Genomic DNA, 60948 nt, shown 5'->3' with positions numbered 1-60948 from the left:
ACGTGTTGTGCAAACATGGGCAGAATCCGAAAAGTAGACGTGATACTGAAAAGTCTATTGCATGCAGCAACCTGATTGAAATAAACATGCAAACAAGGGGGGCGAACCAACCCGCCACCCGACCCCCCCACAAAAGGTAACCATCGTTGTCCCACCGCGATGGCTCGGCAATCTACAACAGCAGGTGCTTCTCTTGATCTGTTATTTTACACCCCCCGCCTGAATAAAGTACTTGTGGTATTAATTCATACCACGGATTTAGCAGCAAAGCTATTGCAGCATTACATTTACATCAAACCAAAAAAAAAAAAAGGTTATTATAAAAATAAAAGACCTAGAAACCAAAAGCAAACTGATCTGATTGCGCAAATGAGGTATTAATATTTTCAGAGTCAGAATTGAGAGCGAGTATAGCTGTGGTATTGGTACTCCAGGCGACACGGGGCCCACACTACTGGACAGCCGGTGAGTCCTGCTACATCTTATGCCGCCTGTTGAGCTCGTCTGTATGCATTCGTTTCGTTTGCCTTTGGTAAATTAGTTTTTTTTTTCCTAGTAGGGGCAATATAACTACAGCTTTTGAAAATAAGTGCATGCTCCTTTTACATAAAATGTTTAATTATCTATGTATGTATAGATAGGTACAAAACAAAAAAAATATATATACTTTTTAAATATTTGTATGGCCCCACCTCTGTCTCAGTGAGGAGGGGGTCCAACAGGACGTACCACACCACCCAGTCAACAGAACAGGGGAACTGAAAGTAGCCGGGTGTCTAGCATACTATCCCGAGTGTGTGTGAGATTTTTGTGCCAAAGTGCAACTTCTAAGCTGATAGACTTTTCGCATTTCATTCCTCCCCCGCCCCCCCCCCACAATGCTTCTCCGGAGGGGAGCGGTCGAACACAAGTTCAGAGCCGTGTGGTATGAAGAGAGTCCCGTGTGTTTGACGGTATCCTTTTTGCTTTTGCTTTTTCATGAGGTGTTTCGCGGGGAGCAGGGTGGAGTAGCTGGGGCTGCGGATGGGGGGAGGTTCCAGCTCTGTCCCAGCATGTAGGGGAGGAGGGGTGGGTGGGATGGGTGGGGCGGAGAATGGAGGAGATGAGGGAGGGTTTCTAAGGGTCGGGTGTGGGGTTTTTTCGCCAGGGAGCAGGGCGGAGTTGTCGACCCCTCCCCCCCCCCCTGCTCAGCTCCAGCGGAAGGACACGTGTCGCGGGCGGTCGCCGCCCTCCTTTACCAGTGGCTTGTGAAACTCCCGGCCAGCCCGCGAGTGGATGCTGGCCCAGCAGTACTCGCAGTAGTACTGCAGGCAGGTGACGTTGGCACAGAAGAAGGGGGCGAACTTCCCCCCGCAGCGAGCCCCCTGGCACTCGTCGCACATCTGGTCGTCAAGGACGTACGGCTTCACCTCCACCTGGAAAGAAAGGGGGAGCGGGAGACGAGGCGCTGAGTTTAGTCACTCACAGACAGACTGGTGTCATCTTTATACGCCCGACCAACACGAACAGGACGCCAGCGTGTCAAATTAACCGCCACTGTGATCGCTGTGCAATACTTCCTTACAGCCAAGGTCCGCAAACCTCACCCCGCTTCAACTCCCATGCAAGGCAATCCTCTATTACAATTTTCTAAAACGGAACCAGGCAGGTATCTTTCCGTCCACCAGCAAAACGAGTTTGACAGCTATACCAGGAGATTGAGAAATGAGAGCTCAGTCGCCATGGAGACAGCTCCAGCGCACGAACAGGCAGGGGTGGACGCTAACCTTGTTATAGCACGGCCACAAAATGAAAGGTTATTAAATCCTCCAACGGCAGACGACCGTCTCCTCTCAGCTAAACTTCTTAATCAGCTGCAGTGCAAGTCTCTCCGTCGCTGGATACTGCCGAGTGGAACCATCGAGGTCGCACATGCCATTAAAAAAAAGAAGCACAATATGAACCCGGCAGATGTTGAGCTGACAGAGGATAACGAGGAGGGTGCGGAACAAGACATGGTCCCTTTCTCATATGGATATAAATAGATATTGATCCAGTCAATGAGCTTGTGGATGGCTTCAATTCTAAAAGTTGAAAATGTTATCGATGCCATTGCACCCACAAAGGTGAAGGTTGTCTCGGGTAAGAAAAGATCCCATTGGAGAAATGCCACGCTGGTCCGAATAGAGAAAAGAGTGACGGTAAGCTGAGCGCAAGTGGCAAAAAAATAATCTCTCGGTTCACTGTGGTATTGATGAAGAGAGACTTCAAAATTATAATTAGAAACTCAGAAATGCAAGGCAGTAACCAAAAACAGTAGCAATACTGTTTTTGCACCTTATTTGCTACCGTGGACAGGCTAACAAACCCTCCGGTAACTGCTACGCTCCACCTGGGAATGCAAACAATTTGCCACCTATTTTGCTGACCAAATTCAGACAATTAGACAAGCCGTTGGTGGCTCCACACCAACCGCAGGATGTGTGTTGTCCCCATCTTTAAATAGCATCCATTCAAATATTATGACACAATTTTATTCAATTAATTTCTACCAACACACTTTTTCTAAAACATTTCACCCTGCATGACCACTGATCTTTTACAGATTGTAAACACATCCCGTCTCTCGGGTGTTTTCCCACAAGCCCTGAAAACTGCAGTTATTAAACCACTTCTAAGGAAGGCTAGTTTAGACCCCGAAATTCTGAAAAAAAATATAGGCCAATATCAAATCTCCCATTTTTAAGTAAAAAATAATGGAAGAAGTGGTTTTTCAACAGCTGAACAACTTCTTGGCCGAAAATAACAGTTTTGATGTCTTCCAGTCGGGCTTTCGTCAGCACCACAGTACTGAAACTGCTCTTGTTAAGGTTTTTAACGACATCCACTTAAACACAGACAGTGGCAGAACTTCAGTCTTCGTGTTACTGGATCTCAGTGCTGCATTCGACACGGTCGATCGTGACTTACTACTACACAGACTGAAAGTCTGGGTAGGACTCTCTGGCGCAGCACTTAACTGGTTTGAATCCTAGTTAAAGGACCGACAATACTTTGTGTCAGTAGCTAATTACACATCAGAGCTGACTAGGATGACATGTGGTGTTCCCCAAGGCTCAATACTGGGGCCTCCTATGTTCAACATCTAGATGCTTCCACTGGCTCACATTAAAATTTTTATAATTTTGCAGATTACACACACATCTACATAACTATATCACCAGGGGACTATAATCCCATACAAGGGCTGGCTAAATGCAATAAAGAAATCAAAGTCTGGATGTGCCAGAATTTTCTTTAATTAAATAGAGATAAAACAGAAGTTATTGTTTTTGGTTAGAGGATTTATGTCTCAACAGGATTTGGAAAAACTTGTCCATGCATTTATCTTCAGTAGACTTGACTACTGTAACGGTGTGTTCACAGGCCTCTGTAAAAAGTTAATCAGAAAGCTGCAGCTGATACAGAACGCTGCAGCTCGAGTTCTCACTAAGACCAGGAAAGTGGATCACATCACTCCAGTTCTGAGGTTTTTGCACTGGCTTCCTGTCAAACAACGAATTGACTATAAAATCCTGCTGCTGGTTTATAAAGCACTGAATGGTTCAGGGTGTTTGTTTGTGATCTGCTGCTACCTGATGAACCATCCTGACCGTCTGGTTCTGGTCTACTTTCTGTTCCAAGAGTCAGAACTAAACATGGGGAGGCAGCGTTCAGCTTTTCTGCTCCACATATCTGGAACAAGGTCCCTGCAAGCTGCAGGTCTGCTGAGAATTGAACGGGCGACTGTGGCCAAGTGGTGAGCAGGATCGTCTTTCAATCAGAGGATTGGCAGTTCAATCCCCGGTCGACGCAAGCCCATGTCGATGAGCAAGACACTTAACCCTAAATTGCTCCCGTAGCTGCGCCTACGGAGTATGAATGTGTACGAATGGTTGATGATACTGATGTGGCACCTTGCATGGTGGCTCCTCCCATCAGTGTGTGAATGGGTGAATGATGTCATGTAGTGTTAAAGCGCTTTGACTGGTCGGAAGAATAGAAAAGTGCTATACAAGTACAGGTCCATTTACTATTACCAATTGCTGCATCTCACTACTAATTTCATTTCTTAATCTGCACTGCAACTTTTATTCATTGTATTTTTTGACTGTTTTAATGTTTTCTCGACTGTTTCTAAATCTGCATCATGTTTTACTTTTAATGGTTTTACGTGAAGCACTTTGAATCGCCTTGTTGTTGAAATGTCTTGCCTTTAAAAAGTGTCTTTTACCAAACCTTTTGCTGCCTTCATGAATGTTCTTTAACTTGTTATGAGCACTTTTTGTGTTGCCAGTCATAACAAATACACCCTAAACTCCCACTGCAGATCGATGCTGATTGCCGAGGTGGGGTGGACTGCCCTGCCCGGCGGAGGCTCGGCTTCCTGGCTGACAACCAGTCTCTCTTGGTCGCGATCTGCACCCGCTGCAAATTGGCCAGCGTGCCCAAAATAACCAGTCTGCACAGCACAGCCCCCGAGTGGATATACATGTATAGGGAGCTACTATAATTAAACTAACCCTATGTGTCTGCAACTTGAAACATCTGTCAGGACTCAGGCAGCCAAAAGGCCGCAGTGATTGCACAGCCGGGCCCCGGCTTTCCGTTATTGCGGTCTGTGCCGAGCCCGAAAAGCCGACTGTAATGAAAAGCTCTGGTACGCGGGAGAGCAGCTCTTCACGTAGGAATAACTGGGGGAAAAAAACCTCGGCTGCGGCGGAGAGACGACGCTTTTTCCTCAGAGGACGGATGTTGTGAGGGGGAAGTGCGTGAACTCGCTCACCCTTTTGTCGATGTCATTGTGCTGCAGCTGAACGAAGCGAGCGCTGATGGCGGCGATGTAGCTCTGCTGATTGGAGAAGGCAACGCGGCCGGCTCCCTTCGGGTATTTCAGCTCGGGGTCAGTGTCGATGCCGGCATAGCAGACGCCTCCGTACAGCCGGTCCATGATCATAGCCAGCTCCACTGGGGGAGAAGAAAAAAGACCAGGGAGAGAGGTGATTAGTTCTGAGTTTTGTGTGAGCTAAAGACCCTTTTAGCATCCCCCGCCGCCCCTTCAAATCGGAAGCCTTTAAAACTAAGCAAGAGCTTTAACTTTTGTGATTGACACCGTTATTAAGTGATGCGAAGATCTGACCCTACTGCACTATTCATCAGGGCAGCCGTCTCAAACTGCCGGTATAATTAGTAGGGGTCACATTGCGGAGCAGCCAGTGATGTTTATCCCAAGAACAGAAAGCCGGAGCCTTCCATTACGCCATGAATTCTTAACATGACGACCGCTTGGCCCGCTTCCTGGAAACCCAAGTAGAGGATTGCTTTCTCACAGGGAGAACTTTCATTATAGCCGTCGGCCTCTTTGCCTCTTGCCAGCCGACGTTTCGTAGCCAATTTAGAGACTTTTGGGGTGGGAGGAGGAATCCCCATTGCAATTTCGTAAGTTACCTGCACGCAGGGGCCGCGGCACGCCCCCGACAAAGATGGTCTTGCGGGGGTCCAGGGGCTGGGAGCCGTCCATGACAAAGTCACTATCGCTCAGGTTCCAGGGACGGATCTGGACCTGCGTGACAAATAGGGAAATGGTGTGGCATATTAGAAGGCAGTGTGTGGTTGTTTTTTGACGTGCGGGCAGCTTGGCTTACTGGATGCCGATGTCGTTCCAAAGTTAAGTCCACTGCATTTTATTCCGGACTATTGGATGAATTTCCATTGCACAAAAATCCAGGGTCCCCAGAGGATGAATCCTAATGTTCTCATGCTAACTTGTATATGTTTTGTGTCTGTCCACTGACTCAACATACAAAGACACATAAAACTACTACTCGTACTTCTACTACGTAAATGTTCTTACCGGTTTATCTTTGATGGTGGGGCTGGATACACACAGGTAGAGCTTGCCGTCCTCCTCGATGCAGGCATCGATCAAGGCCTGAACAGAAGTCTCTTCCTGGAAGAGCAGGAAGGCGTAACCTGGGGAGGAGAACAAAGGGTGATTTTACAGAAAAAGAAAAAAATGGATATATATATAAAAAACATACCCGTGTGACCATGTTGCTTTGAACTTTGTCCTCTGGGCAACAATTCGTGAACATGCGAGTACTCCCCGCCCCACATCGTGTAAGTCGCAATCCCATGACTGAGCCTCCGTAATATTATTTGTATGTGTAATCATTCACAGTTCCAGACGTTTTTGCCTCCACGCCGGCAGACGGCTTCGTGGCCCCCTCCTCACTGTCTCTCCTCACTCCGACTTCACAAGGCGCTCTCCAGCAGGCACCTCGCAGTTGGCGCTGCCGCAGATTAAAATGGCAAAAAGAGTACTCCACTTCTAAAAAAGAACCATGCAAAAATCGATCCACCCCTGCATATCTGCCCTCGAGAGTGGGCCCAGGTAGGGAGAGTTTGGTGATGTCTTTACGAGGCAGAGAGCAATTCAGACATTCACTCTGTACTATTGAATTATTTAGCATGGAGAGCAGAGACCTTATTCAAGGTCAGAGCTATTAACCCGTTTCAGGAGGGGGGAAAAGAGGGTACATTCATCACACAATGCCGCAGGGGTCGGGTGAGCGAAGGGGGATCTTATATACACCGAGAAAGGACCAAGACCTACATTTTGACAACCAAATCTAATTAAAACCAAACACTTGGCCGAAAGGGACAAAAGGCAAATATATTTGTGCAACACTGAATAAGCAGCAGCTATTGGTGCACACAGGCTTCTTTCAATAGGCTGTAAATCATGGGTGCATTGCACTGGTAAGGTCAGCAGAAGCCCTGCACCACCTGTGGCACCCATGAGTCAGGGGAATATGAGCTGCTGTCTGAGCGGACCAAGTGGGGCTGGTAGATACCACAAGTGGATGTGGTCTCGCACACAGGCCACAAACTCAGATTCACTTCTGCGGACAAATGCACACGAGCGCAAAGAGGAATGTGCAACTGTCATGTTTCAATTTTGGGTGAAAGGAGAGTGACAAAAAAAAACAGTCAACTGTGGTATGTGCATACGTCTGACGAGTTTGTATCAGGGTAGAAGGAGGGAGGAAGGTTGGGAGTATGTGCTGATGGGGGTTTGAAGAAAAGGCAGGACAAATAATAAACAGGCACATGTGTGCGCGTGTGCATGCCGATGCATGAGACACGACCCACGTCCCTCACGGTGACGTGACGTGCGTCTTTCAGACATTTGCGTCTCCTGTGCGGCATATCAAGAGTCAGTGTTACGACCTGGTGACTTCGAAGTGTAATCGAACCATGCACGGGCACAGATCAGTGGACACACGTGAAACAGGAAACGTCATTGAGTTCGAGCTTAAACTTTCAGTCCATTGGATAGTGGATGAAATTGATTGTTTGCTCACACACTGGTTCCAGCCTCTCTAAATGTGCTAATGTGATGCTTTTCTTGGCCATGTATGATGGTAAACTACCGATCATTGTTGGCTTTAGCTCTTAAATAAGTACATCAAGTGCCACAAATAGCTAATTGAACTCGGATTGCCGAGAACAGCAAATTAGAAACAAATATCCGCCTTTCCGTACCTCAAGCGTGTGCTCTGCTTGAACCGCACATGCACTGCTCTGCAATGAATATCAATTTTTTTTTAAGGAGTGCCAACATAAATAAGAAAAAAAAGTATATTTACAGTGTGAAAAAAAAGAAACATCACCGTAATTACCTCATTTAATAGGCTACTAAGTGCCTCACAAGGTCCCCATGGTCATTTAATGTGCCAACAACAGAAATAAAAAGGCACTAGAATAATGGCAACAATGAGTGAGAGAGAGAAAAGGCAGCGAGTATGGAAGGGCAGGTCTGTGTGTCCTCAAGAGGACTGATGAGGTGGTGGCAACGCAGACGCCATTATTATACGCGTGTCCCTTTTGGATTAACATCAGATTGTGCTCTGTGCTAAAACGTTAGCACACACACTGTCGATTGTTCGCTGCTCGTGTTATGCAAAGTAACCACACAGGCTCCTAATTAAAAGTTTTTAGCCGTTGTTATCATCAGCCTTGTAGAGTCAAGTAACCTCGGCGGGGCTGAAATGTTTTCTCTAATGACGAGCTGGGCCATCGTGGGCAAGCATAAAATATTCACAATGCCAAACTAAATGCAATCAGCTGCTTTAAGTGACCCACTTAATCTCTAGTCTTCCTGCAGAGCCAACTCCCCTCTGGGCCAGCTGCAAAATACACACACACACACACACACACAGAGGATTTTGTGCATTGTCATCAATCTCAGTGTGTCGCGTCATCACCGACATAAGACCCCTGGCTCTGTGTCGCTGGGTTATATAAACAAGGGTTTGTCATTGGGCGAAATTGGGCGGTTTAGCACTGACAACAGTAGAGAGAAAAAAAAAAAAACTGCAGTCTTGCACAGACAAAAAAAAAACAGCATGAAAAGGCAAAGCTAGCCAGCAGCGCATGCTGTCTGAAGGAGGGAACAACGTGTTCCATGACCCAGGGCAGAGAGAGAGAGAGAGAGAGAGAGAGAGAGAGAGAGAGAGAGAGAGAGAGAGAGAGGAGAAAGGAGGGTGAGACAAATGGAAAAAGAGGGGAGAAAAATGAGAGAAGGTAGGCAGAGGAAGAGCGCCATACTGTACAGATAGAGTTTGAAAATGCCCAGAAGACGCCTTACTTTGAGGCTAACTCTATATCTTTAATAAAAAATCGATGTTATTGGGCCACTGTGGTGGGCATCTGGCATGACTGCATTAGAGTTCAATTTTGGACAACATGACGTCATCGATCATTCTTTATTTTTGTCCCGTCATGATGAACAGCCCAAAGGACCGCGGACGCTTAACGCGGGCGGTGTGCACGTAGTAGAACGAACATGGCCCAAATTCCACTGGGCTGTAATGTCGCTTCAATGCTCTCATATTTAGTCTGTATGGTGGCTGAGGATCTGTCTTTTTTCCATCTGCCTTGCGCAGTGCAGGGGCTTACACCACGGGAGGAAAGTGCAGATCTGCAGTGGCTCGTGCCTGAGATTTATAGGGCTTTGCTTCTGAGCTCCCAGCGCTGTCCGGGGAGGATGGGAAAACGTACACCCGCAGCATTTTCCAGCCAAAGAGCGCAGTTAACAGACAAACAGTAGGCAAAGTGCCTTGCAGGTTACGCAGGCAAACTGGTGACCTCATGCAGGACTGTGTCTTTTCTGTAACGGGGGCCAGCAGTTTAACTCATGACAGAAAGTGTGACCTCAACAGCAATCTGAGGACTGTTTGTCAAATTTCCGTGAAAACTTGCAAAAGCTATTGCTCCCTAGAAACAACATGAGGCTTGTCTTAAAGTAGTAATAGAATAGTTTGACATTTTGTGGATATACACTTATATATAAGAATTAGAAAAGACAATTTGCTTTCGTAGGTTCAATATGAAGCCAGTTAGCTTAGCAAAGCATAAGGACTGGAAACAGGTGAAAATAAATAGCCTGACTAGCTGAAAAACAACATTTGGCTAACAGTTCTTCGAAAGCTCACTCAATCTTAGTGGCTAGCTTAGTGGCTAACTTTGTACTAAGCCAACTAGCTGCTGTATGGCAGCTCCATATTTTACAATACATACACAATAGTGGTATTGATCCTGTGAATGAAGTGAAATGTTTCCTTTGAAGGTGCAGGTAGGACTTAGTGGCATCTATTGGCGAGGTGGCAGATTGCAACTAACTGAAACTTCTCCTGCGGGCCAAATGTGTCAGAAAACTTTGGCCAATAGACACCACTAAATGCTACTAACTTTGCCTTAAATGGAATGGTACGACATTAAGGGCATAACTTATTCACTCTCTTGTCAAGAGTGAGAAGAGATGCGTTCAATATGAAGCCAGCTGGCTTAGCGTAGCATTAAGACTGGGAACAGGGGGAGACAACAAGCCCGGCTCTGTTTACAGGTAACAACATCTGCCGAACAGTTCCTCTAAAGCTCACTGATTAACACGTTATAGCGAGCTAAGCTAATTTCCTTCTGACGGTAGCTTATTCCCTGTACCAACACAAGAGTGGTAACGATCCTTTCAGCTAACTCGCGCAATATGGGGAATACGTGTCAAATGATCCCTTTAAGTGCTTTCCACATCATGCAATTCAACTACAACGTGTCAAGAGTTCAAAGCAACTTCCAGAAAAATGCTCTCAAGTAACTTTGGAGTTATGAAGCCAGATGGTCTCACTGCTCTAAGAATATACCGATGAGTGAAAGTAATGCATCGCTACCTGTCTGGTGCTAGCCGATACTTGGCTTCATCCAAGCACTACATTGCTATCCTATTCTCTCCATTACCTCATCCACTAGAGGTTGTGTCGGCGTTGCTGAAATCCAATTCACAATGACTCAATAAACGAAGCGAGCACGGTCACAATGTGCACCTCTCAGGTTTTAACAGCGGCATTGAAATCCAGGCTTATCTCTTTTACACTCTTGCATGTAAATGCAAATTTATTTCGTAGAGGTGACGAGGACACAGGCGCGTTTGGTCCCCAGTGATTGATAAATAAATAAGCCACTCGCCGTCAAGAGAAACATGGGAGCAAAGAAGCGGGCAAAAACTACAAAAAGGAGGTTTCAGGGAAAGCATAAGATGAAGCCGGAGAGAGAGATACAAATCTGCATGGGGCTGTAACTCTGCCACAAAATACTGACAGCAGAACAAGAAGTATAAGACGTGTTGCAGGATGGATGGAAGGAGACGCAAACATCTGCTCTTCTAAAAACACTCCCCGAGGCGTTGAAGAGCATTCAGTAACAGAGCAGAAGGATGTCACGAATCTTCTTGAATCGGTCACTCATTGGAAATAATCCCTGCACGAGAGTGAAAGGATACATCGAGGCCGGAGTGAAGCAGTCAGATGTGATTGCGGCCACTGCAGAACTTTTCCGCTGTCACTATTTGAACCTTTGCTGCGTCATTGTTACAAAGGATAATGACTGGTTGGGGTCAAAAGCAATCTTCAGTCGTAACCTTCCAAAGGCCATCAACCATGTCTGACACAATGTTATTACAGCATGAAGTGGGCATTAGCTTTTGTAGCAGTTTATAGCTCCCAGGGTCTGGCGTACTGACAGCGTCACCACCCCCTCCTCTCTCTCTCTGTCCCCAATCACAGACAGAAATAGCGCCGTCACATTTCAAGCTCATTGGCAACAACAGAGGGTGTGAGCGACAGCAGAGCTTGTTGTCTGAAAAAAATAAGCAGCATTAAATCGGGGTGCACCTTATCAAATTGTTCACTGGTATAATTAAAGCAGCGGTAAGTTATTATTATCATCATACATTATATTGTATAATCTTCTCATGAATGTTCAAAGGGAAACGTGTTGACAAGCTGGTGCCTGTTTACATATTCAGCAGACACAGAGTAGCATCAGCATCTACTTGGGGTTGTGTTTCTTGCCACGAGTACATTGTTGTTTTAGCTCGGTTTTGGTCTCCACCATATCCTCAGGGCAAAGTCTAGCTTTTCAGCAATCCAATGCTCTACTGTGCTGCTTGGGGGTAGACTACAGTAAGTTCACCAGAGCTTTTACGCTGAAAGAGAGTGAACCAACCCATTCAAGAGTGAGGCCTGAAAAAACACTTGAAAAACTCTTGACACAGACACATAAAAGTTGCAGACAATGTAATTAAGCAGGCAATCTGAATATAATAATAGGGGTGACGGTACAAACTCTGCAGCATTGAGCAAAGTTAGTTAATCTCCGTTCCCACTTCCTCTCTAAGTCGCCGGTTATCTTTCCATGTGCTGAATGAGTCCTCGCCTGCCCCAAGTAGTCGGACTAAGCTCACAATATGAGTCATCCCCCTAACCAAAACACTTTCGTAACTGCACACAGACATGTCTACTGTGAAGCAGGATAGAAAGTGGCAACCATCTTGCAATCGATTGAGCTCAAAAGGACGTTTTACGCGGGGAGAGGCCGATGACCTGTTGATCAAATCCCTTCCCCCCCCCTCATCTGTAGATCAGCCGTCACAGAGTTTGAACGGCGGTTGGACACACTCACAAACACACATGCAGATGTGCACTTGCTCTCGACCCTGAAGCTGTTAGTGCCAAGTACTCTGTCACCAGGCATCTGCCCAAGCTCCCTTGCCACTTATTATGGAAAGTGTGTTATAAACAGGATATTTTAGCAGGTTTAGGTGAGGGGAGGGTTCAATTTGAGTGTGAGATGACTTTTTCACAGATCACTAGTCCCACATGTCTCCGCCCCTTACATGGCGGCGTCTCATTCATTTATTCCCCTAAAAGGATGCTGCATTTTTGGCTTTGAATATTAGTAGAGTCAAGCTTATTCAAAATAATCCTCCCGAGCTAAAAAAAAAAAAAAAGGGATGTTGAAAAATGAGAGTGGGGGAGAAACTGGCAGAGATTTCCGTCGGCCTTCCAGATGCAACGTATTACCATCTGCCGATGGAATGTCAGTTATTTCGAGAGCGTCTTTAATAGATTTCCTAATATGACACGCAGCAGCTCCTGGACCAGAAGGGGTGATGTAGAGGCTTGGAAAAGGGTGCCGGTGCCTGCGATCACCTGCCGGAAAAAAAAAGGAACCCGAGAGGCTGCGCAGAACGGAGGAAAACAGTCATGCTCCTCACGTGATCATTCAAGCAAACAGCCCTTGGGTTGCAACTCTTGGTGGCCAGTTATGGGCTCGATATACAGTGCGTGTGTTTCTGGGAGATGACTACAGGGGGTCGCTAAGACAAACAGACACTGTCCATGCTTTCCCAGCACGAGCCACAGAATTCCGGGAAACATGATTCCTTGAAAAATTCTAAAAAGGCAACGCACCTGAGGTGATATTTATTGGTTCAGACTTTGATGTCAGGTGGGAAAATATTACAGATTATGTTGTGAGAAACTGTTACCTTTGGGTGGGAAGTAGGATTTGCTCTCAGCTTTGTGGGGCCAATCGACCACCAGATGCCCATAGCGGCGGAAACTGTTGGTGATTTCATCTGTGAAATTGACAAAAATAGAAGAAAAAAAGGTCACTTTCATGACATTATAAGATGCCATCATGTAATATGCATTAGACGGACTCCATGTAGAGCCACACTCGGCACTGAGCCAACCACGGGTTTCTATATTTTGCCATGTGTTCCTTCCTGCTGCAGTGGCAGCCACTGCATTAAACAGGAACACAGGTCAGGCACATCCAGTCTGCACTGGGCTGACGCGCGCTGTGGAAACTCATGAATTTTTCAACCGGCTAAGGGCACGTATTGTGCTTGCACCGCAGCGTAGACGCAGGTGAAAGTAAACATTTCACATTAACTCTCAACTTCTTTGCCGTGCAGTGGAGATTGTAAAAATATTTACAGGTCCATGGTGTAAGTAGTCACAGCCGTAACACCAAACATGTCAAGCGATTTAAAAAGATTCAGAGGGTTAAAACAAAATAAAGAACTTAAAAGCTAGATGGACATTTCTCTGAGGCGTGTAAAAGCAGAAGTTACAGTAATTTGTGACGTTTTCACTTTGACTGTCAAATGTCTGGGTTTTGGTTACTCGCTCGTGTTAAAGTTTCAAACTTTACAGCAAACCAAGTGATATATGGAAGCTATTTAAAATGTGTATAGCCAACAAGGACTGTCAAGGTTCCACAACATTTTCGGAAATACACTTATTCGCTTACTTCCTGACAGCTAGACAAGAATATCAATACCACTCTTATGTCTTTATAGTAAATTCAGCTGGTTAGCTTCAAAACAGACCCAAGCTTTAAAACAGATGTTTATTGTCGCTTAGTGTGTGAAATAGATAAAAACCCTTAACAAAGAGTGTCAAGGTGCCCTTAAGCAGGGCTCAAATACTTCAGTGTAACTGTTAGTGGCAAACAGCCAAATCCAAAGGCTGCACTGGGATACTTCCTGTGAATGTATTTGATATGATGTATCATACATAATACCTGCAGCAGGGAGGTGCTGAAAAGGAGCCGGAGGTTAAGTGGATGATAAAAGGGTCCTTTGTTTACCTTCGTCTATGTCAGGGGGGAGGCCTCCGACAAAGACCTTCCTGGAGTAGCGCTCCATCCTCTCGCCGTTCTGACAGCGTGTGGGTGAGTTCAGGCCCGGGGTCAAGGAGGGGTCACCGTGACCGTCATCGAGGAAACCGTCTTCAAAGGGGAAGAGACAGGAACGACCTGGGAGGAGTGGGGAAGAGATGGACACCAGGAAGAGAGATGGGGAGGAGGGAAGAGGAGACAGAGAAGTGTGAAGTAAAAACTTTTTAAAGGGAGGATATGAGAGATGAATTAATCACATCCGGGAACCATTACTGTAGCAGGATAAGTTTAAGATGTCTAGTGCTCAATATGCTGAACTGCAGCACATATTGAGAATGGAGGGAACTGCACATCACGCCTGTGGAAGTCTTAACAAAATATGTTCCCCGCCGGGAGGTTTCTGGAGTCCAAATGTAAAATGCTTGCTCAAAACTTTCTGTAGCAGGGTTGATAAATGTGTTTAGCAATTTTTTTTTTCCCCCACTGTAAGGAACATAGTGTACTTTCTGCTTAATGCATCTGTAACTGAAAGTATAACAGCAGCCCAGCGACCTTACAAACATCACACAGAAGCTTTCCTCTTTGCTGAGGAAAGACAGAATTAGTGGAAAGAAAATAAAAAAAGCATATCAAATCAGAGATGAGCCACATCGGAAGCACCCATCTTTGCCATTCAGATGATGAATCCTCTCTGAGTCAGCGTCATGAAACCCTCCAGATTCATTTTGGCAGCATGCAAGCTAGGTTTTGTGAGATTTGTTTGGTGAGATCTCTCTTGTGCCGAATCAGGTCGTATGTGTTTGTGTTTTCAGAACTGCATATTACAGACATTACAGGTAGAGCACAGACTCAGAATAGAGAGAAAACAAAAGTTAGCAACCAGATTATTTGGATTTTTTTTTCTCCTCTCGCCATCAAAAGATTCCCATATTTTGGGTGACCCTTGCCCCATGTTGATTCAAATGCACAAAGTGGAACACTGAGTGTCAAAATGATTACGACTTCATTCAATCTCAGCACAGACGATAGCAGATAGTGACCCCCCCACCAAGCCTCAGACACAGAGAGAGACAGAGAGACAGAGAGAGACAGAGAGACAGAGAGAGAGAGAGACAGACACACAGACAGACAGACAGACAGACAGACACTCGGGCGGCATGGCAAGCAGAACCCCAGAGAAAGTGCCACACGTTACCTCTTCTACGGCCATAGCTCCGGGCTGCTTGTCAGCACAGTGGGGGGAGGAGAAACACAAGAGTAGACAGAGAGGGTTGGGGCAGGAACAAGGGTGGGAAAGAGATACAGAGACATGGGTTTCGTGGAAATAAACCAAAAGCCAGGAACATCTCTTAGGCAACGGAGAAACCACAGATGGCCACACCTAAGCTTCGACAACGGGAGGGGGGCGATTGTCACGGCAGCCCTCAGTAAACCTGCTGCACCTGCTTTGGCAAACAGACCCAGGCAGTAGGCCGGGGGAGTGCACTAAGACAGGCGAGGTTGAGCCACGGAAATGGCTTCCGACATTTAGGGGCATAGCGCGACGCCCCGCGGGCCGAGATCATAATCTCCGTTTAATGAGCCCACAAATAGCTGCCGTTCACGATTATCTTCTGTGAATATCCAAAAATGAGGCCACGGAGCAGAGTGCACGCCGGACTGAGGATAGGGCAGGTTAGTCATTATCATGGCCCTGGTGAAATATTAAAACGCTGCTCTTAGGTCAGCTGCGGCAGGCCAGGTGCAAGTGGAAACTTCCCACAGAAGAGGGTGGCATGCATGGGGGCCCTGAGGAGGCGACATAGCATGGGAGCGGTGGAGAGCAAGGCATGGGCGCAAAAAAAGGATCTACATTTACGTCGAGGTGAAAGGGCATCCAAACGATATCTAATCAGCTGGTCACATGTGAGCGTTGTCAAAATTACCTCCCCCTCATGTCTTTTTTTGTATGCTTGTGTCATTGCAGCGAAATCTAAAGAAATAAAGATAACTGCGCAAAGTTTACTCGCTAATTCCCCCCGGAGAGCTTTCAACCACATTTCACAGCTCTCCATGCACAACCAACTGTTATCAAGTGATCTAAGATCCATGAATACAGAGTAATCTCCATCCGCTGAGGCAGACCATGAGGTGGTCTGAGGCAAAAAAAAGCAGTAAATGGACCTTGAGTAGAGATATATTGTCTCTGAGCCCTCTGTCTCTCTCTGGCTATGTTTTCATTAAAAAAGATCTGTTCCTCCAACCCCCTCCACCACCATCCTTCAACTAAAATAGATCCTGGGCAGCCTCTCTTCAGCTTTGCCCTCTCACCGTCTGGCCTTGGCAGAAACAAAGTCACCTAGCAACCAGGGCAAAATGAAGAAACTGCTACATGGGAAACTGTCAGAAGCCTCAGTGAGAGAGGACTCAACCCAGGAGGCAGACGAGAAAAAGGGAAAAGTGTGCATTTGAAAGTGATTCCTTTGAGCACGATGAGTTTGAGGTCTTCCACGAAGCCGTCAAGTGAACACCACCAATAAATCCGACTAGAGGACCTACGCTTACTAACTCCGCTTTATTAACACCCTTTCTTCATCACTTCAAGTGCTAAAAACCATCCGGAGAAGGCAGACGGCCCCTACAGGTTCTCAGTGTGAGCGCCTCGAAGCTAATGCAGACGAAATGAAGGAGAAACACTTTCAAGCTGAAACAAAAGCTTCCTTGTCTACACCTATCACAGGCTACGGTGGAGGGAGCCGCTTCAGACGGACTTCTGAGGTTCAAACCAATAGATGGGATGCATGATTGAAAGAACTAAAGGGCAAGGCCAAGAAAACACATGGGCCTCTAGTGCACTAAGAAATCATGCCCCTGATCATATTCAACAACTGAAGAGCTTTCGGAGTGGCAGGGCCTGGCCTGAAAGACCTTGTAGCATCCATGTAGCCGCATGTGGGCTTAAGACCTGATTTCTGTCTCTGGCTCGTCTCCCATCACCGTCAGTCATCTGCCGGCTGGTGGGACACAGGGGGGGTAGTTGAGGGAGTGGGGGGGGGATCTAGTTTTACATACTAGAGTATTTTTGGAAGCGCTGTTCACAGGTCATCTGGGCTTCGCCTCAGTGCTCAGAAGTCTATCCCTAGGTTTATGGTGTCAGGGAATCCAGACATGAGCAAAGGGGTAGCCACGGGGGCCACTGTGGTTTAGTTGGTATATCGGTTGAATGAAAAACAGCAATACTTCCTGTTCTTAAGATGCGACACACAAAGTCCCACCTTAAAATAAAAGTTTTTAATGCATATTTTGAGATTTTGAGCAACTTTAGACTAGTCGACAGAAAACAACCAACATATACAATTGGGTATTTATTGCTATATCTATATATTCTGAAGGGTTTTACAGAAAGGTGTTTGCACATCATTCATAGCCTGGTTTATAGAAAATTGTACTGACTTGTGAATATGTCAACAAAATGAAAAAAATATATTTTGAGGCTTGTTCTATCCAATTTTCAGATTTCTGTTCTTAATTTACTATTCACAATGTTTCACTCTATTCATCTGGGGTGTCTCCCTTTTAATTAAAAAAAAAACAGCTGCAACAATTGTCTCAGTAAAACTGAGACAATTGATGAATTGTAGAGGGAGAATAAGAAGACAGACACAACAAGGAAAGATGACTTACTGTTCAGCGGCATTATGTGCTCCGCTCCAGGATGGTGAAAGTTCAGGCCCATGCGTCCTGTCGCATGGGAAAGAAAAGAAAACAAGAATTTACAAAAGAGGGAATACATGGGAATTAGTGATGAAAGCCACCTTGTTGACATGCATTACATTTCCATTCTACCGGCAGAAATAGGGAAAACGCCAGCCGTGATTAAACGTTAGACATGAAATGAATAGACACCAAATGTACTCAATGTGAAACAATGGCACAAAGGACAATCACAGACAGCAGCAAAAGAAAAAGACACACACACACACACACTCACACTCACACACACGCACAATGTGCGAGTAACATGGCCCAATCTGTCATTGCTTTTTGTGGGGAGAGGGTACGTCGGGGCGACTACATGGACGTCTTCCTGGTTGTCTCTGTCGCCGTCAGCCCATTTGTACAGGTGACAACAAGAAAAATATTGCACTTGAGCCGAGGCAGAAATAGCCTACCTGGTCTCGGCCAAAACACTGCAGTCTCACTGTTGACACAATTTGCAGTGGCAGCCACGAAGCCACTCCCTTGATCCCTAAGCACTTAAAATTAGGGCCCTCTGTCAAAATCCGCCTCCACCAGCTTTTTACACAGCAGGCAAGCAGGCCTACCTCGAGTCATGAAGGACACACAAGGTAAAGCAACACATTCCCTCGGATATCAATATTTGTATCGATATACTTGTGCTTGCAGCGTAAACACCGGGGTGGGGCTTAAGGTCAAGGGGGACAACTGCAACAGAGATCTTGCCTACAGCATGCTTCTCCATACGTATCATGGACTTTGAGAGGTCGATCGCCTGCATGTTGCAAGCTACTGTGGTGCAAGCAAGATGACTCGTCAAAAGTTTCAAAATGTTGGCCGCAGGAGACAGATAGTGGGGAAGGCGTCTTTCTGACTTGCAATCAAGAGTGGAGTTAGCAGTAAGACCTGTTTGAAAAAAAAAAACAGAGAAGGGGGGCGTTGGGCAGCCACCCTGCCGGGCCACAGATGTGGATTTCCACACTCCTCTTAGCCAGTCAGAATCCAGGCAACGGTAGGGCTTGAGGGCAAATGAAGTGCAACATGCCCATACGTTCACATACAAGCGTTTGTTTGAACACGTGGATGTGTGTGACACGGCCTAGTCTCACATTATCTTTGCTCTTTCCCACTGAGGAAACCAGATGCACCCAACTGAGAGGGGAGAAGCCAACATTGTGACCTGAAACTGACGGGTTTTTAACTCTTGTCATGTGTATTGGTAAACGTGTGGGTGGACTGTTTGTTAGTCCTCCAACCAAATTACAGCACAGTCAATGACCGAATTGCTTATAGCTCTAGAGCAGATAGTGCCCCTCGACCTAGTGGCTTTTGGTTGAGCAAAACAAAAAGAGGATCCATAAAATACCGCATTACTCGGACACTCCTTTAAACGAGTTTCCAATCAAAGCTGTGATTTTGCTTGTACTGTAGAAGGGCAAAAGCCACCACAAGCACTGTGTTCTGAGCTTGGCTTTCGGTCAACATTAGTCATTTTGGGTGACAGAGAGGGGACAGTTGTCCTCTTCAAGCCTGAAAATAGCTCCGAGCATGTGCCATCTGCTTCCCCCAGGAGTTGAGTGGCAAGGCTTGAGGGGCCCAGGAGTTGCTGCTGCCGCTGCTGCTGCTGCTGCTCTCCTGGTGACATTTCCTTACAGAGAGCCTGAGCTAAAAAATTGTCAGAAATGGGATGAAAAGTAGAGGATGGATTAGCTGTACATAGCCAGTAGGTGACAATTTGAGATCTGGTGCCCCCGATGGGGCACACTCAGTCTAAATGGATCCTGGGAAAGTTTTAAGTAAAGCAGCAAGATTAGGTCAAATGAGGTGAGAAGCAACATCAGCTAACTTCAAGGGGGAATTGATTGAAAATCTAATCCATTAACTACTGAGTCGCAACCACATCCATCATTATGTTGGAGACAGCGTGTGGTCCTGGCCCTGGTTTTGAGATCTGGGAAAGAAAACAGGTTTGGGACCTTTAAACAGAGGATCATATGAGCGCTGCACCTCTTGTTCCTTAGCGGTTACATTTCCCCTACACTCTATGTGGCTGATGACCACCATCCTCGACCGCTTCGTTCATGCTTTGCTCCTGTTGTTCCCCATTAAAGCACGCATTATTATAGGTTTCCCCCCAATAACACCTCTAGGAGAAGATGCTAGGCGAGTGGGCGTGGTGACGTAAAACACCTTTGACCAAGTTCCTTTATAAAAAACTATTTAAATACATGTGCAGTATGAAGCGCAACTGGTTAGGGCATATTTCCAGAAGGAAATCCCAAAATATGCCAACCACCCACTGCTATTTAATGTTTTATTAAAGTAATAATAGTACTATTAAATAATAATAATAATATAGGATTTCCAAAATCCGGTTCAGCCATTGGCAGTAATAACAATTGTTTCAGTAGTATTTCATGGCTCCTGAGACCATGGTTTAAATAGTTGCCTGGCATTGATTTAGCTCAGTCCTGCTTGCAGGAGTCATGCATTTTTCCTTATAACAATAACAAACCACTCTTGACAGTGAAGTTTATTGGAGGCAAGGTGCGATTAACCTTTTACACAGCCAACAAACACATCATCTTATCTCGTTACAGTCATTACTGGCTGTTTAAAGTACAAGGGCTTCCCTCTGACATTGACTTCCCCGCTGGTGTTGTTAACTACACATTTTGAAAGGTTGAGCGGTCAAGTCCACCGTGGCCCAACGACAGTGTTTCAAATGTTGACATTTCAGCACAAAAGATGACATGGTCTTCCTCTCGTAAACAAATGTGATCTTTGAGGACCTCGCCAAGAAGCACCTCATCTGACCTGTACTGCACATACCATTCTTGTTTTCCTTCTGATACATTTCCCGGTACCGACTCTTATCCGATGCTCTCATCAACAAGTGCACAAAGTCAAACAGCCCGGTGTTGGCTCTCCCTCGACTACTGACTTCTGTTATCGCCCGCTCCTTCTATCTGTTCCAACATTACACTTTATAAAAGGTGGTTAACCAACAGAAGATGGGTAACGCCCAAATAACACAGCCTGCAAAGTCAAAGGAAAACTGATTGTTTAAAGCCAAACTAGTTAGCCAAATTCAGAAGCGGTGCTCGTTGGTGTTCTTTATTTCAGTCTACAGAAGAATTTGATTAAAAGACTTGACAGTTAAAGGAATCGTTTGACATTTTTTGGAAAACGGCTTCTATGCTTGATGGATGATTAGATACCCCTCTCATGTCTGTATGCTAACTATGAAGCTAAAGCCAGGGGTTAGCAGGCTAAGCTAAGTATCTACTGGCAGTAGGGTGCCCATTGCTCTGATAATTAAGTATTAAATTCATTAATTGATCCATAACAAAAGTGACAAAGAAAACAGTAACAAGTTGCAGCTCTTCGGGGCTTAAACGGGATGGTTTGTGGTAGAAAAAAAGTTCTAAGAGAATTTTGAGATGAAAGAGCTCGCAATTAGGTCAGTGAATTATCTGAAGTAACCAGGTCATGATTTCTGGACAGACACATTGCTGTTGAGTTTTTCCCAAATGTATTATTTTGGTCTGTTTACCTGGCTCACACCAAAACAATTTAAATCGATAAATAGCACCATAGCTAAGAGGACAAACACATATTTCTGACTCTGGGCTGAACTGCCGCTTTAAGGTTGACGGGATTCTAAAAGCTGCACTCATAAACACACAATGAAAATTGTAACTGACTGCATGAGTAAGAGCATGTGAGTCAGACCAGCTGAGTCAATGTGTGTGCATGTCTCCATGTGTGTGTGTGTGTGTTCAGAGAGAGACTTTGCGGGTGGGGTGGGATCCACACACAACTTTCATGAGGACTTAAGGGACCTATTAACACTTTTGAGCATCTCAGAATGGTTAGTGACACCATTGAGGTTGTGTGTCTTTGTTGTGTGTGTGTGTGTGTGTGTGTGTGTGTGTGTGTGTGTGTTTGTGAGTGGTGTCTACTTCAAGCTGCAGACACAGTATCGTAGACTAAAAAGTGTGTGATCGGAGACTGCTTATCATGGAATGTCACAGTTGATGTGTTGCTCGTGTTTTTCCAGGCCATAAGGAGAATCTTTGGTGTGTGTTTTTGTGTGCATGTGCCTGGCTCTCCACACATGAGCTCAGCTGACCCAGTTCAGGGACTACATGCAGACTATCGTGTGTGTGTGTGTGTGTGTGTGTGTGTGTGTATGTGTGTGTGTGTGGCCACAGAAAGAGTCTGTTTGTTCAGACGTCCCCGTGGCCCCTCGCCCAGGACTAAAGAGCTTTTAGAAAGTTTGAGAGGATCGCCAGAATAAAGTGTCTCTCTCACTGACAATACACGCACACACACACACACACACACACGCACACACACACCCTTTGAAGCTGACTTCTCAAAACAAGTGCTAAGAAAAGAAACTGGTTGAATCGAGACGGCCTCGCCCTCCTCCCCGTCTTGACAGAGAGAGGGTGGTGGGTCACTTTATGCTCTCTCACCACACCGATACATGATTCATATTTGCATCACAGTGCAAGTGTTTTGCTCTCTATAAAAAAAAACACACACACAGGGACTCATAAAATAAAACACTAAAGGAAAAACAACTATTTGAGTGACAATGAGAAGTATGCAAGAAATGTCTGTGATAGGATGGATGTGGGTGAGACTCACTCAGTTGGGAATGCAAAACTGGGCCTACTGGGTAATTACTTCGGACGGGTGGATCTGAGCTTGCTGGGCTGTGTCGTCAACATGTAATATACCACACAATGATTCTCTCTTGATATCGTCTTGTCCAAGTCATTTTCAACTAAGAATCACTAACCCAGATCTGTGATTTTTTAAGTTTGCACCCCTTAACAAATGGGAGCTTAAAATCGAAATCAGTTATGTTCACAATGTACAATATCCCTGTTTCCACTCGGCATTGCAACACATGACACACATGGATGTCGACTATAGGCACAGTCAGAGAAATAAATAGAGAAATTTCTTAAAATGGCCAAAGTTGACCTGACCTGATCCGGAAGCTTTACACAACAAAATGAGTCAGGCCTTTTGGGGTACAAGTAGAGTTTGTTATACAAGTTATGATCTAAATAGACCTCCTGAGATGATAAAAAAAAAAACAATACCAGAAGCTATGCTGTTTTGCAGTAGATTATACAGCAGCCCGGCCGGAGAAGCTTCTCAGATAGTGAGCAGGTACGCCGACAAGGCGGTTCTGCCATGTGGTCAAAACGTCACCTTTCTGCAACCACAGTCTGTCTACGCCATGGCGAGAGAGGTAAACAAGCACAAAGAGAGCTGCAGGAAAGCGTACCCACGTCCCTGTCGTTCTCCATATCGCTTACTGTGCTTGGATAAAAGAAATCGCGGGGGAAGCCCTGCAGGACATTACAACACCTTTCCAGTAAAGTTAGGTCGGGAGCCAGGATGACCATTTTTGCCACAACAATGCATTCTCAGCACGAGATTGGGGAAAACAAGACTCCTTGCATTACAAAGCTACATGCTCCGCTCATTATGTACCCCTCCCACCAATATTTCCATTGTTAGGGTGGGAGGATGGGGGAGCATAAAAACCCCACGCCCGACTTGACGGGGCCCGCTCTGGGAGACTTGATCCAGAGTTTTTACAATGGACACGTGACCTGTACTCCAAAAACATTGGCTTAGAAGGCATGACATACATTAGACAGCCTTAAAAGGGTATGAAGAGAGATTTCTTCACAATGTTTTCATGATTTTATAAATCTTCTACACTCACGAGGAGATAAAACAATGCGACATAAGTGTGCTGCTTCACTGCGTCTGTGTCAACGTAGCTTAGAAACACTGGTCGGATCCTCAAGCACAACTCATAGCACATCGAAGCCCACAATCACAGAGGAAATAGATGTCCCGAGTAGAATTTCTGAATCATGCTTTCTAGGGATCACGTTATCGAGTATAAAATTTAAACCCCAAATATATTCCTGGTCACGACGTAGTCAGGTAATAAAAGCGTGAGTTGTGTGGCATTTTCACTCCAATCAGCAGAACGCAAACAGGCAAAGAAGAAGAAAGGGCAGAAGAAAATGCAATTAGCAAGTAAGACCACCGGACTGCATATTGCTGCCCGTCTGATCCAACAACACACAAAAAGACAGACACACACACACTCACACACACACAAACAATTATGCAGAATTTTGCAGGTAAGGCTCGGTATTGTGAATTATTCAAATTTCAAAGAGAACACGATGATCCATACTGGATTGGTTAAGAGATTGGCAAATAGAGCAAAAGAAAAACAAATGTACCCAGAGACGACATATGCCCATGAAGCAAAAAAAAAAAAAAAAATACTGTAAGCATGGACGTATGAATATTCCTAACCTGCAAAATGATTCCTCCATATAATATCAGCGATAGTCATTGGTGGGCCACCGGCAGGGTGTGGTTTACCTTTGTCATGGTCAGTCCTTATCATATCCATTAAGGAATTCTCCAAAGAGTGCAAGCTAAAAGCATCAAAGGGCCGATTCCGGTCCTGCAACACAGCAAAACAGGAAGAGGGTTAGGATTGGAGTCGACACAGTGCATTGTACACAAGATAAACATAGAGAGGAATGGACTTGTCTTCCTTAATGGCTGCTAGAGGTGGAACCAATAACGGTTGTCAGGAAAAGTGTCAATAATATGAACACGATCTCTGGTATCACATCTTAAAGGCAATGAAATATGTGAAGGTAATATGCAATGTTGAATATGAGAAAACAAAAGCAGTGAGAGACAAAATACAATATTTATTCGCCCCCCAAAAAGTTGGAATCACCGACGTAGTGGGGGACAATATGAAAAACCCTGCATGAAGACACGACCATCAAGAACTGGCACATTTCGCATTGCCGTTACAATTCTGGCTGGTTGCTCACCTTGCTCAAGTGAAGATTTCTTGCATGTAACAACAGCTCCCCATTTTTAACTAATCTATATTTATATAAATTAAGGATCTGAGACTAGAATGGCCCTGGGGATGATGGTAAATAAGGGAGATATGAATCTTAACCGTGAGCCTTTTCATGTCAAGAAGCTATACAAGGAAAGCTCTGACAAGATTAAGCCCAGAGGATCCCCCTGTCTGTCAAGATTAATATAATTTAGTACAGAATTTCTTGACGGAGGGGTAAATTAAACGTTAAAACAGTTACTCCTTGGGCTGTCTCATAATTGGTGCAGTCCTCCTCGCTTTGCGTTCGACCCTGTGGTGTTTTGACATTTTGATCACTCATACAACTGAAAGAGAAAAGCTGTAAAGACTATTCAATTATTTGATTGATCGATAGAAAAACAATAACAATGTTGATGATCAATGGCTTAAAATGTAAATTGAGTCTTCACAGTTAACTACCAGTATCTTTTTGGGGGTTTTAGACTGCAAATTTGAAAACACACCTAGGGCTCTGGGAACTTGAGATGGACACCTTTCTATTATTATTTTTGGAAACAAGTTGACTGATTTAAGACATAATCAATAAAAGGTAATCACGGGTTGAAGGCCCAGATCCAACAAAAACAACCTTCTCCACATGGCAAGCAGGGAGCACCAATGTCACTTGAAATGCATTTTCACCTGGTCAATTAACAAAACCTCTCCAAACCAATTGCCTGATCCCCTTTGAGGTAGATCGGTCCAACCGCGTCCAGAACTGGACCGGTCAATACTACATCAAACGCACCAAGGCCGAGAAAAGAAGAAGAGAAGAAGGAACTGTTCAGACAGCCACCGAGCATGCCAAAAGGTGAAGCCTGAGAGTCCGTCCGAAGCGTTGCTGGAGGCTGCGGCCTTAGCAGCTGTGTCCTGTGTCCGGCTGCCTCGGGTTCCCACATTGTTTGCACACCACAGCTATTGTTGCCCATTCGGCTGAGCATTCAAAAGCGTTATTCCCTCCACGCTGGGGCCCAACAGTGCCACGAAGATAAAAATCTGCCCACTTGGTACAAACGGTAAACACTTGAAACGCTGAGCTTTTAGTTTGCCCCACACACACACACGCCCTTTGCTCTGACACATATGGACAAACACAGTGATGGGTTACGGGGTGTAGGGGGAGCTTAGTGTAGTCAAGTGACCTAAAGAGATCATATAAGGTCTAGAGCAGTCTTTACTGTTTAAAAGTCCTATAGTAGCTTGACTTCACTGCAGTTCATCTTGACTCATGGCACAGAAACTACATTGTTTACGAGGGGGGCTCCTGATAAGAAACAGACTGAATACCTGTTTTTAATGAGTAAAGTCTGCTCAGTGAGGCTACGTTTAGGTCCGCCAGATGCAGAGGCACTTGGCGAATCTATCATCTATTGTGTTCCTCCTTTTCGCAGCAATCTATTGTGATCGTGTTTAAGCATTAATGCGAAGCCTAAGTCCCATCTTGTATTCAGATTAAGATGAGACCCTCTTTTTCTGGTGGCCTTCATTTGGTATACGCCATACGACTGTGACTCTCCACCTGTCTGTCTGCCTCCTCACATCCAGCTCCTTGATCTGATGTGATGCCTTGATCACGATCACAGCATCACATCAAACCTTTCGAGTCATCGTCGCAGGAAAAACCTCATTCTGAGTCTGTGTGTAGGGGCGGGGGGTCAGCTTGTGTGACTTTGTGTCTTGAGCGCTCACGCAGACACGTTAAGTTGAATTCCGCACATTCCTCTGCTTGCAAAGCAGCGGCGGCTTGCTGCAGGCGGGGGCGAGCACACGTTGGAGCTGGGGGGGCATCCGAAGAATACCCAGATTTACACAGTGACAAGCAGTGTTTTGGTTACCAGCCGGCCATGTGACGGCTCAGCAATTTGCCAGGGTTTCACTTCAGTGAACGGGACACTTGACATTTAGCACCCAGACCTTGTGTCCTGGTGGTAACTCTTCTACACCCAATTATGGGTGTAATTGCTAAACAGCTAAGTGTTAGTTACGGCCAAGATTGCATCACGGAGGTACCCAGCCTTTCAAAAAAGTAGGAGAAGCTATTTTTGTCAAATGATTATTGCTAGCACATATACAGATTGTGATCAAGTGCCAATCCAACATGTTATAAGCTATATGTGTGATCTTAAAGGAGAGTTCAAATTTACACACACATTTACATTTGGGCTAGGCCAAGTTGAAAAAAAATTAACTGATTAATCACATGATTTTTTTTGCGATTAATTGCAATATGCGCCAAATTCAATGATGAAGTAAAGACATAAATAGTGTATTCCACACATTTATTTTAAAGTATTGTTATCAGAACAATACAAAAAGGCACTCTGGAGCAACAGCAAGATAAACATACATACATACATACATACATACATACATACATACATACATACATACATACATACATACATAGTAGATAAATATGTTCTTTATTTTCTGAACAGGTACCAGAATAAACATTTGTATTTTATTTTAAAATAAACTGTGTTCAGTAGTAAGAGTCCCTGTTAGGGACAAGCCACTTCTTCTTTTGTCCATGTTCAATGTGTTGCTTATCTTACAGCAATTAATAAGTGATTTTGATGTTTTCCAGTTCAGTTCAGTTTTACAGTGAGAAAAGTCCAGCCTGTGTTGGCTTGAACAAGTGCACTGAAAATTTCTGAGCATGTCTCTTCATGTGTGGAAAGTTCTCCTCTTCAAGAGAAGTGTAAAGATCCAGAACTGATACTGACTTAAAGTGCTCTGCCATAGTGTATCAGACCGCGGGGTCAGGAGCTTTGCACATGCGCCATTAATTTTCAATCTGCACGAGGCTTCTGAGAGACTGACCGCCTGTGAGCGCTTTGTGAGGCGGAGTGGCATGCGGCAGCACCGCTGCTCGCTGAGAACAGAAACTACAGAACAATACGTGCTTTCACGTCAGGCTCAAGTCGATAAGTTGTCAACACTGCCTGTTGGTGAAGCTACGGAGGCACACACGCACACTTACATAAATCGCCTTCAAAGTAAAAGCAGTGTTGTATTGCATTTATGGCGTGCATCTTATTTATTTATTTTTTCATTTATGATTGGCCTCACGCGGCCCGACTGGGAGAACCGTAAGACGCCCAGGTCTGAATTACGCCGTCTGGGAGAGATTTGAAGTGCAGCACCTGTGTGCGGCAGTGATAAGACCCTCCCAATGCAAAATATATATAACGCATGATCAAATAATTAACGCTGTTAAAGAATTGCTCAGTTAACAAGTTATCTTGCCCACCCCTAATTTACACATGTTAGCTCGTCAAGGAAAGCACAGCCTGTCAAAAACAAGTTATTAAAGGAGACATCATGCTCATTTTCCGGTTCATACTTGGACTTTAGGTTTCTACTTAAACATATTTACATGCTGTAATGTTCAAAAACCTCTTTCGTTCTTTCACTTTTTTTCTAAATATGCCTTTATCCACCCTCTCTCTGAAACCCTTTGTTTCACTGCATTTCAATGGAAGCACAATTCTACGCAACAGCTTTGAGTCTGTGTTTACTTCCTGTCAGTCGACGGCGATCACATTACACCCCGACCAGAAACGAACTGGAACAAACATTCAAAACTATGTTTAAAACCGTGAGTCTGTCTTTATATTGGTGACCTCACAACTACGCAAAGAAGTCCTGATGGCTTGTTTGAAAAGGCACAGTTTCTGTGTATTTCCCTCCCAACGTTTGATACCTTCACAGTATGTTTCTAGCACTTAAACCTGCTGTATAATTTAAAAAATGAATACTAAATCTCACATTTTACACTAAATGTTTTCTGGGATTCTGGAGGAATCTCTCTAAGGTCAGAGAACATAACCCTGATGACATCATTAATCGATCATCAAACTGCTTGTCTTGTCTGACCGACCCAGTGGTATTCAATTTACAATTTAATATGTAAATGACGAAAAGCAGAACATATTCTCATTTTAAGAGGCTGCTTCCGGCGAGTTGACAGTTTTTGCTGAAGTAAAGATTAACTTTTTTCCCCCTGACATAGGACAACATGTCCCTTTTACCCTAACGCTTCATCTGAAAACGCTTGAGCCGCGCCAGAGTAAATGACTGTACTTCATACCCGTGATTTCACAGAGATTTCACCTTGACCTCGTCTCCCAGGTGCTGTAAGCTGGCCAGGGCAAGAGAAAACGGATAGAGGCACTCGGCAGACGTGTAATAAAGCCTCAGGAGGCTGGAGTGACACGCACGATCATTATCTCCTCGAAAAGCTGTGCGTTTCGAGCCAGTTGGAATTTCACACTGCGCCGGGCCGTGTTTCGTCTGCACATGTAGGCCTCTCTTGCACTAACAGGTTAACACTTCGGCCCGTGCTCTCTCTCTCTCTCTCTCTCTCTCTCTCTCTCCGTTCTCCCGCTTTGATCGGGTGAACAAGTGCTCCTTTTTAAGTATACGCCGGTGACTTAAGGGGGAGGTAGGGGCGTGGGGGGAGTATTCAACTGGCTTATTTTTTCATGTTGGCTTGTTTGTCAGGCAGCATAACTACACATAAGGGAAAACACATGACTCGCCATGTGAAAAACTAAAAGTCATACAGTATTGCAACTGTTCGTGTAGTCTACCCTGGGATCGGACATGCCAATGGAGGCAGAATGGCCGACGGAAATACATTCAAACTGAACTCATTCTGTATTTAAATAAAAGGGGATCTTTGCTCTTTCATATATTCAATGTGTAGGCCTATTGTTGTAAAGTACTGATGTCCATGTCTTGTGATAGGACTCCGACAGTCAAAAGTTTTATTTTGTATTTGGTCTACTGGGAGTAACACGTAACCCTTTTCAAAGTAGAGTTTTCTATGTAATGCTTCTCGTTGAATAAAAGGTAGCTTTCATGGTCATACAGCTTTATCGCAGAAGTCTCATATATTCATATCAACACTTAAATTATGGAACATATTTTTGATGAAACTCACAACAGCTTATTATTATCTTCTTTTATAAATGCAAAATATCCCCAATATCATAATGTATAGGAGTCTCAAATCTCATAATCAAACCTTGCCCATTATTCGATCACAAGCCAATCACATGCACTATGGGTGCTGCCTTCAGGTACCGTCCAAGAGCTTGCAATTACAAGGAGAGCGCACATGAACTACCGACAATGCTGAACACATAATTATCATTGCCATTATTATGATTATTATTAGGATTATTAGGAATGGTGTTACCTAATAAAATTACTAATACAAGCCTATGTTAGTGCTTTAAAAAAGTGTTTCCCTGAATTCTCCACAGACTTAGTGGCTTATATATTATCTTTGTAAAATGTACAGTCCAGCACACTCCTTCTGAAGCTTACAGGGTCGTATTTTATAAAACTCACATCACTGAAAAGCAAGAAATCCTTCCTTACTCGGGTAAGGAGAGCGTATAATCAAGTGTGCCCTATTAGGTAGGTTCCGTCATTGTGAATTTAGAAGATTACGAGCAGCACCTGAATGTGCCACGCGTCCTTTAAACCCCACGGAGTGAGCTGGCACTAGAGGATTTAACCGTTTAGTGTAATGTGCCGTGCACAGCGACTATTTCTGGGGATGACTCGTCTGTCTTTCACACGATTAATTAAAAAAAACAAAAAACACTAACGATTGTTGCGTGTTGCTTCAAGGACTCGTTGTCTTATTTCGATTTCTTTGACCTCGCCACACAATGTGGCCGAATACAAGCCGGATGACGAACGCTGAATGCTGAATTATCGAAATCAATTCAATGAATATAGCATCTGAAGTCACGTTCTTGTTGAAGGCCTCTAACCATATAACCCAATGTTGTTGGGGAAAAACAGCAACAGTGTAGGCTATGACAAACTGACTGTGTATGATTCATGTGATACATTGACCTCAGTTGACTATGACAGGCCCAATCCTTATAATATATGGATCAATTAATGAGTGGTACTGATGAGTTCAGGGTGACCTTAAGGATAACCTACTTTGTCGGCATTCTCTCTCAGGAAGTTTTTTTTTTTTTTTAAATATATATCTGAATCGAATATTAAAAACAACGGGGCGACCGAAAGGGTAAACCTGACAACATGTCAAAGGCATCAACTTTTTTTTATGACAGGCTAAAGCAATAGAGCTATAGGCCCATATTGGCCCGGCTCTTATAAGTGGAAGGTTATTTACCTGGAAAGGCAGTATGTTGTTGCTGTTGTCAGTCCTAAAGGCGCTGTCATCCATCCAGGTCTTGGGGCCGAGGGGACCCGGTCTTGGGAATTTGGGGGGCGCAATCACATTGCTGGTATAGGGCTTTTTCATTGGCGAGATGGGGTTCATGGTGGACGGCACCCCGACCCCAACCGCTCGGCGCTGGTCCCTGCCCGCCTGCAGCCCGCTCCAGGGGTTGGAGGCAGTGCTCCATGCGGCGTTCTGGTGATTATTCCAAGCGGATGACGAGGCAGAAGAAGAAGATGACGACGAAGACGACGACCCTTTGCTGTTATTTATGATGGTCTGATAAGCGTTTCTCTGGGGGAAAGGCCCTTGGCTTGGGCTGACAGGGGATCTCCTCTGTTGGGGCTGCTGCTGCTGCTGCTGCTGGGCTTGCTGTTGATGCTGCTGCTGGTTCTGGGGAGCCAGACCAATCTGCGGGGAGAAATTACCCCCGAAGACCGGGTTGACGTGGTGAGGGAAATTCTGGAAAAGCATCGTCCCGTTCACCGAAGGTATTCCCTGGAAAAAACTGTCGTCCACGGCGTTTGTGGTCCCTGTGGACCAAGTGCTCCCAAAAGAGGAGGACGGCGAGGAAAGGGGGCCGCCGGTCTCCTGAGGCTGGTGGTGGTAGCTTAACCCGGGCAGGATCGGCGACTCCATCGGCACTTTGTCCTTGCTGCTGCTACTGCTGCTGCTGCTGCTGTTGCTGCTGCTGCTGCTGCTGCTGCTGCTGCTCAGCGCTGACGCCGCTTGGTTGCTCCCGGTCGACGGGCTCTCCGACTCCGATGAAGAAGTGGGTTCCGATGACGGGGTCCGGGTGGAGGGAGGTGGGTCTACTTGCGTCGGATCTTGCTGATGGTGAGGCTGGGCTTTGTTTTTGTCCATCAGTAAATCATCCTGCATGGTTTGCTGAGCTGCAACGCAGGGGAACAGAGACGAGGAGTTATAATTTATATCAGTATTTTTATTGTCGTCGTTATTTAGGAGCTCGAGCGCCGGGCTGCTGAAGCATCTAATGAAGTGGGACAACTCCGACAAGGGTATGATGTTAAAGGGCAACTGCGACGCGAGTGGGTGATCACCCATTTAACAGAAAAGAAGAAGAAGAGGAGGAAATCACACTTTCCAAGACTACAGCAGAAGGATTCATCAATCCCCACAAAATACACACGGAGCACACGGCTGTGGATATTCACCAGATTTCGCCACGTCTCGTTTTTCCTTCCACGCAGGAACTCCGGAGCTGCAATGTGAAACTGATTCAGTGTGTGTGTGTGCGTGTGTTTTGCCCTTGGACCTCCCCTATATTCATTTACATACGTCAGTAAATACAGCTGTCCTTCAACCAAGCTAAAAGACAGGTCTACCTTGACCAGGCACTGTGACACACGCGACCACAGAGCTTTATTGTTTGCTTTCCTCAATGACTTCCAACAAAATGCACCTTTTTACGCAGTGGAAAGTGACGCGCTTGAAACATTTATTATGCCGCAAAGATGTCTCATGTCTATCAAAAAACGTGTCATTCTTAGAATATAATAACACCGCACGACATATACATCGATAATAGCTTAATAAATATGATAAAGTTGGCGTAATTGAGTAACAAGTCCATATGGGAACGATGTGATTTATAGGCTGAGATATTTTATTATAGTGCAAGAAGAGACTCTGCCCGAGGTCCGCATTGACACATCGATGGGGCATTGCCACGAGACAAAAAGATGCATATAGGCTTCTTGCATTTGAAAAACTTAAAGTGCTGGAACATTGAGGATGTGGAGCTTTTCACGTCCTTTATTCAAAGTTAGATACCAGGCTGAAGAACATTTTATGCAAACATCCCCATTTACTTTGCATTTTAGAGACAACGCCTTCCAAAAGGAAAGCCCGATTACACACCCTTGGTATCACCAGGAGGGCAATTTTGCATTCAGATAGCCACGGTTGCCACATAATTGCAGTCAACAGTGATCACGACATCTAAAAACACAAATAGACCACAAGATGCTTGATCATCTTGACACACACACACACACACACACACACACACACACACACACACACACACACACACACACACGACGCAGCGTCGAACATCCAACATTATAATGGCACTTAAATTAAAAGCCACAATATCTCTCACATAAGGCTCCTCTTTGACTGTCGGGACCTGGATGCAGGAGGGCTAACACTCACCACAAAGGCCCGTCACACAACACAAACGCAGTAGTCTGTGGACTTTGAAAATAACACTTCAGATGACATGCCGGATCGTTTACAAGTTACACTTGCCAGAGTAGTAGCCAGCACTGCACACACACCCCACCAGTTACCCCGTGTTTTCTCCTCCAAGAGCTTCGCTTCCAAGGTCACCAAAGCGGCATAATCGGCAGCCGACAGTGGCGCAACTCACCGGCCCTTTACCACAAACACCGGCAAAATCCAATGCCTCGTTTGTCGCGCTGATTGGTATCTTCATTCGGTACATTTCATGAAGCTTTCTTGCCTTGAAATTACCCGTTAATCTATATGTCTCCCCTTCTACACAATCGACAAAAAAAATATAATAAAACAACCGCATGCAGACACACAGCGTGGTCGCTTCTCCGCCCTATTGGAATTACCTTTATCGTTCACCTTATGGGGACTCTGTAAATAAAGATATTTCTGTTTGCCTCGTCTGGTTTTAGATATGACAAACGAGCTACCCGTGTGCCGAGATAGTCAGCAGTTGCCTCAACAGCTGATTGACTGCGGCGCATGGATGATGCCGCGGGGACTGTAGGGAGTTGTAGTTTTTCCAATATGACGAGGCTGCTCAACAAATATGTAGCCTATTTTCTGTATTCTTAATTGCTGTGGTAAAAAAAATCAACAACCAGCAGTTTCAAAGCTCCGGGCAACTCATTGAAGCAGCAATACAGCTGTTGATGAAATACAGGAACAGCGGGTCGCTCACAGACCTGCGTGCGCACACGCGCGCACGTGCATGGTTTGTGTGTGAGTATTACATATTAATTGATAATTTTAGCGGGAAAGCTTGACAAGACATAATACAAAATAATTTGATATATTTAGCTAAAGACAAGCAGCGAAGGTGTGGTGCAAATACTTTGTCAGTTATATTGTAGTCCTATTAAAACATCTTACCGCTATTAGAAGTGTTCTGGAGCCATACGTGCATCTTCATGTTGGCTGGATATTCAAGAAGCCGTGGAAATCATTGACACATCTGCCGGGAGTGGATTCAGAACATTAATTTGATATTTTTTGTTCATAAGCGGGAGGGAAGTGTTATGAAACTACATTTCCCTTTGCGAGTGGAAGGGTGCCCTTTACGGCGCTGTCCTTGTTTTGATGACGTAGAGGCGCACAGCGATCCGACTTGACGTTCGGAGACGGCCAGCTAATGGAGTCAGGCGGACACGCCAGTGCGACAAAACTAGTGCAAAACGAGGCTGCTGCAGACGCAAAAGGAGAGTTTTTTTTCCTGAAATAGTTTATCCTCGCAGATAGACGCAAGCCATACTGCCATGACCGCGAAGGATTCGTTTAATGTGTAACAGTTGGCTCATTTGCAGCCGACTCGGCGTATCAGCACGAAGGCCTGTTTGTAGCTAACTAGCTAGTTAGCTTTAGCTCCTCTGCTAGATAGCAAGTGATTGAACGCTCGCCACAGCTGCGGCACATCAACAGGCCGGTCATTTTTATGTTTGATTTTTAACGCACCTCGTCTGCTCCGCCAACAACACAATTCGTTCTGGTTTCCCCACAACAATGGTTGACCAGGGTGCAGTGTCCATGCAGCAGAATTTGGACAGGTGAGTTCAACTTGAAGGCTAACGTGCTAATGGAAGCTACGTAAAAAGCTATACATAAGATCACTACGATTGACAGATGTTTTTTATTTTTGAGGGGTGATGGTCGTTTTTGTTCATATGTTCAGACTCTCGTTGACTTGACAGGCAGTTATCTGTTCATACGGACTGCTGAATCTCATAAACCTTATTTAACGGTTAGCATAGCGTGTTTGTTGACGTAGGACGTCCTCTGCTCCCTCTGTCATAGGATTCATAACGTCACAGCGTTAGATGACGTTAATAACGTTAGCTGCATCTCATCGCCATGACCATAAACGCATCACTATGACCATACACATCTATGTATGTATGAGGGAACCTTAACGCAACATATTATGTTTACCCAAACATGGTCACATGTAAATAAAGTAAAGGTCAGTTTTTCATCTCAAACATTTGGCCTTAATAACTATTGACCTCAAGGCTAATAGAAGACTGTATCCAGTAAGGTTTCACAATGTCATGTTTATAGTTAACAATCACTATGATACTGAATGTTTCAACTGTCATTTTGGGAGAAATTATGGTGAATGACACTTAATTGAACACTTCATCATGCTGTCAAACAATCTGTCATAGCTGACCGATGCCTGTACGCACACACGTTAGTGAATTCCTTTTTAAGCCCTTGGAAAGTGTTGTAGTGGAAAGTTTTACAGCCGACATAAGGAGTTTAAACATGTCTGCTGATGCCTGGCAACATTATGAATAGACTGAAGCCTTGCTTTAAGAATACAGAGCTCCCAGTTGAACGGTTTAATGGATTTTACTTCTTTCTATTTGCAGAATACAGTTAACCCAGTTCAAAGACTGCATTAGGTTGAATTAGCAGTTAGTATTTTCAGTAAGCTTGATTGGATCAGACATGTCAACATCAACGATACACATATATATATATATATATATATATATATATATATATATATATATATGTATATATATATATATATATATGTGTATATATATATATATGTATATATGTATATATATATATATATATGTATATATATATATATATATATGTATATATGTATATATATGTATATATGTATGTATATATGTATATATATATATATATGTATATATGTATGTATATATGTATATATATATATATATGTATATATGTATGTATATATATATATATATGTATATATGTATGTATATATGTATATATATATATATATATATATATATATATATATATATATATATATATATATATATATATATATAAATATATATAAATATACCCTGACACAGACGCTCTAAAGCACTCGACCGGAGCCGGCGGGCCACCTTCAGCCCAAGACTTTCAAAGCCAACCTCAAGCCAGTCATGGCGCACCACAGTGGAGGAAATGTGCCCTGTGAGTGCCAGCACAGGAAGGGGAGCGCACAACCCGTTGCATCGACAAAAATGCATGTTGTCCAAATTTATCAACAAAACTGCCACATTGACCCTGCACAGTGCACAGAGATGACATTGCAGCACAGCTGCCCTGGTGACAACCTATCCCCGCGCCAAGGAAAGGCCGTGGGTTTGAGAGGGTAGCTTCACTGACCAATCACAGCGCATGCTAATGGTCACGCGGGCCCAATCACACGTCTAGGGTCTCGCAAAGGCCCTTCCATGTATTTTAACCAGGCTAATCTTGCGTAGATAAAAAGTGAAATGTTTTTGGATAAAAAATGCTGTTGAACAGGTCTGGAGGAGCTGAGGAACAGGTGAAGGCAGCTGTTCAATGAGAAAATAAGCTAATAGGCAAAAATAATAGAATACATGTAGTGTATTTGTGAAAAACAATTACATCATGAAAAAAATATATATTTTAAATTATGAAACAGCTAAAACTTTGTGATTCTGTTTAGGCTGTCAGAGAAGCCTTAGAAAGCCGTGACGGCCCACCACTGGTATCGGCGGCAGCGAGCAGATGCTGCACCATGTCCGCCAAGCAGATTGGTGTGCTGCTTTCCTCGAAATAGATGCTGTTTAGTGGGTACTAAAATGCATTTGAGGCGGCACTTTCTATCAATATTGAACTCTGGACAGTAGCAGAGAGAAGCGAAGGGCATGTGAGCTCTGTGAAATGTTCTTTATCGTGTGCTGCTGGTTCGTAGCAGACGCAAAAACCCTGGCAGTGTTTGAGGAGCGGATAGCAGGAAGATGTATGTCATGTCCCCTTGCTTCTAGGGGGTTGTGTATCCAGCCTCTATCACTGACAAACATACGGCTCCAAGGGCACACTTATCTGGGCCTGCCACAAGCTGCCCCTGCAATGCAGTGTTTCACAAATAGATGTAGCGAACACATTTCAATTCAGGCTGACGTTTTTTTATTGACACGCACACACACACCACCACCTTGTTTTAGTCTTTTTGCTGTCCGCTATTGTCACAATTGTTGACCCCTTATCCTCTGTAAGAATAGTTATATAAATATGTGCTGTATCTGTTTGCATAAGGGCTAATACTGATTGACCCTGTCGCCATGCATTTATTCAATAGTAGGTTTGGGAGCATTGTGTGTCAGCGTCTACTGGCTCTTTTTAAGCCTGAGAAAGAGACGTTCATTTTATTTGTTAAATACAAAAAATAGTTCAGTTTTATATACATAAATGGACCTGTACAGCACTTTTCTAGTCTTCCGACCACTCAAAGCGCTTTAAAACTACATGACATCATTCGCCCACTGATGGGAGGAGCCACCATCCAAGGTGCCACATCAATATTATCAACCGTTCATTCTCCGGAGGCACAGCAATTTTAGGGTGAAGTGTCTTGCTCAAGGTTAAGTGTCTTGCTCAAGGACACATCGACATGGGCTTGCAGCGCCGGGGATCGAACCGCCAATCCTCTGATTGAATCACGATCCTGCTCACCACTGAGCGACGTTCGCCTACTCTTGTAAGATCACAATGCAAATGAAGTGAATTCAACACAATCATGTCATGAATGTTATTCAGTTATGATCACGACAAAAGTTGGGACAAAGTAATAGTTGATCTCTATCTCTATTTTATGTAAACAGCAGGTTGATTGCTGTCAAAACATTTCCTGTGCTTCAATCCATCCAACATTACACTTTTTACAGGTGTCTTTCTGGTATTCAATTGCTTTTATTCTAATTAAGTAATGCAGTATTTTGATTATTGGTCGTAGTTGAGTGAAGAAGTGAAAATAAATTAATCTACATTTTCCTCATATTCTAAGTTATGATAAACTAAGTTACAGTCTTATAAATTAAAAATAATACCTGATCAGCAACAGATCTTTCATGGCTTGTTAACCTACAGCAACAGAAATAACCTGTTGTGCATGGCCTTAACGTCAGTTAAAGGTCACACCAAAGGACATCTCTTTAGTGAGGTGGTTTAGCCAGCAGGTTTGACGCTCGAGCAATTTAAGACCTCAAGCTATTAAGCGAAGGGCCACACTGTTTACGTTGTTGGTTTCAAATTTTGCGTTGTATTATAGAATCTTCTTTCAATGCTTTGTAACTTTTTAATACAATTCCTTGAATATTTACAACAAATGCATGCAAACTCCAGAGAATATCCCCAAAAAAATATTTTGGATTTATGGATTAGAATCCTCCACTGGTTAGTCCTAAGTCTGGAAGCCAGCCACTTTTGGGCCGATCAAAAAGTAAATAAACACTTTTTCCTGGATTCCAGAGGCCTGTCTCACGAAGCTGGATTTCAGTTTAGCGAGATAACTAGATAACTCTGGGTTTTCCGTCTGAGATATATATATATATATATATATATATATATATATATATATATATATATATATATATATATATATATTCACATACATACATTTATTGCGTTGACACGCTCTACAAGGTGTTGATTCAAATGTTGTAAGCTTAGAAGCTGGAGCTTTGGTGTTATCGATTGCACAACATTGTAAGGACACACTGTTATTTTGTAGACCCTGCGGAAAATACCCAGGACTGTAACTATCGCATTAAAGGTACTAATCTTAGACTCTTGATGGTTGTATATTCATATAGCTATGTCCAACTAAAGACGTACAGTTTAATGCGATTGTTCAACTCTTGTAAATGGTCAAATGTAGTTATTTTTCTTTCTTGGTGCTCATTGATCACCTTCTGTTCAAGCGTTTTATAAAAAAACTTTGAACAACAACAAAGCTATTGGCTGCGACTCATGTGCCTATTGCTTAGCTGTTTCAGAATATTGACTGTGCACTGCGGCGTTATCCAGAGTGCTGAAATAGTGCGGAACTCGACAAACTCTGAGAACGGTCGTCTCCTCCTCCCGCCCTCCCAAAAAAAAAAAAAATCTGCATGTGTTGTTGTTAAACTAACTGACACAGACGAGACTAGTTGGTGATTGAGTGGAATCAGTCAGACATGAAGAAACCCCATCGACATCTTACCCTTCTTTATAATAATTTTGTTGGACAGAATCCAGTGCTCCTGCGTCCTGCCTTTTGTGCTGATGAACCTCCAGGTTTCCCACAGTCACGTGACCCGCTGCTGAGTGAAAGGAGCCTTTTGTGGGGCGGCTTATGCGCCTCTCAAAAAACGGGGTGCCTGACTTGTGAGACGCTTAGAAGTGGCTATGCCATCACATATCTTTGGTACGCAGTGTCAATCACGCCATCATCCTGTATTCCCCTACCCCCTCCCCCACCTCAATAGCCCCCCATTGGAGGCCCTCCCTGTGTTTGTGTAACTCGCTGATACAGCTCTGCTTTTTCTTAGATTGTTGAAATTATGTCCTCTGCTGTGGCCAAAATTAAAAAAGGATAACTCATGCCCCGCTGTTTGCCTGCCCTTGGAAGTTTTAAAGCAGTCTGTTAGGATTAAGTGAATTAAAGCTTCATTGTGGAAGTTGCAAAGCCCACTCGAGTTTGCCTGTTTTTAACATGTAAGTAAGTGGCCGAGACGCCAGTCACCTTGCTTCAGCTATAGTTCAGGCAACTTGCTATCATCAGATATCATGTTCTTTGAAAGGACATTTTTATGGACACCTTCCAGGCCTTGTTAAGCAGTAACCGGGGGGATTGTGTCTGGTGTGTGATGGCATTTGTCAACATTATGTGTCGTTAGGTTTGAGCTTAATTTTCTTTTTATTGTGAACATATGTTGTAAATGTGTTTTGTGGACACGTTACATAATATGTCGGACCATTTTGTACACACACAGCACAGGCTTATCTGCCTCACAGTTCTGTTAAACAGGGTTGAGGCAAAGCGAGCTGGAGATTAAGGTTTCGCACAGAGGATAGCATTTCGGTGCTGTTGTATTAGTCCCTGTCATGCTGCAGGGCCGGGTTACAGCAATAGGAGCCGGGGAATCCAAGGGAGCGCTGGGTTTTGTTCTCCACTGTCGTGCTCTTGTGGAGACATCTGTCCGCTGCTCGACTCAACTTTGCATCCTCATGTTTTATAGCTGCTTTAGTGTCAATGTTTGGGCTGTTTTTTTTTTTTAATTTTCAGACGTCCACCCCTGTGTAAAAAAAATGTCCGCACTATGTGTGTTTATTTTAAGCCTCATCCGGCTTTGCAGTCCAAAAATAAAGGCGTGAATATACACTGCATGTAGTGTCGGACTTGCATGCCTCAGAAGCAAAGAGAAGGTGGGCAGTTCCAAGGACGTCAGACAGGCGCGTGAATGGACGGTTAAGGTTTCCATCAGACTCGGATTTACTGCGTGTCCCAGTCCTGCTCCTTCAGCTGGCCGTGTCACCTGAGCGCCTCGACCCTAAGGCTCCTCTCCTGCATCGTCATGTTTTATTCAGCACCAGGGGAGTATTGGAAAATCATCCATTTAAGGCAGGCAGCAACCCGAGCAAATAATCCAAGTTGGCTGTCTGGTCTTTCACAGAACAGCCCCCTCTGCTCCCCTGTGGTCCCAGTAACGTAGCTCACCTAGACCTTGGTGTGATGATGACAGAAGCCCACAGATTTGCCATCCATTATTCAACTGTGGGGACAGGATTGTAGCAACGGTTTTGCTCCATTCCGGGCATACCTGTGACCGACAGGAAATGGGACCGTAAACTCCAGATACAGCTTAGCAGGTCAGACACAGGCAGCTAGTTGTCTAGTTCGTCTATTTCTGCATTTTAAACCAGCCTGGCATGTCAGTGATGGAATATACCTTCACCTGATATATGCATGTTGATTTTGTGAATATCAACCCAGGGGTCGTTTTCATATATATATATATATATATATATATATATATATATATATATATATATATATATATATATATATATATATATATATATATATATATTACAGTAATGACCAAATGTGAATGATAATTAGAGGGGCGGGGGTGGACATTTGTTTCTGTTAGTTGTCACTCATTGAATTAATGTCAGGGTTTATGGGAGGCGTGTGTCAACTAATGATTGTTTCATCCATCCACTGAAATGCCAACTGTATAAGGGGCAGGGTGATTATGAAAATGAGAACCTAAATGTCACACGCGTATAGTCAGACTGTAAATGGGTCAAAGGCAGCAGCCAGTTGGCCCCTGAACCTGGGCGGATCGCCTTGCAACAAGCTAGTCCCAGGCATAATTGAATGGGACTTAAAAGAAGATCTTGACATTTTGACGTTAAGCAGGTTCTTTTTCTCCATTTTTCACAATTATCACACGGTTTTCTTTAGCTCTAATGAAACCCCTTTAGTTGTTGAGGGGCTTGGCTGTAGCATTCATTATTCAGGTCTAACCTACGACTATTTTCAAGTGTATAGCAGCTAAAATAAGAATGTCACTGTTTTAGATTCTTGAACTTTGCCTCATGCAGCGAGACACGAGGGTGATAAAGCTTCCAGCCAGCCGCATGCACCTGATTAATTATGGAAAAGCAATATAATGTCACAGTCGGAGATGTGCTGTAGTAAGGTCAGGGCGCTTGGGTATCGTGTTACTTCCCCAGATGTTGGACTGACATGGAGCCGACGGGTGTATTGTTCTCAAAAGGAGTTCAATTAATTGTGAGATGGCACAGCAGACGGGTCCAAACATAATGGCTCCTTTCCTGGAAGTGAGGAGGTATACGTTTTAAAGAGGTGGGACTCTTCCTGCCTCATTTAAGTGGAACAACAGTTCACTCAGAAGGACCTTCACTGTGTGTGGGAGGATATAATGTGGGAAGAGAGGAAGGAGGGATATATGTTTAGATGCTTGTCGGCAGGAGAGGAGGGGGATGTTAAAATACGGTTTGGCTTGAATCCAGAACAAGGCATTTGTCTGCATGTCACACACCAGAGACTGTGTGTCCTTAGTTTGTCTGCAACCGAGTACCGTCGTGCTTTCCCTGCATGTCCAAGGTGTGGTTGATCAGAATACCATGTGCCCTTGTACTGTGACGACTTTAACTTAAGGTTTGATTGGCAATGTGATTTAGTTCTAAAGGCAGTCAGAAGAGTGTAGCTTAAGCTGGATGCAAAAGCAAGTTGCCAGCAAGAGCAGTTGTGCGGTAAATGTTGGAATTATTTGAACATATAGGGGTCAAAAAGGTATTTATTTCAATAAAAAACAGTACGTCATTGTGATTTTAAAAAAAAGATAATCCCCTGGAAATGCTTCGCCTTGTATCCAGATGGCGGGCCTGTTTGTTTTTAGTGAGAGGGCATTGAACAGTTGTGCTTGACAAGCAGCCAATGTAGCTGTTTGTTTGCCTATAAGTTGTATTGGTCGATTGTGGTTGATTTCTATCGTCATTCCCTAAATAGCTGACGTTTTTCTCGGGTTATCTCCAAATAAGCCCGATCCGAGCCAAACCTTGGAATCATGTTTGAAGTGAAGTGCCTTTACTTAAAAGGGACATGACATTATTTATTACTCCTGCTGGCTCTCGCTCACACTCCAGTCTACCACATACGCATGTGTCTCAATGTGAAAATTAAAACAAATGCAGGCCCATGCAGCTGATTTTAAAAGTGTGTGTGTGTGTTATTGTCTTCATCCCACCTGTGGGTGTGTTTGTTCGTAGGAGCTGCTGGGTGTGCTTTGCCACGGACGAGGATGACCGCACGGCGGAGTGGGTCCGCCCGTGTCGCTGCCGCGGCTCTACCAAGTGGGTTCACCAGGCCTGCCTGCAGCGCTGGGTGGACGAGAAGCAGCGGGGCAACAGCACAGCCCGCGTGGCCTGCCCACAATGCAATGCAGAATATCTCATCGTCTTCCCCAAACTGGGTGGGTTGCATCTCTTAAGTGTTTTTCTTTTCTTTTAGGGCAGAGAGACTTCATTACTGATCAGTTACATGGCTAAAAGTCTGTAAAGAAATTTGCTCTGGATTCTGGTGCTAAACTGCATCAAAGTCGTTCACAGTTCTTGGCAAGAGCCCCTGTGTACGTGATGTATGTTGTTGTGTAGAGCCTTTTGTGGTCTGGAATTTAGAGTTGGAGAAAAAGCAAGTTTAACAGACCTAAAGCCCTCTTCTCAGCTCTGTGTGAACCTCGAGGCCTGACCCGACATAAGCTGCTGCTACCATAACAACCCTCAAATCTCAAGCCGAACCGTCGGGTAATGCAAGCAGGTTTTTGACGAGGAAGGAAAATACATGATCAAGAAAAGACGATATCTCTGTTTCTGCTGCATTTATTTAGCTTTTTGTCTTTTTTGACTTTGTAAATGTTGTAAGTAAGACACAACATCCAACACTCTTAAGTGTGTGAGGGGATGTTTAAACAACAAACACGGAAAAAAAGAAAGCTACATAGCACTAAAATAGATTGAGAAAAAGTTCAATTTAATTTGTAGTATTGTCAAAATGTCATGTCTCTCCTTTTCTACCAAGTTGTCAACATTGAAGCTGCACGAGAGAGCGTATTTCCATGAAGCTCTAAATAGCTGCCGCCTGCAACTATATCCAAAGCTCTGAGAGAGATTCAGTTTGTCTTGCCTGAGTGCATGTTTATTTACTCCTAAAACCAGCTGCGGGTCTGTGGTGATCTGGGTAAATATTTCCTTTTCAGCCTGACTACGAACAGAAGGGCGCTCATTTGTTATACAGCGCTGATCGACCAGCAGCAGTTTAGAGAAGTGGCCGCTTCAATTATCTTGACGAGTCAGAGTGATGAGGGCTTTAATTGTTCCCAAACAAACCAGCTGGTAAATGACATGACTCATTTAGTGAACCTACGCCATACACATCCATGTTCACTTGGCCAGAACAGCCTCCCTTTTCAGTTTCTCAGTCCTATAGTCCTCATGTTATCAAAAATATTCGAGGTACAGCAAAAAAAACAAACATCGTTTTATCTAGGGCTGAACAATTTGGAAAAATAATCTAATTGCGTTTTTGTTTTTTTTACCCCCAAATATTGCAATTGCGATTTAATATACGATTTTTTAAAAATGTTATCCTCTCTTTTCCCCCAACAAAACATAATGAATGATTTTTAATGTTTGTATATATTTAGCTTCCTGATTACTAATCAACGCATCTCTCTCTATATTTTGTGTCCTAAGGTACACGTGTAAAGTGATATCATGGCCCTAAAGCTGAAAAATACATATACTATTCTGGAACTTCTTCATATCTCTGGTGAAAACATACCTTTACTCATGTGGTTGAACTGTTTTGGTGCTAGAAATTGTTTTACCAAAAGGTCTTAGGTTCACAAAAGTAGTGGAATATTTGAATAAAATGGTAGACACATGTAAGTAAATGTCTAAAACAAAATGTATTGTTATATGTTGGGGATGATGAGCCGTGGCCTGCGTGCGGCCTGGTGATCTGCAGAGACGGACTGGAGCCTGCTGCAGCGGTGCTGTTTTTTGTGTTTTTGTCTGGTGTGTTTTTTTGTTGTTTCTTTTCAGCTGAATATCAAAACCTGGACACATTTAAAATGAATAGTCCACAGTTATCACTGAGTTTCCCCATCAGCCACTTCCAGTTCAACTTCAAAGAGGGAGAAGTTGCAATTTGAGACAGTAGCTGGCCCCAAGACAATGCTAGTCTGTGGGAGGATTGGCTCTGTTTGGTAAACAGGTTCATGTATATAACAGTGTTTCCCCTACCATTATATTAGGGGGGCGGGGCGCCCCCCTGTAATTTTTTCTGTATCGCCACATTACAAGAAGTCATTTAAGGTTCTCTTTCCTAATAGAACAAGTGGACACCTTGTTCTGTTATTAAACAAACTAAACGGCAGTATTTTATTGATCGGATCACCACGACAGCTTGTCATTTCTATCTCTACGTGGTCGCACGTAAACACTTCTCCTCTCTTCTGCTCTCTGTATCACGCGCAGCGTTGTTCCGTCCCGATGCATGCGGCACAGGTGAGCTCTGAGCACCAAACAGCGGGCAATATGTCGCGTGAAAGCAGACAACTATATCTTTTAAACGCTCCCAGGTTGAAGATGGCAACAGTAGCCCTCCTGCTAGGAGCACCGGAGCAGCTCCCTGAACCCGGAGCAGCTCTCTTGCTCCAAGTGTAACGAGCTTTTTTTAGTCCGGTGAGGCAATCTGGTTTAATTGAAAGTTATTGTAATTTTCTTTATTCTGTTCTTTATAAAAGCACAAATGGAGTCACAAAATGATGTTATTTACAGAAAAAGTAATAATTTTGGTGTTTGTGTCATTGTCGGTGTCGTCGAGGACACCTCTACCCCCTCGCCCCCTCATACCTCCCATCCCCCTGTAGCTGTAAACCTAGGGGAAACTTAATAGTGGCCGAGGCTGTGCTGTCGGTCACTTTGGTTCCATAATCAAAATGTTTGATTCGGCTTCCTGCTCTGAGGTAGATGACTCAATGGATGTCTGCACCTCTCTCTCTACGAGCTGGTTATTAGCACATGGCTGCTTGCTGGGTGTTTGGGAACGTGTCTGCAAGGCCTGTTCCTCTTTTGTATTTATGGGTGTGTTAATTGGTTCACAGGTTCCAATAGGACTGCTAATTAGTGCTCTATAACCATTACGTGCAGGAAGAAAAAGCCATCCAACAGGCCTGCTCTGAAAGAAAGAAAGAATTATGCCACATCTGTTTGAGCACACGATGCATATCTGAAGGAGACATTGCAAAACTATTGCACTGAGTGGGAGAAATGGGTTTGTAGTGTGAGACTGAAACCCACAGATGGGTGTGTGGCCGGAGATGATATTTAGGTCACCCAAGTAGATTTGCAGAATTTCTCTCGTGTTTTTAAATCTGCAGTACATTAAGGTAGCCTGAATTGCATCCTACTTTTAACGTTGGATCTCATCTGAAAAGCTAGCGTAGTCTGTTTTTCCCTCCTTTTTTATATTCAAGTATTAAACATGGGTGTACATTTTCAACAACTGAAATGGCTGACTTGCCTATCCAGATCATAAGAGGATTTAGAAATCTAAATCAAAGATAACCTTCTAGAGCAGCAGCCCATAAATCTTTTTCCCCCCACAAACCGGTTTCGTGTAAGTCTTCTTTGACCAATCTCATCTCAGGGTGAAGGGAGACAACTAACTACACCCGACCTGTGTTCTGTATGTCCAGTCTACTGCTTATAACCCGCTTCTCAAAGACATGATGTTGAAATAGAGGCAGGGTTTCCAGAGCTTTGTTGCAGATTTTAGGATGACATGCACGTTGGCGAGTACGAATATTTCCTTACTAGAAATATTCATTCATACACAGGAGTGTGAGGAACAAAATAACTGAGGAAAGACAAACTGACTGTGTGATACTCTTTCCCTGTAAGGCATTGCCCTCGTTAGCACCAAACTTCTTTGGAAATTTAGTCTTGGACCAAAAACCACTTGTTGATTTCAGTATCTAACCCAGCGGTACCAACATAGCATGAATACCGTGGTGATTGACTAACCTGTTCTGCCAGTCAACATCCGGGCCCGGTTAATTCATCTACTCGACCGTTTAACAGCAGGCAACCAACTTGATTTGTTTCGTTTTTATCAGGTGCAAAAGCCAGAAGCATTTGAAGTCAAGGGAATTCCAACCAGCATGTTCTGAACACCCTAAAAGGTTATTTTTATCCTCCAGCATCTGAATGTATTGGGCCAGGAAGTCGAGCAGTGCGGTTGTGTTGGCAGAGCCAGCTATGTTTGCCTGGGACGGTCTTGATCCACAGGAAAAATTTTATTTTCCCCTAATGCCATCAGACAGCGACAAAAAGACGTTTGGATATGTCTGGGTGAGGGGAATGAGAGTGAAATTGGGTCACGGCGGGACGAGCTGACGGAGCAAGCTCATCAAAGGCTGACAGAGCGGAGGAGGAGATAAGTGGAGTAACGCTGCTGCACTGCCGATAAATCTGTGAAATCATGCCTGACCCCCAGTGTTTCCCTGTGGCGTACGTTTGTGACTGTGGCCTTTCCTCGATCTTATAGGAACAGGATGTGCCTGGGACCTGATCCTTTTCTGCGGGATCACCACATGCAAAAGTTGCCGGCAGATTTACATGATGTTCACCTGGGGGGTCAATCTGCATTTGCAAATTACTACGTTTGTTTTGTAGAGGACCAAATGCATGGGCTTTATTTCATTGTGACATTAATTTTCCATTACTCTGCTGTAAATGTTTAACGTACATCTTCCAGCAGTGTATTCAGTAGCTACACAGGCAGAAGCGCATTTAAAGGGCTTCAATATGTCTTGGTTCAGGCTCAATAAATAGGAGGAATACTACTAATGAATGCAGAAAAATAAATCTCGCCATTCTCTGAGCTGGGATTTTATGCCGTCGGAGGAGTTCCAGTCTCTAGGTGCAGGAAGCTCTGGGCATTAGTGCACTTCAAAGTGAGCAGGAGTGCAGTGCTGTCTGTTTTGCTGCATTGCTGCTGCAGTATTCTCTTCCCCATTATTTTATCCTTTATAGTTATACATACGATGTTACCCAGTATTTATGGTGTGCCTGTTGTGCAGACAACCGATTGCTCTGTGCGTATCGTGTTTTGTTTTTACAATTTTTAAAGTTTGGGTGTTTTCGCTTTGAATATACTTTTAGTGGCACGAACTATGGTATTTGTCGCGGCTTTAATTAGCCCTCAGATTAATAGCAATTTCGCAGCTTGATGACAACACCACAGGGATGACTGCTTTCTGTTTGGGCGATGGAGGCGTAAGCCGTGGATAGGTATAGACGGGGATGACTGTTTGAAAGCTGCCACAGTAGTTATTTTCTCTCAGTGTTGTTGCTGAGACCAGCTCATTTCTAGCGGCTTTAAGGGCCTTACTCCTGTTTGGCTCCAAAGGGAGGGATCCCTGCCTGCCATCGGATCAGATGCGGGTTTGATCTGGAGCCACAGATCACCATTTCTATTAACCCAGGTTTTGATTATTTTTACCGACTTGTGGCGCGGGGGATGATCCAGAAGAAGGCAACACTGCGGCCCATAAAGAGCAGGGAAGCTATATCCTGCTATGGCCCTCTTCCCACTAGCACCTGCTGTATAGCCAAAGCCAGCATATCATGCCAATTTGGCCAGCAATATAACTCCGAGGACGCCGTGTCCTTGCTACTCCTTTTTTTTTTTTTTTCAGAGAGAGAGGGTAAACAAGCCAGCTGGAACAGTGTGCCAGCATGCGTGCCCACTACTGAGGAATTGCACTTTTTGCCTCTCTCCATTACTTTTTCCCCCAAAACCCCCCTCCCTTCTTTTTAATTATCTTAATTATGCAATCTGCTGCCAGGGCCTGAAATGAATTACTCTCCATTCTGCCCGCAGCCATTAAGGGGCGACCCAGTTCCCGCCGGCTGGGCGGTGGCGTAATGCTTAAGCAGGGAAAAAGCGGAAGAGAATCCAACGCTGTCATCAAAATATGCCATTTTAATGCAAGATCAATCCGGCTGCCGAAAACAGGTGCAGGGAAAATGAGTTCTGGAAAGCGTCAAAAGGCCGGGAGGGGGGGAGGGAGAGAGAGAGGGGTATAATGCTGCACTGAGCTGTGCTCGAAACTCTGTGCGTTTACAGAGTGAATGCACTCGGCCGCAGGAATGGGTGCACGAGGTAACAGTGGCTAACTTGTGTACAGATTGTCGCGTACTTAAGGGTTAACAGCCTTACGGTGGCCTGGCTGCGCAAACAGCTTGATAAAGTCTGTCTTATGTGAAAACCCATAACCCCAAAAATACCCACAGAGACTTGTTTTAGACCGCCGCTGTCTTCTTTACACGTGTGTGTGTGTGTGTGTGTGTGTGTGTGTGTGTGGAGGGGGGGGGAGAGGCTAATTCCCTTCGCAGGCTCGTGAAATATTCATCCGCTCAGATGTTTGCATTAAATCTGTCTACGTCTCAGTTGATGTCTCGGAGATGGCTGGCAGCGATCCTACTGCCAAACGCCCGTAACCAACTGCAGCACAGTCTTCCTTTAAAGCCAAAGGATTTAAGCCCGTTAACACGGTCAATCTGGGTTTATTTTTGTTTTAACTTTCTCTACACTAGCCAGGAAGTGTGAATGGGATTGTATTTTTATTTTCTCAATCTGCTGCTGACACGTCCAGAGGGGAAAGTCTTTTCGAACCAAGTCCTGCACACAAGGACCAATGACTCTGCACGTTTTTTTTCTTCTTTTTTAAGGCCACTTCTCAAGATTAAAAAATAAAGTGACCATGAATGCCGACAGTCTCAAGAGACTATCGTGTTGGTCGAAAAGCCAATTGAAATGACATTCAAACCACTTTGCTGGTGAATATATTTACTTTCTCTTGAATTTGAACTTGAATTAAAGCCCGGCTTTAAAATCATTAGCTCTAATTTTGTAGTGATTGTTGAGTAAATAAGTCGTCCATTTCAAAGTGTTACATCTGCCACCGTTGTCGTCGTGAACTGCACATTTGCCCTGCGAGAACAGAAATATGCATTAACGCTGACCGTCAATCACAGAAATCCCGAACCGTTTCTGCCTTGAAATAAAGTTCTGTCAATGAAGGACACCATTGATTTGCCTACTCAGTCGTAATAGGTTTGAGAAACTGTTTTTTCCTGGTCTGTTACTCCAGCCTGCTCTGCGCTCCACCTCTCGCCCTGCAGTTGGTATGCTGCGGTGCTGCGACACACAGAGAGGCCTGCTGCCGGGTTCTGTGTAGCGTCCCCACCCCGCCCTTCTCCCACTTGACTCCTGGGCTAGTTATTAATAGGATGTAGTTGACTGTCTGAGCGAGGAAATCAAGTTGCCTTCCTGTAAATATTGCATGGTTTCCCTCAAGTCAGCCTTGAATGCCACGGAGGAGAAAGCAGCCGAGAATAGAGTTCTTTAAAAAAGAAAAGAAAAATAAGGTGACGGTCCTGCTCTTGATTTCAGTCGGCAACATAGCTCTTCTTTAGTCATGCCTAGACTTCAGGTTAATCCTTTTTTTCATGCCGGCCTCTTGAATTGAGAAGTTCCTTCCTGTGTGTCAATAACTCTGAAGCAGGTCAGGTTTGGTTCACACTTTCTGTTACATACCGGTAGTCTTTTTATTTCTTTCACGTGACTGCATTGTTATAATTTTTGTTGTGCTGGAAAGCTGCCTTACTATCTGGTAGATATTCAGTGTGAGCTTCCTTGTGTCCCAAGTTCTTTCACTGTTTACTGGATCTCTGTGGTTCCAGGTCACACAGCGTTTCACTTGACCTGCCAGCCGAACCTTTTCTCAAGTGTCGTGTTTGGAAATGCGTTTCTATTTCCAGCGGTTGTTTTCCCTGCAGCAGTCTGATGACCCCATGCTGGACATTGGCACTGTGGCACAGAGGCCTTTTGAATGTTCGCCAGTGACAGGATGTTCGTGTGTGGATTTACCTAAAAAAAAATTTTCCTCTGATTCAGTGGGATTAAATTTATTGTATTAAAGTAGTCGATCAGATATTGTCGTATTGCTGAAGAAAATCAAAATACTAAAACGTTTTTTGTTTTAGTATTTTTTTGTTTAACATTTCTGACCGTGTAAAAATATAACATCTCCAATAGCCGAAGGGAGTAGCATTCCTTCAACAGGCGGCCAATGATGAGCCGAATCTACATTCTGTGAGCCAGATTAGTTATTTACGAGAACGGGGCGCACAGGTTATGAATGTAGCTGCTCAAGTCGGCTGTAACGGAGCTAGAGCTGAACCGGCCTTGGCCCACAACTTGGTTTATAAGCTGTAAAAGTGTCCCGCCCAGGACTAAATTCTTAGAAAAAAAAACATAGGGATGTATATCAAGATTGTTAACAGCTCATATATATAGTTATTGATTTTTGGTGAGTTTGAGCCAATATGTGTATCGATCTCCAAAATCCATTATCACTCGGGCTATGTAGCGCTAAAAACTTTATTACCAAAATACGAGTTGTTTGTGTACAAGTTGGCCTCACTCTAAACTGTGTTCCTCCGCCAGGTCCCGTGGTTTACGTGCTGGACCTGGCCGACCGGCTCATCTCTAAGGCCGGCCCCTTCGCCGCTGCCGGCATCATGGTGGGCTCCATCTACTGGACTGCAGTCACCTACGGAGCCGTCACTGTCATGCAGGTGTGGCCAGTGCTCCCTCCTGAGAGGTTTTTGGGTTCATGAAAGGTCTGTTTAGTCGCCTTAAGGTTGTGACTTTGACCTTCATGTGCGCTGGCGAAAGCACTTTATGTATTTCCATTTGGAAATTCTCCATTTTATAAAACTGCAAATAAAATGCACGGTGCTGGTTAGATCTATCACCTGTGAAGTCACAACAGCATTTCTGTGCTCCCCTATTGCTCCTTTATTTGTCAGTAAGTGTTGGTAAAAAGTCAACCAGTTAATTAGTTTTCCCCTCCGCCCTCCAGGTGGTGGGCCATAAGGAGGGCCTGGACGTCATGGAGCGGGCCGACCCACTATTCCTGCTCATCGGCCTGCCCACCATCCCCGTCATGCTGATCCTCGGCAAGATGATCCGCTGGGAGGACTACGTCTTGCGTCTGTGGAGGAAGTACTGCAACAAGCTGCAGATCCTCAACAGCATCTTCCCAGGTCAGGACACACTTGGTTAGCTCCCAGAAAACATACTCGTCGTGTCGGCAATGTGGAGCGCTTACCTTTTTATTAAATGTTGTTTATTGATGTGATTATGGGACGGAGCTGTAACTGTGTTCGGCAGCGGTGAGCTGGAAAACAGCCTCCACTGCAGGGAAATGGTAAATTACCAGCAGTAATTAAAAAAGCTCAAACAAATGCATATTTCTTTCAGTTTCAAAAGAGCATTTTATTATTACGTCAGACGCATTCATTGTTTCGAGGTTGTCAGAATGGTTCCTAACGATGAGTCAGAATTGCCACAACCTCTTATTGACACAAAACAAGTTGTGAACACAGGATGCAGGCTGTTGGTAACTCGGCAACACTGTTGTTTGTGATGAGGTGCGTCTTATTCACACAGTAACTCTGGACTTTGCTACCGGTTCATTAATCGCAGAACCCAGCGCTGTCGCTGCTTTATGCTCATTGCATCATCCCTCCGCCTCTCAGGCGCGTTGAACTGACAACTGTTTGCTTTATCGACCAGCTGTCCCCTCGGCTGCGAACACATTATATGCACGTTTCAACTGGCTCCCTGCTGCTCTCTGTCTGTGTCTCCGCAGGGATTGGCTGCCCAGTTCCTCGCATCCCGGCGGAGGCCAGCCCCCTGGCGGACCACGTGTCAGCGACGCGGATCCTGTGCGGCGCTCTGGTCTTCCCCACCATCGCCACCATCGTGGGGAAGCTCATGTTCAGCAGCGTCAACTCCAACCTGCAAAGGACCATCCTGGTGGGTACAACCCGTAACGCTTGGTTATAGCCGGTTGATCATGATTCTCGAGTATAAGTCAGACTGTAAGTGTTCAAGTGAGTTGAACACTTTTTTCTACATACTTCCCCGTTTGGTCTGCCTTCTCTTGTTTAACGCGTACAATGCAGCAATGCCAGTTAGTCAATGACTCCGGTACCAGTATTCCTTGTGCACAACATGAGGATGTTAGGAGTGGTGAGGATGGGACGTTAGCGGAGTGGTTCGTGCAACGCCACTGAACCCTTGGTCCTCATCTGCCGAGCTCTGTGAGTGATGGACCAACTGAGGGCGGAAAGCGTTGCAGGAAAAAAAAGAATCCCTGGTTAAAGCAAGTCATCAGAACCAGTCCACATGTAGTTCAAAACACATTGCCAGAGGCTCATTTGTTACTTTGTTGAAAAGAAAAACACAAGACCATCGCAATTGATCTTTTTACCTGACAACAGCAAATTTTAAAGGGCAAATCAAATGTTTTTCTTTTACTGGTATTGATAATAGAAAAAGGAACAAAGGCACAAATATTAGCTTGTTAAAATTTTTCATTTTAATAAAAAGTACCTGAACCACTTTGGAAGTGCACATATTGGAGTAAGAGTCAACAGATAATTCTTAAATGAACCAGTCAACAAATGAAACTGTGGTCTCTGTGGGTACGAGATTTGGTGAGCGGACGGGCAGCTGTGTTTTGGCTGCGATGCATTTGGGATTATATGAAAGTGTGACGGGTTGTCAGCACAGCACGCGGACTCTGTCGCCTTATCAACCTTCTCATCGCATCTGCCCTCCTGCTCTATTATTCAGAGTTTGCTTCAGGTGACCTTGATTTTTTTTCCCAAACATCAAGTCTGCGATTTGTTGGGATTTTCCACAACGTCACTCTTTCCACATAAACGGATGAAGGCAGCTGAATATGCCTTTAAGCCCTCTTTCAACACTGTATTTTGTTTGTTTTCTACAGGGAGGTATTGCCTTTGTGGCCATCAAGGGGGCATTTAAGGTGTACTTCAAACAGCAGCAGTACCTGAGGCAAGCACACCGCAAGATCCTCAACTTCCCCGAGCAGGAAGAAGCCTGAGAAGGCGCCACAGTCCTGACGAAGGACAGCCGGACCAAACAATCTCCCCACCCCGCTCCAATCTCCCCGATGGGAATGAGGAAATTAACTTGAGTGCAGGTCAGACTGTCTTCGGATTGGTGTCACCCCCTTACCGCCCCCTCCTCTTCCCCACCCTTACTTGACTCGTTGCACCGTAGCGAACATTCACGTGAAGGTGACTCACCTCCGAACCCGCCACCATACTTTTCTTTTTTTTTTTTTAAAAACTCTCGCCGCTTTTCGTAAGGTGAAGACGGATAAGACTTGTGGACACAAACTGGAGCTTGTTTTGCGCAGTGCCACATTAACACAGAACGAGGCTGTGAGTCTTGGTGGGTGGGCTTCAACAACCCCATATCTCACACTTATTGTAAACTTACTGTATTTTAAACAAACAAATGCGGGGCATGTGTAATTAGAAAGTTTTATAATAATAATAATAATAATAATAAATGATTGTTTTATATTTTGCAGATTGGAAAAAGCCTCCTTTGCCAATGTTAAGGGGTTTGAATTGTTCAGTGTGTAGAATGTATTGATAAAACAATAAATTGTGTTCTGAATCGTGATGCAGTACATTGCAGACAACAGGAAGACTTGAGAGAGAACCTGTCCCATGTTTGAGATGTTGAGGATTAATCTTCATGCAGCTGTAAAGACTGCACGCTGACCACAGGAACGTTTAGACCCGGTACAATTTGAAAGGATTTTATTTTCTCTTTTTTGTTGTTCACATGCCTTGGCAGGGTTTTTACATTGATTGTCACAGCAAAAAATGCTTTTGTTTCCTCATCAAAGAAGCTGCAGGTCTGGTTGAGCCTGTTGCCGTGACGACACTGGTCGGATGGATGACATGGAAGCTTTCGATTTGCTCTGAGCTTTTTTTTTTCTTTTTTTTTCTCTGAGTGATGGGATGTTGGACTGTAAAAGCATTTCAAAAGCTTTGGGTGACTCGTGAGTTTGGACGCAGCACTTTTCACTGGGAGATGTCAAACTTTGCTGAAAGTAGACAAACACTTCAGTGTGGACTTATTTAAGCTACAATTTGACTTTATTTATTTTTTCTCCACCCTTTTTTGGCAGGGCTCTTGAGGCAAAAGTGAAAAGGTTCAGCTAAATGACAAAAGCCATATTTTCTCACTTACTATTATTAATATTTAGCCGTGCAGAAAGTTGGGGATTTGTTTGCACAGGTTTTCTTGTTTGTATTCCTGCCGATGCCTCAATTGCCTTGTGTAATTTGCAACCTTTTCTATTGTAGGAAATAAAAACCTGTTGGACATCCCCAATAAAAAAGGGACATCGTCTCTCAAAAGATCCCATTTGAATGTAACGTTTGAATTGTCCCTACAAAATAAGAGCGTATTGGGATAGCGGTGGAAATCCTAAAACCCGGAACATTGCAACACTACTATCTTCTATCACCCAAGTAGGTGAGAAAATACAGCTTTTTGTCTTCAAGTATGAGAACACAGCACTCACTACATGTTAGCCAATGGGTTTGGTTCCGACTCATTCAAAACATGACGTGATGATCAATTAGCGGCGAGCTGAGCCCCAAATTTGTTTTCTGCCTCTCATAGCGAGCCAGCAAACTGTGGCCGTACAAAGATGTGTAAGTCGGTCATGTTTAACCCGCCGGACACATGAACTGTGCCTCCAGCCCTCTGTAGATTCACTGTTTGGATCTACACTCTGCCAAAAGAGACGTGTAACTTTTAGAGTTCTACGCTATGAGTTCTGTGAATAAATGTATTTTTCCAATGAGGAGGCGCATGTGTTGAGCTTGTCTGTGACGAGTGTTTCTTTAAATGCACACATACACATGTTTCATTCCAGTGTCTTTTTTTTATTTTTTAAGAACGTTTAAGGCATTTCACTGCCCTCTTAGTCAGGAGTAACTCGTACCACTAGTCACTAACATGCTTATATTTCCGTAATCAAAGGTTTAGGGATGAATCAAAATGACCCACTAAACCCTAGGAAGCGTAAAAATAGTGGCGGCCACTTGACTACCCGGTGACGTCGCGTGTCATGTATTATAACTAGGGCTGGGCAAAGTTTAAAAAAAATGAACTGATTAATCGCAAGATTTTTCTGCGATTAATCGTAATTAATCTCATTACGCGCCAAATTCAATAATTAAGTAAAAACTAGTGTATTGCACGCTTTTATTATGAAGTAATGTTATCAGAACAATATAACGGCACTTTGGCGCAACACCAAGTTAACATACAAACATATATATCGTTTATACATCTGTTTTATGTATTTTTTCTGAACAGGTACTGTTCAGTAGTAAGGGTGCCTGTAAGGGACAAACCACTCCTTTGGTTCATGTTCAGTCTGTTGCTTACCTTAAAAATGTATGTTAAAGACCAGCAATTGATTCACTTTATACAAAAGCAATAAGTGTTTTTTATGTTTTCAATACAATTAAACTGAATAAAAGATGAACAAATAAATGGGTTAATCAGTTACTTTCTTTTAACATAACATAACTTGCTAACATACGTATGTGCATTTTGTTAAGACTGCATGGACAAGGTAGAAAGGTGAACTTAGCCAACGTCAATTTCATTACTCATAATTAGCATGTCATTTTATCCAAATAAACATGTCTTTTGAACTTAATGTTTTGTCATCGTTTACGACTAAGGAACAAATCTAATACCAAAATGAATCTGAATGCCTCAGTATTGGGAAAGCGGACAGGTCGACAAACACAGAAGCATCAACATAAAGCGTGACCTTACCTGTGGCAGGGAGGGAGCAGGAGCCAGGTTGACGTCATTCTGAGCGGGGAACTCTCCCACTATTGGACCTGGTAAACACACACTTTGACACTCAGTTCAACCGACACGGAACGAACCCACCGAACATCAAACGAAGCCCATAAACTCAGAAGAACAGAACAGAAGAAGGAAAACCTGGTTCGTCTGCAGCCACCAACAAATGAAGATTAAAAAAAGACGACGCTTCTGCGATTGCAGCCGATAAGACATTAGAAATGCATTCGGTTTATTCTGCATAAGGCCCGTAATAGTTTCTGCTGAGCTGAGATAATGGCAGATCTTTCACCGCCTACATGTCTTTGGTCCTTTATCCCACTTGAAACAGGACTGTCTGGCTGTCATGGCAGCCGATATGCTGTGAGCGTCCCGTGTCACCTCTGTGGCTATGAATAGAAGTGGGGAGACTGAAAGCTGGGAGGGCCGACAATGTCCACACACACACACGTACACTTTTAGAAAATGTTAAACCAGCTCATCAATTATCTACGGGTGCAATTGAATTGAAATGGCTCAAATAATGGTTGAAAAGTTGTTAAAAAAAGAAAGGCACATGTGTGAAATTGTCCTAATTAGCATATGAATTATTAAAACATGTTTTGGAACTGCCAAATTCTAATCATTTCAACCTTGAGTGCAAGCAGACATTTGTACCAAATTCGGGTAAGTTGGCTCAGATCAAATTGGCGTTTTTAGAAGTACAGGAGACAGAAATAGATAATACATGGGTCACCACATTAATACGGTGAAATAATAATAACAATAGTACCAATGACAGTAGAAGTAAATTAAAAAGAGGCAGAGAAAAAAATAAACATCTGTCTTTTCAAGAAAAACTTGATCGGGGTCCAGATCTCTTATCTCTTGATTTACAGACCGTTAAAACAGTTAATGCTGTCATCAAGACAGCATTCACCACAGACACAAAGTACCACAATTAGGTCAAATGAGCGTTATAAATCAGGCTGCTGTTTGGTTAAATGCACCCAGGGAGTCATTTAAGAAATATTCGCTTGTGTCTGAACAGTAAATGATGAGCTCAAAAATTCTCAATGCTCAGAGTTGTTTGGTATTTATGGTTTTAATATCTACTCATGCCAACATGCGAGGGTTTGAATATCTGACTTTCTTATTCAATAGCAAGCCATCGACCAACATTGATTCACGGCAAACACCTTCGCCATCCATTCATGATGTGTTTTTAAGAATATATATTCAAATGTTTTAGGTGTGTTTTAGCCCTTCTCTAATCACATTGTCTTCATGTGATTTGATAGATCTCAACGACATTTGGATATTCCAAAAAATAGTTCACAGAAATGTCTTCCTGAAAACACTTAAGCCGAGAAATCAGCCACGCAGTTTTCCTTTTAGATTCACAACTGTGACTTGAGAAACACAAGTGCCATTCACAGTGGTTCAGGGGATCAGTAGTTCCTTCACTATTAAGATAATTAGGTTTAAAATATTGGCTTGGTTCCATGATTACAACTCCTAACACAAATTTGCCGACAACCTGGACATAAACACGACATCCTCTGTCCCAGGGACCCTCGCAAATCCCCCCCAGAAAAACCTTCACCTTTTGAAACCAACTCGGGCATGGGACACGAGTCTCCCGCTGCTCGCCGTTTCTTCAATGTAGTCATGGAAAGCAACATTGTGTGACAGAGTTGTTCGACTTACTCTGTAGAAGTGCACTATGTGTTCCTTTGTCAAAGTCTTCAGGTAGGACACTTCAGTGTTATCTGCAACACAAACAGGGGAAAACAGTTTGTGTTTCAAAAGGTTTAAAAACAAGCTTTAAAATTCCTTGACTGTAGCGATCCTGCTGCATAATAATCCTGCAGAAAGCACCAGTAATCTAGTGCATGTTAGTGGGCTCATTTGTTATTGATACACTATGTGACACAATGTGTTGTGGCAAATGGGAAGGCCTTTCTATTGAACAGTCTCTCCATTGCCATGAACAGGTGGATGGTAAAACCAAGCATCTGGTCGAACGGAACCATGTTGAAGCACTTTTACACAAAATATATTTAAAAAAATGTAATACTGAATCGTGTGTGTGTGTGTGTGTAAACTGTGACTAATGACGATTTTCTGTGCCCTTGGCGTCGAGCGTGCCCTCTCTCCTGACCCCCCTCTTTTCGAACACTGCTGCTATCAGTAATCACCACCACTCCCTTGGCAGCCTTTCAGTGTTGCCATCACTCAGGACTTTAGGCAGATTACCAGTGAATCGGGCCCATTACAATCCATTATGGCACTCAGGAGAGTGCTGCAAGAGTTGTGTGCTATGGCTGCAGATTATCTCAGGTTTTAATCAATCCAAATTTGTGCAGCTCAAAGCAACATCCTGCTCTCCTCTGGGACTGTCCAACACATTGATAAATCTATTCTTCAAAGTTTTATTGGACTTTCTACATAACACTCAAGCTCCCCACATACAGATTAGAAAGCATTTGAAATATATATTTTAATGTACTTAAAAAAGGTGCATTTGGGTTGAAACCGAAACACAATCGAATAAATAGCAGTGAGGCGAAAAGGACTGCTGGGAGGCGCCACGTCTGTCAAAAATATATATTGTTGAGAGATGATCTCTCCCCAGTACATGAAGCACTCGTCCGACAACATCTGTGGCTTATTCAGGTGGCTGATAGCCAGAGCCTCAATGTTTTCCTCGCCCATCTCCTCCACAGCCTTCTCCATGGTGCAGAGGAAAGCCTCCTCACGGCTTCTCCGACTGGATGATGAAGCGCAGGCCTTGCACCCCGTTAGCCCGCCGGGGCCCAATGAACACCATGTAGCTGGGAGGAGAAGGGAGGAGGGAGGAGGAGAGGGAGATATGCTAGAGCTCAGCACAGAGGACAGACTGAACAGTTTCTCTGCAGAAGTCAATGTACCAAAAGGCCATTTTACTCTAAAGTTATTAGCTTCGCAATCATACACTCATTTCCTACATGTCAAACACATTTTACTTGGTGGAGTGCGTTTACGTCCTCACGTTATTCTAATTATTGTCTCTGTACCTCGATAACTTGGTCTGGCACTGATTAGTGCACTGCTTTCAAGAAAACTCAATCCATTCATTCTCCAAGTTATTAAACATCATCACGGTTGACAGCTCTAGAACTAACTGCCATGTGTAGATTAAAGCTGCATAACTCTAAGAAAAAGGCTTAAATTAAACATTCAAAACTCAAGTAGCTAAATTCAAACACAGCTGACACATTTCCGTGTTGTGTTAAACCTTCTGTGGTTTCACCTCGCCGTTCTTTGGTTCTCAATGTGTTGAAGAAGGTCTTGGAGATGATCTGGCTCAACATGCATGCATAATTATTGGATGCATAAATGGGTCTTTTAAAAACATAATCAATGCTGCCTGAGAAGTTCGCCGTTTCAAAAGTAGCTCTGAAGTCACGGCCACGCATTTTACTCGAGTCACAGATGAGTGTCAGAGAGTAAAACAGGGAAGTTTAGGCCGAGGACAGTGGTGACACTCTCCGGAGAGGAGGAGACGGACATTCTGCTGAACGCCGACTTCTGGCTTTTTTTTTGCTGAGCGGTTACACAATTGGTCTCCTCTCGCTTTTCATCTGTATTTTAACTTTCGTTTGAGCAGAACATGGAGAGAAGCCATCCGTTTTCCTGCGCTGGGAAACCTTTCTCACTCGGCTTTAGTTTGTTTGAGTCCATTATGATCAAACCTGTGCCTTATGCCTTATGCACATGCTGACTGAGCGCTCTGGCTCTGGGTTTGGGAACTGTCACGCCCACAGTCACCAACATCACTCAATGCATTATTTACCCAACATGTCTACGGTTTTACTGAAGTCTACTTGGAAAAAATAGAAAAGTAACAGTAAACATAGTGGGCAGGGAACCTCTTTGATTAACCAAAGCACTAATAGGAACTGTGGAAATTTAAGGCGGTGTGTCATTGTGTGTTTTGTTTCGTCAGTGTGCTAGTTTCCTGTCTACTAAAAGAAGTAAATCCTGCATACGAGAAGTGAAACCGAAAGGTTTTACATAGCAGAAGGGCTTACAGCACAACATACTTTAAATTCTTAATCAATCCCTTTGTGAGCATACCATTTACAGGTACGCCAGTATGTTGTGCCTTTGCTACAGAAAGCACAAATAGCTTTAGTTGCAGATTTTGTTTTCTATTATGAGTCTATTATAATATTATAGACAGTATTAAAAACCCTTGTCAATCAAATAAACAGTGACTGCAGGCTCCAAAATGGTATTGGAAATTTGTTGCACTGGCTATCTTTTGGATTACATTTGGATCCCATTGTTCCTTTCACAAAGATTAACGTCTAACTGGACAGATTAATGGGAACTTTTAGCTCTAAAGCTTTCAGCTGCGACAGTAATAAATAACGTGTTTTTGGGGTTGACCGTCTGCCGGTTTGTCATTTTAATCCAACTTTATGTTTACATCCATTAAATCCGTTTCCCGCGCTCCTGCTCTTTGTCTGACTGGCAGCCTGGAGCCCAGCCTGGAAAAATCGCCCGGCACAGGATGTTTGCAGGTGGCCCTGCAAGACTCAGATTTTCCCCTCCACA

At 44.0% G+C, this 60948-nt stretch overlaps 2 protein-coding genes and 1 pseudogene across 5 annotated transcripts; 1 reads left to right on the top strand and 2 right to left on the bottom strand.

The window, feature by feature from the left end:
- Positions 1–868: 868 nt before the first annotated feature.
- Positions 869–33663, bottom strand: cpeb3 (cytoplasmic polyadenylation element binding protein 3). 4 transcript variants are annotated; one of them, XM_068567831.1, is made up of 11 exons: positions 33548–33663; positions 30894–31834; positions 24133–24286; positions 17710–17766; positions 15242–15265; positions 14017–14184; positions 12908–12997; positions 5873–5991; positions 5467–5581; positions 4805–4986; positions 869–1415 (listed from the first exon to the last, which is right to left on the bottom strand). In XM_068567831.1, exons 2-11 carry the CDS (start codon positions 31821–31823, stop codon positions 1188–1190), a joined length of 2067 nt encoding a protein of 688 aa, XP_068423932.1. In that variant the 5' UTR covers positions 31824–31834; positions 33548–33663; the 3' UTR covers positions 869–1187. The 4 variants fall into 4 exon arrangements, with proteins under 4 accessions (XP_068423932.1, XP_068423935.1, XP_068423934.1 ...); XM_068567834.1 differs by having other exon boundaries at positions 24202–24286; XM_068567833.1 differs by lacking the exon at positions 15242–15265.
- Positions 33664–34328: 665 nt separating this feature from the next.
- On the top strand, positions 34329–55342 carry marchf5 (membrane-associated ring finger (C3HC4) 5). The gene is made up of 6 exons (XM_068568386.1): positions 34329–34744; positions 42771–42973; positions 51082–51212; positions 51500–51683; positions 52292–52458; positions 53438–55342. Exons 1-6 carry the CDS (start codon positions 34701–34703, stop codon positions 53552–53554), a joined length of 846 nt encoding a protein of 281 aa, XP_068424487.1. The 5' UTR covers positions 34329–34700; the 3' UTR covers positions 53555–55342.
- A 2401-nt stretch (positions 55343–57743) lies between these two features.
- Positions 57744–60948, bottom strand: part of LOC137779822 (insulin-degrading enzyme-like) — a 15894-nt pseudogene continuing 12689 nt past the window's right edge.

The sequence above is a fragment of the Clinocottus analis genome, unplaced genomic scaffold (genome assembly GCF_023055335.1).
Source record: "Clinocottus analis isolate CAN_PGR_092001 unplaced genomic scaffold, fCliAna1.0.p SCAF_8, whole genome shotgun sequence".
Lineage (NCBI taxonomy): Eukaryota > Metazoa > Chordata > Actinopteri > Perciformes > Cottidae > Clinocottus > Clinocottus analis.
This window is presented reverse-complemented; position numbering and strand designations above follow the sequence as displayed.

Bases quoted from the DNA above. Each gene is read 5' to 3' on its own strand.
- cpeb3 (XM_068567831.1), bottom strand. From the start codon at position 31,823: ATGCAGGATGATTTACTGATGGACAAAAACAAAGCCCAGCCTCACCAT. The intron at 17,767-24,132 runs GTTAGGAATATT...CCCATGCGACAG, and splicing joins ATGGAGGAATCATTTTGCAG to GACGCATGGGCCTGAACTTT. The intron at 5,992-12,907 runs GTAACAGTTTCT...TCTCCTCCCCAG, and splicing joins ATCCTACTTCCCACCCAAAG to GTTACGCCTTCCTGCTCTTC.
- marchf5 (XM_068568386.1), top strand. From the start codon at position 34,701: ATGGTTGACCAGGGTGCAGTGTCCATGCAGCAGAATTTGGACAG. The intron at 34,745-42,770 runs GTGAGTTCAACT...GTTTGTTCGTAG, and splicing joins ATGCAGCAGAATTTGGACAG to GAGCTGCTGGGTGTGCTTTG. The intron at 42,974-51,081 runs GTGGGTTGCATC...TTCCTCCGCCAG, and splicing joins CATCGTCTTCCCCAAACTGG to GTCCCGTGGTTTACGTGCTG.